General features: G+C 46.1%; 1 protein-coding gene across 1 annotated transcript; it reads right to left on the bottom strand.

Moving 5' to 3' along the window:
• Positions 1-3,625: 3,625 nt before the first annotated feature.
• Positions 3,626-47,222, bottom strand: KCNG4 (potassium voltage-gated channel modifier subfamily G member 4). The gene is made up of 3 exons (XM_082269589.1): positions 47,069-47,222; positions 43,104-43,887; positions 3,626-4,734 (listed from the first exon to the last, which is right to left on the bottom strand). Exons 2-3 carry the CDS (start codon positions 43,851-43,853, stop codon positions 3,964-3,966), a joined length of 1,521 nt encoding a protein of 506 aa, XP_082125715.1. The 5' UTR covers positions 43,854-43,887; positions 47,069-47,222; the 3' UTR covers positions 3,626-3,963.
• Positions 47,223-60,948: the final 13,726 nt, after the last annotated feature.

The following is a 60,948-nucleotide window of genomic DNA, read 5'->3' as shown; positions in this document are numbered from 1 at the left end:
TACTTTCTGCACCGAGATGTTGGCTCAACAATGACACAATCATGTAAATCCTGGTGCCTGTGCAATTCTTGTGTTCACCAATGTCTGACACAGATCAGCCCCTGCTGCAGCCTCTCACCTTGTGACTTGCTACAAAGTTAGTGTACAATCTAATCAATGGGGGAGGGGAGACTGAGGAAATGCTTCCTCCTGCCTGCAGCAGACTGATCACTGAGGTAGAGGATGAGGCCGCAGTGCATTATGTGAAACACAGATCAAGGTAAAATTTGGGTCTTTTTATAAAAATATGTTTGCTGAACGAATGTCACAAGCATTCATCAAGTCGTAACAAAGTTTCTTTGTGTTTTGCCTCATAGGCTTATTTCCTATTATCATCAGCTCCATCTAGAGGCCATCATATAGTATTTATTTGATTGAGGTATTTCAGGCAATCATAGGAAATAAACCCATTAGACAAAATTTTTTTTAAGTCTAACTAAAGGCAAAATATTTTTTTTTTTTAGTTTTGGATAGAGTGGGGAAGGATTAGAACACCTGTCAGTTTTTATTGCTGTCTGTGTCCCTCTCTATTTGTCCTTTTTACTATTATCTTTGAAAGTGACAGTATAAAAAAATCCCACATTTTGGGTTGTCCCCAGAAAAGTAATAAAGGTGAAATCTTCAAATGGGGACACTAGTTTTGATGACCTGGGGGTCCCCAAGGTCCCTTAATTTGCAGAGATTTCCTCTCACTTCCTGTTTGGCTATGGGACAGGAAGTGAAGGGAAATCTCCCCAATGGGACAAAGCTGGCAAAATAAACCCCACAGGGGTTCTACTCCTCCTTACTCTATCCAAAATGAAAAAAAAAAAAAAATGTTTTGCCTTTAGTTCTACTTTAAGACTGGACAAATACTTGTGACATTCGTCCATAAATAGACCCCAAAGTGTTTATAAAGCAAAGAATTTCTCTTTTTCTCTTTTTCAGTTTTGGATATAATGGTTAGGACACCTATCAGGTCTTATTTCTGTTTGTGTCCCATTACAGGAGCTTTTCTTTCACTTCCTGTCCCGGAGACACAACAGGAAGTGAGCGGATATCTCCAAAAATGAAGAGAAATCCCCCATCGTGTTCACCTACTCATCAGGATCTCCGTATTAGGTAAATAAATTACTATTTATTTAAAATTGAACTATGATTTCCTTCCACAAAGAGAAACATCCAAATGATTAATATGTCACCATTCAAAAAAAATACAATTCTTCTCATAAAATACAGAATCAGATCATTTCAAGGAAGAATCCACCCAAAACTGATATCTGACTTCTGGCCGGGGTTCCTTGGCCTAATCACCTGCGGACTCCTCTTATGTCTCCAGTGGTGAGATATCCCTCCTCACTGGCCTACCTTTACACAGGCTATCCCCCCTTCAGTCTATTCTGAATGCTGCTCCCAGATTAATACACCTTACTAACCGATCCGTGACTGCTGCCCCTCTCTGCCAATTCCTTCACTGGCTTCCCCAACCCCATCGTTCCAAAAGTCAAAATACTAACCACAACATACAAGGCCATCCACAGCATCACCCCCAGCTACATCACCAACCTCATCTGCAGATATCGCCCAAATCGCCCTCTCCGTTCCTCCCAGGACCTCCTGTTCTTTAGCTCTCTTGTTACCTCCTCCCATGTTCACCTCCAGGACTTCTCCAGAGCCTCTCCCATCCTCTGGAACTCCCTACCCCAGTATGTCCGGTCAGTTCCTACCAGGGCTGGCCCAAGACATTGTGCTGCCTGGGTCAAGGAAATAAAATGCTGCTCCTTCACCAACTCCCCAAAATATCACGCCCACCAAAAGGCCCCCACATCCTATATTTTATATAAATATAACATTTAGAAAATATTATATTTATACTGTTATCTTCTTCCATAACTCACCACCAGACTGGTCCACCAAACCCATTGCCTGTCCCCAGTCCTCCCATCACTACTGTGTCTTCCGTGAGAGCGCTGATGTCTGATGTTATTGCGCACACCAGGATCACACGAGGGATGTTCCCAGGAGGAGAAGATATTTATAGTGTTATCTTCTTCTATAACTCACCACCAGACTGGTCCACCAAACACCCGCTGTCTGTCCCTAGTCCTCCTGTCACTACTGTGTCTTCCGCGAGCGCGCTAATGTCTGATGTCATTGCGCACACCAGGATCACGCAAGGGACGTTCCCAGGAGAAGATATTTATACTATTATCTTCTTCCATAACTCACCACCAGACCGGTCCACCAAACACCCACTGTCTGTCCCCAGTCCTCCTGTCACTACTGTGTCTGCCGCGGGCGCGCTAATGTCTGATGTCATTGCGCATACCAGGATCACGCGAGGGACGTTCCCAGGAGGAGAAGATATTTATACTGTTATCTTCTTCCATAACTCACCACCAGACCCATCCACCAAACACTGTCTGTCCCCAGTACTCCTTTCACTACTGTGTCTTCCGCGAGCGCGATGATGTCTGATGTCATTTTTTCGTCCCTCTGGGTCAGTCGGTAAGCCAAAGCCCTTCAAGACTCCCTCGGGTGGGTCCAAGTGACCCTGGTCTGGCAAACAAAAATCTAGTTTCTCCAGACCTGAGGACAAGGCCACTTCGACCTGAAGGTGCGCCCTCACCCGTATCTGGGGTGGGGGCACGTCTTTGCCGGTTCCTGCACATGTGGCTATCCCGGAATGGGTTCAAGAGGTCATACGGTCCGGTTACAAGATCGAGTTTCGATCCGTCCCGCCGGTAAGGTTTTTCCCTTCCAATGTGTGACACCAGGATCACGTCAGGAACGTTCCCAGGAGGAGATGCTCTGCCTCCTCATACTCATCAGTTTGCACTACAGACAGCATTATGAGATGGAGAAATGCCGCCCGTAACGTGCCGAAAACTGAAAACTGCTGAAAAAAAATCTTGGGCGTCAATTTGCTGCCCCTCTCAAAGTCCCGCCTGGGTTCAATGGACCCAGCGGGACCCATGGTAGGACCGGCCCTGGCTCCTACCCTGGCCGCCTTTAGGCGATCCTTGGAAACACACTTATTCAGGGAAGCCTACTCCACCTCCACCGAAGATCTGTACTTGAGTGCCCTCCATCAGATCATCCCCTGCAGCCCCTACCTTTTGTACCACCTCCCCCTCCCTTTAGATTGTAAGCTCCATGAGCAGGGTCCTCCTATTCCTTTTGTACTGAACTGTATTGTAAATTGTGCTGTCCCCCTTTTCATTGTAAAGCGCTGCGTAAACTGTTGGCTATATAAATCCTGTATAATAATAATAATCTCAGTAGAATTCCCATTAATCCACTGATTATGTAGCCAAAAAAGTCTTACTCCTTAGGCTGCATTTTTAATATGGTAAAAAGAGATCATCCAATGACATAATAAGTCGCAGAGGTGGGTGGAGCCAGGAGCTCATGACTGGAGACCTAAGAGACAGAATAGGCGTGACTGCCCATATGGAAGAAAAATATATTTCCAATATATTTAGGGAAATAAATTTTAGAAATATATTGAATATGGCCAAAATTGTAGCATTTCAAATATATTTCCAATATATTTGCGAAAAAAAAAAAAAAAAAAATTTAAAATATATTTTTCTTCCATGTGGGTGAAGTCACCATATCAGTTTTGGGAGGACTTTACTTTTAAAGGGTGGTGTTGTCATTGCTGGCTTGATTCTTAAAGGTGCAGGCATGGCTATCATCTTGTTCCTGGCTTCATTACCCAGTAAGTCTTTGACCTGGAACCAGGAGGCAGGATGGGAGTTCAGACTTTCCGACTTCACAGGCTGCATGCTTGTTTCAGGTCAGGTTGGAGGCGCTTAGACCTAACAGTGTTCCCAAAGCCTTAGATTGGAGGCAATATCCTCTTTGAGTGCACTATGGCCAAATAATTCCAGCTTAGGGATTGGATGGCATCCCAGGACTCCAGTGCTGTCCCTGTAAGGGTCACTTCCCATTGTAGAAGTACTGGTAGGTCTCCTCGGACACCAAGCTATCCGTGTCATTGAAGGTGTCACTCTCACCGGATTGATTAGAATCCTTCACCCTCAATAGCCGGCTCTGGAGCCTCTCCTGTTCCCGTTTGAGTTCAGCGTAGGAGCGGGAGAAGGTGTGGAAGATGGAGGTGGCGGGAAAGGCCATAATCAGGATCCCGCTAAGGATGCTGCTGAGGGCCACCACCTGCCCGGGGATACTGCGCGGCACCATGTCGCCGTAGCCCACAGTGGTCATGGAGATGATGGCCCACCAGTAGGACGCTGGTACGCTGGTAAACTCTTGGCAGCGGCCCATCTCGTTCTCGGCCAAGTGGACCAGCGGGGCAAAGAGGGTGACGGCCACACACAGGAAGAGCAAGAGCAGCCCAAATTCTCTGGTGCACCTCCGAACGGTGAGGCCCAATGTCTGCAGCCCCAGCGAGTGCCTGGCCAGGCGCATGACGTAGAGTATCCTCAAGGCACGTAGGACCCGCAGCACCAGGCTGATCTTCTCTAGGTATGAGTTGCTCGCTGGCTTGTCCTCAGACTTCTGCTCGTCCTCCACAATGAGCGACACGTAGTAGGGCAAGATGGCCAACGCGTCGATGATGTTCAGGGGCCCCCTGAAGAAACGGCATTTGCTTTTTGCCTGGATGAAACGGAGGAGGAACTCCAGAGAAAACCAAGCCACGCACACTGTTTCAATGATGAAGATGTTGTAACATTTCTGGGAACATTCCCCCTGTGAAGAGAGATGGGAGAGGTCAGTTCACCTGGTGTGTCTTAAAGTGACTGTAAATCTAAGACAAGAAATATGAACAATGCATTTACTTATATAGTGTCTACTTGTCTCAAATAAAAGCACTAAATGTTGTTTCTGTCTGATGCTTTGTTCCTCTGCTATCAGAATGAGTCCCTTCTAACAATTTTTCCGGACACCATGAGAAAAATGGTGACAGTGGAGGGACCTCCAGCACACAGTCTGTGATTGACAGCTGCAGCTCTGTTCTTGTGTGTTGTGTGAAGGGAGGTGTGTATCTTCCGTCCAATCAGCTCTCAGAGCTTTCCTCACAAAATTCTGCATAGTGTAACTTCAGCTCTCCTCCTCCTTTTTCTTAACTTACAGACAAGCTTGATAAATGTAGCACTTTGAGCCCCGGTTCACACTTCTGCGAGTGCCGGGTTCGCATGTAATGTCGGAGCGCACTGCTCCTTCATTACATGCGATCGGCTGTGCGGTGCGAGTTTAGCCATACACTTTGTATGGCTAAATTTGCATCGCACCCGCAGCAAACACGCACAGGAGGCATTTTTGCAGCCGCATCAGGATCGGATCGCACAGCGGTTCACACTTGTGCGATCCGATCCTGTGCGAACTGCACGATCACACTGCGATATGCGATCAAACTGGGGGTGTCGTTAAGATTACATTGACACCCCCAGCGTATCGCATATGGCAGTGTGAACTGCCGGGGGTGCGTGTGCGATGCGGGAACAGGCTGCGAGTTCGCAGCCTTCCCGCATCGCATAAGTATGAACCGGACCTGAACGGATGTAGAAAATAAAATACTGCAGATAAACAGGTACAACGTATGTAGGAGGATATTTTTTTTCCACCTCTATGTATCACCTGAGGATAGTCCCTTCACTGGATATATGTAAGGGTTTACAACCACTTTAAGTATTAGAGCAGCAACCAACAGTTCTCTACCTTGACACCACAGAGTGTCCCAATGTAAGGGCAAACAATGGTCGAGTCACCTGACACCAAAGAATGTCCCCCATGGGGCCATACACATTGGTGGATTCACCTAACGCCAAAGAGTGTCCTCCATGGGGGCATTCACATTGGCGGAGTCACCTTTTACAGCAGAGTGTCCCCATGGTGGAAAACACCATGGTGGGGGTCACCAGACACCGCAGAGTGTCCCGCATAGGGGCAAACACAATGGTTAAGTCAATATTCTCACTATCTTCTGCTATCTACCATCTCTATCATAATTAAAGTAAACCTGAACTCAATGACAATTACAGTATATTACCAAAAGTATTGGGACGCCTGCCTTTACACGCACATGAACTTTAACGGAATCCCAGTCTTAGTCCGTAGGGTTCAACATTGAGTCGGCCCACCCTTTGCAGCTATAACAGCTTTAACTCTTCTGGGAAGGCTGTCCACAAGGTTTAGGAGTGTGTCTATGGGAATGTTTGACCATTCTTCAAGAAGCGCATTTGTGAGGTCAGGCACTGATGTGGACGAGAAGGCCTGGCTTGCAGACTGCACTCAAATTCATCCCAAAGGTGATCTATTGGGGTGAGGTCAGGACAGTCAAGTTCCTCCACCCCAAACTCGCTCATCCATGTCTTTATGGACCTTGCTTTGTGCACTGGTGCGCAGTCATATTGGAACCCCAAACTGTTCTCACAAAGTTGGGAGCATAAAATTGTCCAAAATGTCTTGGTATGCTGACGCCTTAAGAGTTCCCTTAACTGGAACTAAGGGGCCAAGCTCAACCCCTGAAAAAAAAAACTCCACACCATAATCCTCCCTCCACCAAATGATTTGGACCAGTTCACGATGCAAGGTCCATAAAATCATGGATGAGCGAATTTGAGGTAGAGGAACTTGACTGGCCTGCACTGAGTCCTGACCTAAACCCAATAGAACACCTTTTAGGAGGAATTAGAGCAGAGACTGTGAGCAAGGCCTTCTCGTCCAACATCAGTGTCTGACCTCAAAATGCGCTTCTGAAAGAATGGTGAAACATTCCCATAGACACACTCCTAAACCTTGTGGACAGCCTTCCCACAAGAGTTGAAGCTGTTATAGCTGCAAAGGGTGGGCCAATTCATTATTAAACTCCTATGGACTAAGACTGGGATGCCATTAAAGTTCATGTGCGTGTAAAGGCAGGCGTCCCAATACTTTTGGCAACATAATGTAGTTTGCTCTTTGCAGTGTGTATTTTAAGCAATTGCCATGTCTGGGTTTTCTATCTATCCATGTGTGGCTGTCCACATTGCTCTGGACCAGCTTCCTGATGATGATGATGATGATGATGATGATGATGATGATGATGATGATGATGATGATGATGACAACAGGAGACCATGCCTGAGCAATATGTATTCTCCCACGCAAGGGTGGGGTAATGGTGTTGGATGTATCACACAATCTTGGTGGTTCAAAAAGGAAGCACAGGTATTGCTGCCCACTGACGCGTTTCGAGGGGGAATCCCACTTTGGTTCTGAGGAAGAGGGGATCTCCCCTTGAAACTTGTCAGCCATCTGGAGGGTTCTCCGACTTGATGGGTACAGTCTCTGTTCTCTTTGTGTCTATTATGGACCTTGATGTGCTTTTATCATTAACGTGTTTGTGAGTATACTTCTTTTTATACATTATTTAAGATATCACTTGGGTAATGCGCTAGGTTGGTCCCCTTATCTAATACAGCTACAATGCTGTGCGAATCACATGCAATGTCTGACGTCGCAATAGTGTGAACCCAGTCTCTCTGAACTGGCACCATGTGGGGGTGACTGGAGGAGTACCAGGGCTGGTACAATAGGCGGGCAGCCAGAGATACAGTAATCCTACTCTGAACCTCTTTAGTAAAGTTCAATTTAAATCTGTCTGATCATTAGGCAGTTCCCCTTATCTATTACAGCTATAAGCCTTTTCTACTTCACTAGAGAATGTGATTTGTATTTCTCCCTGTGTCCCCCTTGGGAGGATTTCCCATCACTTAATGTTCTGTCTGACACCAGCCAAAAAGGCAGAAAGGGGTGAGATTTTCCCTCACTTTGCATCATTATGTCATATAGGCAGGAAGTAATGAAAAATCCCCCAGAAGGGGACACAGCAATAAAAAGTTGAAATAGGGTTTTTTATAACCCTTTCATATTCCATCCAAAACTTGAAAAGTTATCTTTCTGTAAAGCAAAAGTGCAACTGGAATGTAAACTGAAGTGACCTGGTCCAGAAATTTTCCGCACTCTGCTCCTGCATGAGTTGTATATCCGGTGAGTATGGTGCAGGGTGCAGACACATGAGGATGTTAGGGATGATTTACAGGTCAGCTGCTCTCTCTCCTGACAAGAAATTTTTAATCTAGAAGTTCCTAAATTTATTGCATTACTGAAAATGTTGAATTTATTTTCCAGACTCTGTAAAATTTTAATCTACAGAAGAGGAGATTTTATCTAAGCAATCGATAGGACAGTACAGTTTATTTATGAGGATGCGGTAGGGGTGATCAGTTTAGCTCAAAGTCTCGGTGCTCCTCTTGAGGGCCACCAAGCACAATAAATTCAAGGATGTGAGGATAATCGGATGGGACTATGATATAATTACAGTATATATATATATATATATGGTGTCAGTGTTCCTAGGAGAGCCGCAGCGGAGGGCTGAGCTCCCATCATCTTCTACGGCTCCCATTAGGCATTCTGCGCTCCTGATGAAGTGGATGGAGGATGAGCGGAGAAGGTCGGGAGAATGTCTTATCTAGACGAGTAATGACTCTCTCCATGTTCTCTGGATATTTTTGGAACTGCTGAATAAGATATAGAAGAAATCTGAGATACTTTATCATCATCATGTCTGATAAAGATGAAAAATATTCCCCAGATCAGAACCAATCGTGAGAGAACTTCATTAACACTTTATTTCTGCTTCATCTAGAAGAGTATGCTGGGGTGCTCAGGAAACTGCCGGGTGACACTTAGGGGGGGTCCCTGGACAACGAGACACTGAACTTGGGGGTACTGCAAAGATGACACATTGACACTTTGGGGCCAAGAACAATGACACATTGACACTTGGTGCCCCAGAATAATGACATACTGACAGCTGGGAGTCCCAGAACTGACACTTTGTGGCCCCAGAATAATGACATACTGACAGCTGGGAGTCCCAGAACTGACACTTTGTGGCCCCAGAATAATGACATACTGACAGCTGGGGGTCTAGAACAATGGCACACTGACACTTGGAGGCCACAGAGCAATGGCACACTGACACTTGGAGGCCCCAGGACAATGACACACTGAGACTTGGAGGCCCCAGGACAATGACATACTGACACTTGAAGGCCCCAGAGCAATGGCATGCTGACACCTGCCAGTCCAGAACAATGACACGCTGACATTTGGTGGCCCCAAAACAATGACAAACTGACACTTGATGGCCCCAGAACAATGACACACTGACACTTGGAGGCCCCAGAACAATGACACACTGACACTTGGTGGCCCCAGAACAATGACACACTTACACTTGGTGGCCCCAGAACAATGACACAATTACACTTGGTGGCCCCAGAACAATGACACTTGGAGGCCCCAGAACAATGACACACTGACACTTGGAGGCCCCAGAACAATGACACACTGATACTTGGAGGCCCCAGAACAATGACACACTTACACTTGGTGGCCCCAGAACAATGACACACTTACACTTGGTGGCCCCAGAACAATGACACTTGGAGGCCCCAGAACAATGACACACTTACACTTGGAGGCCCCAGGACAATGACACACTGAGACTTGGAGGCCCCAGGACAATGACATACTGACACTTGGAGGCCCCAGAGCAATGGCATGCTGACACCTGCCAGTCCAGAACAATGACACGCTGACATTTGGTGGCCCCAAAACAATGACAAACTGACACTTGATGGCCCCAGAACAATGACACACTTACACTTGGTGGCCCCAGAACAATGACACAATTACACTTGGTGGCCCCAGAACAATGACACAATGACACACTGACACTTTGGGGCCCCAGAACAATGACACACTTGACACCTGCCAGTCCAGAACAATGACACACTTGACACCTGCCAGTCCAGAACAATGACAAACTGACACTTGGGGGCCCCAGAACATTGACATACTAACACTTGGGGCCCCAGAACAATGCAATACTAACACGTATGGGTCCAGAACAATGACACAATGACACTTGGGGGCCCCAGAACAATGACATACTAACAGCTGGAGGTCCAGAACAATGACACACTGACACTTGGGGGCCCCAGAACAATGACATACTGACACTTGGGGGTTTCATAACAATGATACACTGTCACTTGGGGGTTCAGAATAAAGATAAACTGACACTTGGGGGTTCAGAACAATAATATACTGACACTTGGGGGTCCAGAATAAAGACAAATTGACACTTGGGGGTCAAGAACAATGATGCAATGATACTTGGGGGTCCAGAACAATGATACATAGGATCCAGAACAATTACACAATGACAGACTGAAACTTGGGGGTCCCAAGGCCTAACATAGTGTATGCTGGGGTGCTCAGGAACTGCAGGGTGACATTTGGCGGTCTCCGACAATGACACATTGGACTTGGAGGCCCTGCAAAGATGACACACTGACACTTGGGTGTCTAGAACAATGACTCTTGGGGGGCCCAAGAACAATGAGGGAACTCTGCAGACCCTGTTGTAAAGGAGACCTCTGAGGACTCTGATGTAAGGAGAAATGCTGCAGACTGTGGTATGGTGTAAAAAAAAACTCTGATGTAAGAGGGTCTCTGGTCACCAGAGCCCCCCCTCCCCCCAGCCCTTAAATAAGAGTTCACAGAGCTCTACTTAGCATCAGACACCACAGAGTTCCCCTTTACATCACAGTCCACTGTATGAGGGAACTCTGTGGACCCTGATGTAAAGGGAAATGCTGCAGACTGTTCCTGATGTAAAGGGAAACTCTGATGTAAGGGAGAGTCTGGTCTCCAGATCCCCCCTCTTTCTTACATAAGAGTGCACAGAGTTCCCCCTAACATCAGAGTCTGCAGGATTCCCTCTTACAGTACAAGGAGGAACTCTGCGGACCCTGATGTAAAGGGGAACTCTGATATAAAGCCAAACGCTGCAGACCATAATGTAAGGGAGAATGCTGGGGACTCTGGTGTAAAGGGGAATTCTGATATAAGGTGGTCTCCGGTTCCTGTAATTTGTAAAAGGCGCCAAGTTGCACCATGATGTCACTGCTCCCAGCTGGCTCAGAACTGCACATGCTTCATTGCGCCCAGCCGGCTTCAGAACTGCACATGGGCAGTTCCAAAGCCAACGTGCAGCAGTGTTTTTTTACAGGTGGCCGCCATCCATAAGGGACATGTACAGGTAGCTTGTAAATTGCCTGATATTTACAAACTGTCTGTAAATTTATGGACAGTTGGCAACCCTGAATGACACACTGACGCTTGGGGGTTCAGAACAATGACACACTGACACTTGGGGGTCCCAGAAAAATAACACACTGGCACTTGGGGTCCCAGAACAATGAAACATTGAAACTTAGGGGTTTCAGAACAATGACACACTGACACTTAGGGGTCCAGAACAACGACACACTGAAACTTGGGGGCCCCAGAACAATGACACATTGACACATGGGGGTCCCAAAAAATAACACCCTGGCACTTGGGGTCCCAGAACAATGAGACATTGAAACTTGGGGGTTTCAGAACAATGACACACTGACACGTGGAGGTCCAGTACAATGACACAATAACTCTTGGAGGTCTAGATCAATAACACTCTGACACTTGTAGGACCAGAACAATGACACACTGACACATGGGGGTCCAGAACAATGACACACTGACACATGGGGGTCCCAAAAAATAACATACTGGCACATGGGGTCCCAGAACAATGAGACATTGAAACTTGGGGGGTTTCAGAACAATGACACACTGACACGTGGATGTCCAGAACAAAATGACATAATAACACTTGGAGGTCTAGAACAATAACATACTGACACTTGTAGGACCAGAACAATGACACACTGACACATAGGCGTCCCAGAAAAATAACACACTGGCACTTGGGGTCCCAGAACAATGAGACATTGAAACTTGGGGGTTTCAGAACAATGACACACTGACACTTGGAGGTCCAGAACAATGACACAATGAAACTTTTAGATCCAGAACAATGACACACTGACACTTGGAGGTCCAGAACAATGACACAATGAAACTTTTAGGTCCACAACAATGTCACACTGACACTTGGAGGTCCAGAACAATGACAGACTGACACTTGGAGGTCCAGAACAATGACACACTGACACTTGGAGGTCCAGAACAATGACAGACTGATACTTGGGGGTCCACAACAATGACACACTGACACTTGGAGGTCCAGAACAATGACACACTGACACTTGGAGGTCCAGAACAATGACAGACTGACACTTGGGGGTCCACAACAATGACACACTGACACTTGGAGGTCCAGAACAATGACACACTGACACTTGGAGGTCCAGAACAATGACAGACTGACACTTGGGGGTCCACAACAATGACACACTGACACTTGGAGGTCCAGAACAATGACACAATGACACTTGGAGGTCCAGAACAATGACAGATTGACACTTAGAGGTCCATAACAATGACAGACTGACACTTAGAGGTCCAGAACAATGACAAACAGACACCTGGAAGTTCAGAGCAATGACACACTGACACTTGGAGGACCAGAACATTGTCACACGGACACTAGAAGATTTCAGAATAATGACATACTGACAGCTGGGGGTTTCAGAACAAAGACACAAGGACACTAGAGTGTTTCAGAAAAATTACATACTAACATCTGGGGTTTCAGCACAAGGACATACTGTCACTTGAGACACTGATATCTTGGTTATGGTGACTTAAGGTGGCGCGGTGTCACCCTTCGTCTTGTAATCCAATCTCTCGCGCAGTATTCACATTTCAGCTGATTTGGCATTCGACTACTTTATACGCCGATGACTTCCAGTCACCTGGAGCACTGAACAATGTGCCGACGTCTTCAGAGACGGCTCTCCTCACGTCTCCTCTTCAGCTTACGACGTGAATTTATTGCCATTCAGTGGAATTCTCCGCTCGAGGCCAATAATGCAAAGATGAAATGATGCCGCCGCCTGCCCTCCTCATTTTGCTAATAACAGAAGTTTTCAGTGTAAAAGAAAACCGCCAAGTTATCTGTCTCAGCGGACAGTCGTTGGCAGGGACGGCGGAGGATGTCACGGAGGATTTACCGCAGATCGGGCGCAATAAGACGCATCAGATTATTACCAGCGAGAGTGAATGTTCAGTCTCCCATCACTTTGTTTTATTCTGTTAATATGAGAATGGGAGATCGTTATGTGTGATATGAACCATTCCTAGCCTCCCACAGTGACCATCACACCGGACGCACGCCGCCGCAATGTTGCAGCAATTTTGGAAATGTTACAATTGACTTTTGACAAAAAAAGAAACTATTACACAGAACTGAACAATCGTTAGCGATTTTCTCTCTACAATTGTTTTACAGGTTTAGACAACCAATCGAAATTGAGGTTCCCAGAATCCCTCTCATTGGTGACTCAAGATCCAATTGGTTCCATTTTTTTACAAAAAATGTTCACCCTCTGGCTGATAAAATTGGGGGAAAAAAATAAACCAATTGCTGGAAATTGATTCAATATGAAGTTTCAATGGAAATTCCCCCACCCTGTTGCCAGGGGCATAGCAGCTTCACTGTTTGTCAGGGTCAATTGTGCCACTTTAAATAACATTTCCCTCTCATGTCATGGCAGGTTGGGAAGCCTTTACACATGAAAAGAAAGAATGGCCGCACACCGCTGACTTGATCCAAGTAAAAGTCCTTTCTTACTCTAAAACAGGACAAACACTTGACTTGACAAATAGCTAACGTGTTTCACACCAAAGAGTGCTTAATCGTGTGAAACGCGTTAACTATTTGTCAAGTCCCTGTGCTGCTTGTCATGTTTTGGAGAACTAAAGGACTTTTATTTGGATCGAGTCAGCAGTGTGCAGCCACTCCTTATTAAACTCAAACCTATATACATAATGACAATGGTAAGTTAGCAGTGGCACAAAGTGAAGATTTGCACTGATGCCACAGAAACGAATACAGAATGCACACGCTGTATGTCTACAATCATTGAAACCCTCTAACAATGGAATCTCACAAGTGCACTTAAAGTATCTGTACCTAAAGTATTTGACAGTCCCTGGGAGAACACTGAGCTGGTCAGTCCTCGACCACCCTCTTGTAGAGAACATGGCCCCACTTCAGGAGACCCCAGTGTACAGGTTCTGGTGCCCCACTGTCAGGGATCCACTGCCATGCGCAGGCGCACTGGCGCCGCAAACCGGCGAATGCCTATGCGCATGCGCGTACGAAGAGGCGCCTTGAATAGCTCGAGGCTACCTTAGAATAGCTCGAGGCTACCTTGCAATAGCTCAAGGCTACCTTGCAATAGTTCGATGCTACCTTGTAATAGTCAGAGGCTACCTTGGAATAGTTTGAGGCTACCTTCGAATAGTCAGAGGCTACCTTGGAATAGTTCGAGGCTACCTTAGAATAGTTTGAGGCTACTAAATTGGCGCCAAAAAGGCCTATTTAAACACAGCAGTCACTCCAGGTAATTTCTGTGTTATCTTCAGCTCTTCCTTGTGATCCTGTGTTCCTAATTGTTTGACCCGGCTTCCTCTTGACCTTGCTACTTGCTGCCCGCCCCGACCTTTTGGCTCGTCTGACTACTCTTTTGGTTATCCCTTGTCTGCTTCTCCGCTTCTGGACCGGAACCTGCACTCTGCCTGGCTGGGTGATCCTGGGGACCGCGACCTGGTGCTAGCTTGCTGTGTAGTCCATCCCCACCACTAGGGGCTCTGGTGAAAACCAGCTAACACTTAGACTCCGCACCTCAGGTGAACCTATGTCCTTATCAGAGTACTTAGTCAGGCTCCACCTGCCATCCTGACACCCACCAATATACCCAATAGGCTGCATCTTTGACAACAGATGAAGCTTCAGTCTCATTGTCTACTGTAGACTCCTTCTGGTAGATTCAATAATACCTTTATTACTGTTCCACTGAAGTCACAACCTTAGATATACAGTCAGACAGACAATTTACTAACCATATCCACTTACAGACACTTTCTTATTGCAGCAGCTATGCTGGGTTTCCAAGTCATGACTGTGGAGTCCAATAGGCATCCAAGTTAGACCCAGTGCACTCCATAAACAGCACTCAGTAACACACCTGGTCTGAAACAACCCCTCTCTGGGGTGACACGCCCCCTCCCTTCAGTACAAGCTGTGCCGAGGGGTGTGGCTGTTACTCAGCTCTGCCAGCACAGAACACTGGAGGTGGAGGACAGAAAGCAGCATTTTCAGTAAGAGAAAAGAAGAGAGTTTAGGACATTTCTTTGCTAAAATAAGTCAAAAATCATAATATAGGGGTACAGAACTGTACAGAGATAAAAGGGTATAGGACTTAAAATGGGCATTAAAGGAACAGCAGCACTTGCCCCATCATTGCCATCAGTCCCGCCACTGTGACCCGGTGACCAGGAACCAAAAGATGCCTTTGGCTTCGCTAGCTCTGCTTGTCCATCAGGGGCCACCAGGGCCCCTAATAAGGCTGTACAGCTATACCTCCTGTACTGGGCCCGGGCCCCACAAGTTCAAAAGGGGGGCCCAGGCACCTGTTAGGCAGGAGGGCCGGCTGTACTGTCTTTTTGCAGAGATAAATCCACTTATGTCTCCCACTACAGCACTGTCAAATTCTCCTCCTCTCTCTCCTTCCAGCTGCACTGCAAGGGGATTGGTCCAGCACATGCACCCCTTCCATCTGCTGTCCGGGCCCCCCTGTGTGCCCCTTTCCCACACAGCGCTTCTGGCTCCCCCCCCCTCCTTTAGAAGGTTTAGAGGCCCCTGTTCTATAACACCGCCAGGTCACCATTATTCTATAAATCACAAAGTATTGTTAAACAATAAAGTAACAGTCACAAAATAATTGCTACAATCACAATCCACTTTTTCATGTCACGTGACCAATGCCATGACCATACAACCTGTAAACCCACTTGCCCTCTGAAAGATTTACCCCCCTTCATGACCAGGCCATTTTTTTTTTTGCGATGCGGCACTGCGTTACTTTAACTGACAATTGCGTGTATTTGATTACTGAGGTTTTTATTTTTTGTGCTATAAACAAAAAGACCGACTATTTTGAAAAAAAAATAATATTTTTTTTACTTTCTGCTATAAAACACATCCAATAAAAAAAATGTAAAAAATCAAATTTCTTCATCAATTTAGGCCAAAATGTATTTTGTCACATATTTTTGGTAAAAAAAAAAAATATCCCAATAAGCGTATATTGATTTGTTTGCGCAAAAGTTATAGCATCTACAAACTATGGGATATATTTATTTTTTACTAGTAATGGTGGCAATCAGTGACATAGCAGGACTGCGTTAATGATACTTTTGGCGCTTTTTGGGGACCAGAGACAGTAATACAGTGATCAGAGCTAAAAATATGCACTGTACTGATACTGCCTGGGAAGGGGTTTTAGGGGATGATCAAAGGGTTAACTGTGTGCCTAGCCAGTGTTTTCTCACTGTGTGGTAGGTGCTTTTACTAGGGGAAGGCATTGATCCATGTTTCTGCTTTGTAGATACACTGGATCAATGCCTTCCCTACTGACAGAACAGCGATTTGCCTTTTTACATAGGTAGATCTCTGATCTCTGCCTGTGTACTGAACGATCAGCGGGTGCTGGAGGAAATAGGGTTCGCGGGACACGCTGTGCAGAATCACAGCAGGAGCAGGCTGCTAGTGGCGCGCACTCGCGCCCGATACCTGGAAGTGCAGGATCACGTACGAATCAACAACAAGTGGGACACAATCATGAAGTGGAACGAAATTTATTGGATATTTCAAACTTTTTTAACAAATAAAGAATGGAAAAATTGGGCATGCAAAATTATTCAGCCCCCTTAAGTTAATACTTTGTAGCGCCACCTTTTGCTGCGATTACAGCTGTAAGTCGCTTGGGGTATGTCTCTATCAGTTTTGCACATCGAGAGACTGAAATTTTTGCCCATTCCTCCTTGCAAAACAGCTCGAGCTCAGTGAGGTTGGATGGAGAGCGTTTGTGAACAGCAGTTTTCAGTTTTTCCACAGATTCTCGATTGGATTCAGGTCTGGACTTTGACTTGGCCATTCTAACACCTGGATATGTTTATTTGTGAACCATTCCATTGTAGATTTTGCTTTATGTTTTGGATCATTGTCTTGTTGGAAGACAAATCTCCATCCCAGTCTCAGGTCTTTTGCAGACTCCATCAGGTTTTCTTCCAGAATGGTCCTGTATTTGGCTCCATCCATCTTCCCATCAATTTTAACCATCTTCCCTGCTGAAGAATAATCAGGCCCAAACCATGATGCTGCCACCACCATGTTTGACAGTGGGGATGGTGTGTTCAGGGTGATGAGCTGTGTTGCTTTTACGCCAAACATAACGTTTTGCATTGTTGCCAAAAAGTTTGATTTTGGTTTCATCTGACCAGAGCACCTTCTTCCACATGTTTGGTGTCTCCCAGGTGGCTTGTGGCAAACTTTAAACGACACTTTTTATGGATATCTTTAAGAAATGTCTTTCTTCTTGCCACTCTTCCATAAAGGCCAGATTTGTGCAGTATACGACTGACTGTTGTCCTATGGACAGAGTCTCCCACCTCAGCTGTAGATCTCTGCAGTTCATCCAGAGTGATCATGGGCCTCTTGGCTGCATCTCTGATCAGTCTTCTCCTTGTATGAGCTGAAAGTTTAGAGGGACGGCCAGGTCTTCGTAGATTTGCAGTGGTCTGATACTCCTTCCATTTCAATATTATCGCTTGCACAGTGCTCCTTGGGATGTTTAAAGCTTGGGAAATCTTTTTGTATCCAAATCCGGCTTTAAACTTCTCCACAACAGTATCTCAGGCCTGCCTGGTGTGTTCCTTGTTCTTCATGATGCTCTCTGCGCTTTAAACGGACCTCTGAGACTATCACAGTGCAGGTGCATTTATACGGAGACTTGATTACACACAGGTGGATTCTATTTATCATCATTAGTCATTTAGGTCAACATTGGATCATTCAGAGATCCTCACTGAACTTCTGGAGAGAGTTTGCTGCACTGAAAGTAAAGGGGCTGAATCATTTTGCACGCCCATTTTTTCAGTTTTTTATTTGTTAACAAAGTTTGAAATATCCAATAAATTTCGTTCCACTTCATGATTGTGTCCCACTTGTTGTTGATTCTTCACAAAACATTACAGTTTTATATCTTTGTGTTTGAAGCCTGAAATGTGGAAAAAGGTCACAAAGTTCAAGGGGGCCGAATACTTTTGCAAGGCACTGTATATATATATATATATATATATATATGTACTGTATATATATATATATATATATATATATATATATATATATATATAAATACGTGATTCTGTGGAGCGCAACCGCCCCACATATATATATATATATACGTGATTCTGCACAGCGCTGCCGCCCCGTAGCAGTAAATCTGCTATAGGGCGGTCAGCAAGTGCTTTTAAAGGAAACCCCGCTCCAGCCCTGAAATGTTGAGATTTATACATATGTGATGTGTACAGTTATATCTAGTATTAGTTTGTGTTTCTGAGTATTGGTGGCGATGAATAATAAAGGGTGATGGAAGTGGCATTGGTACTGATCAGGAAAAAGAAAAAAATAACCAATTACTTGAGGTCCTGGGTAGAGAAAGCCATCGTCCCTTTAATTGAATTAACAAAAGAAAAAAAAACCCTAAGTAGGTGGGACTATAAAGGCAACCGCTAACCATATAAGTAAAGGATATATTTTATTTATTCCAATTTTTTCCACCTTGGCACCTTCATCTTATGACCTTCTTTCCTTTAATATTACACAGCTGTGTGCTTCATCACCAATTAGCCTCATCTTTGTGAATCGTGCAACCTCCATCTCTTATACCCCTGAAGAAAGGTGGTGGTCACTTGAAACGCGTCAGATACTGGAGGAAACACTTAGGTTCCTTTCACACGGTGGTGCGCCCGACGGACTCTGTTTTGCTCAGCGGGGATCGATCCGCTGATCCCCGCTGAGCAGGCGGGTGACAGCTCTGTCTCCACTCTGTGTGCAGAGACGGAGCTGTCAGAGCCCCGCTGTCCTCTATGGGGAGATCGGATGAGAATGAGATCACCTGTCCGTTTTCATCCGATCCTTCAGACAGATGGAAAATAGGGTGTCCATCTGTCCGTATTTCACGGATAGGATCGGATAGCAGCGGGTTTCAGTGGAGATGTCTCCGCTGACATCCGCTGCTCCATTGGGGTGCATAGAGCATCCAATCAGGTCCGCCTTAAAAAACTGACAGACGGATTGGATCAGAAAGCCTTAGTTTGCAGACTGAGGGCTAATACTATTGATAAGCATAGTCTCTTAGCCGTGATGTTTATATTTTTGTTACCTGTATATGTATTTGTTTGTAGAAATATGTATGATACACAGAATTCATTTTATATAGAATAAATAAAATATATGTTTTACTTATATGGTTAGCGGTTGCCTTTATAGTCCCACCTACCAAGGGGGTTTTTTTCTTTTGTTGGTACTGATCAGTGCCACACATAGCCAGGAAAGGCGCCTGCAGCAAACACCTAGATTGCCCCTAAAGATTGGGAGAATTGATGGCGGTGAACATAGCGCCCCGGTGCTGTAAGACATCGCTGGACAGGAGAATGCTGAAAACTCTTCCAGATTCTTCACTTTTCACATCAATCAATACAACTCTCCTGAGCGGTGGCACAGACAGTCCAGTGTGCAGCCTCGGACAGGCCATGTTTTCCTGACCTCCTCGCACCACCATTGGTGACTCTGCTCAGTATTTAAGTGAACGGATCGGCCAGCCCATCTTTCCCTGGTTGGAGCTTCATTTACAGAATTCCATCTTTGTGTGAGCCGAGTCCGGCGGGAGGATTTCAAGCTCATGAAAGAATAATCTCGCCAAAGACGGATGACTTGGACAGAAAATGGCTTTTCTATACTTAGAAACGGGCGGCTATTTTGCTGAGCTGGATATTAAAGTGGACCTGTCATGGTTTCTTGTTTGTGTGAGCTGCACTAATGTTACAGGGAAGGAAGTGTTGGAGCTAAGAGCCTCATGGAGGCACGGGGCACTGCATGCCTCATGCCACTTGCTGACCGCCGCACGACTATTTACTGAGGTCAGCCCCTCACAGGCAGAGCGACATAGTACTACGTCGCTAGCCTGTGAGAGTCTAGGGAGCGAGCGCTCGCCCTCGGAGGCGCGTTCCCGCGCGGTCACGGTCCCCCCCACACGTGTGACTGGCGGTCACTCGGCGATCGTCGGTGCAGAGGGAGAAAGGCAGGCGGCTAATGTAAACAAGCCGCCTGTCATTCTCCCCTGTGTATGAATGGTGATCATACGGTTCTACTATGTAGGTCCGTTGATCACTGTTCATACACCTCAAGCCACAGCCAATCACAGTTACCCCTCCCTCTCAAAAAAAAGTTAACCCCTTCACTGCCAGTGTAATTTTACAGTAACAGTGCATATGTATATTAATGATTACTGTAGTAATGTCACTGGTAACCCCAAAAGTGTCAAAAATGTCAGTCAAGGGTCTGATCTGTCCACCGCAATGTCGCAGTCCCGCAAAAAAAATCGCAGATCGCTGCCATTACGCGTTTAAAAAAAAAACAACAAAAATTACAAAAATCTTTCCCTTTGTTAGTAAACGCGATAACTTTTGCGCAAACCAATCAAAATACGCTTTTTGTGATTTTTTTTTACCAAACATATGTAGCAGAAAACAAATTGGCCGAAAATGTTAAAAAATTTTGATTTTTACATTTTTTTGGGGGAATTTCATATAAAAAATGTGAAAAATATTGTTATTTTTGCAAAATTTACGCTCTTTTTTTGTTTATAGCGCATGATCAAAAAATCGCACAGGTGATCAAATACCACCAAAAGAAAGCTCTGTTTGTGGGAAAAAAAGGACGTCAAATTCGTTTAGGTACAGCGTCGCACGACCGTGCAAGTGTCCGTTAAAGTCACGCAGTGCCGAATCGCAAAATAGGCCCTGGTCAGGAAGGGGGTAAAATCTTCCGGGGCTTAAGTGGTTAATGTATGTCCCCCATCTGCAGCCAGATTATTTTCTCCATCCAGTTCAGTTTATGGCTGCATTTGAAATAAAAAGTGTTCTTTGTGGGTGAGGAATAATCCTTTAAGAGGTCCTCTGCCAATAAAATTTCCACATTCTTATAAGCAGGGCTGTACTTAGTCATAACGCTGCTCTAAGCCTTATGGGCCATACACACTATACAATTGTCTTTAGATTTTTTCCTTTAGATTTACCAAAACCATATAATATGAGGTCAAATCTAAACACTTTCAATGTGTATGCAGCCAGGCAGGCCCTTGCACTACATAGTTGAAGGTAAATCTAAAGGAAATCTACCAACAAAAGTTGTGTAGTGTGTATCCAGCTTTAGAAACCGACTCTTGTGGATTGGCCGAAAAAGTCCCCACATCTTAACCCTCTGTCCCACTGATCTTGTGTCCAGGGCCATGTCCAGGGATCACAGCATCAACCCTATTTAACCACTTCTGGACCGGAAGATTTTCCCCCTTAATGACCAGGCCATATTTTGCGATTAGGCACTGCGTTGCTTTAACGGACAATTGCATGGTCGTTCGACGCTGTACCCAAATAAAATTTATGTCCTTTTTTTTCCCCACAAATAGAGCTTTCTTTTGGTGGTATTTGATCACCTCTGCAGTTTTTATTTTTTGCGCTATAAACAAAAAAAGAGCGACAATTCTGGAAAAAAAAACAATATTTTTCACATTCTGCAATATGCCACTCCCAAAAAAAAAAAATTTAAAATCAAAATTTTTTAACATTTTAGGCCAAATTGTTTTCTGCTACATATTTTTGGTAAAAAAGCGTATTTTGATTGGTTTGCACACAAGTTATAGCGTCTGCAAACTACGGGAAAGATTTATGTCATTTTAATTTATTTTATTTTTTTACTAGTAATGGCGGCGATCTGCGATTTTTTTAGCGGGACTGCGACATTGCGGCGGACAGATCGGACCCCTGACTGACATTTTTTACACTTTTGGGGGGACCAGTGACATTACTACAGTAATCAGTGCCAAAAATATGCACTGTTACTATTTGGGTTTGGTTCCCAAGACCTTATTAGTAGGTTTTTGCCTTCATCCCTTGAAGATTTTGGAGGGTGATTTTGGTACCTCAGGCCAATGATTTGGGACTTTATGGGCTAGTATAAAGTAGATTGATTTGGAAAGTATGGTTTTTTTATTCAAAAAAAGATAAATAATACATGGATACAATAATCACATGAAGTGTGGGTTATAGACCCATTAGTGATTGGTGAAGATAAGAAAGAAGAAGTGACATTTGTGATAGGTGACAAATGGTATGTCTCTCTATTATTCACGCTTGGATGGCGTGAAGTCTGTAGGGAGAGATATCCTTAAATTCCTACGCGTTTCGGCTTGGCGCCTTTGTCAAGGAAATTTTTTCACCGTATCTGTAAATATATTCCACTAATCAACTAATATATTTACAGATACGGTGAAAAAATTTCAGACTTCACGCCATCCAAGCGTGAATAATAGAGAGACATACCATTTGTCAGTCACCTATCACAAATGTCACTTCTTCTTTCTTATCTTCACCAATCACTAATGGGTCTATAACCCACACTTCATGTGATTATTGTATCCATGTATTATTTATCTTTTTTTGAATAAAAAAAAACATACTTTCCAAATCAGTCTACTTTATACTAGCCCATAAAGTCCCAAATCATTGGCCTGAGGTACCAAAATCACCCTCCAAAAAAATATGCACTGTTACTGTAATAATGGCACTGGCAGGGAAGGAGTTAACACTGTGGGTGATCAAGGGGTTAAATGTGTACTTGGGCTTGTTTCTAACTGTGGGGGGGCATGGCTTGTGAAATGACATATAAAAGGATCACAGGAGCTCTGTGATCATTCCAGGGAGAAGAACGGTCGGCTGTGTTTACAACAGCTGCCCATTCTTCTCTCTCAGTGGGGAGCGATCGCGGGTGTCAGGCGGGAGCGCGCTGACGAGCGGGGGCGGGAGCGCAGGGGCGGGAGCGCGACGGCGCGCGTTTGCCCTTAGCTGCAGGCACGCGACCGACGTATACCTAGGGCGGTTTGCGCAGGAGCGGCTGCCTGCCACAGTATAACTGCGGTGGATGGTCGTTAAGCAGTTGTAAACCTCATATGTGAAATATGAACAAAACGTATCCCTCTATAGTGTGTACTTGTCTCGATTAAGAGCGCTAAGTGTAATTTCTGTCTGCTGCTTCCTTCCTCTGCTATCAGCATGAGTCACTTCTGACAAGTTTTCCTGACACCAAGAGAAAAAAGGTGACAGGGGAGCTAGGATTACCACCTCATCCCTTTGAACCAGGACACACATTCATTACACAGGTTCTGTAGCTGATTAAGGTGGTAATTAAACTCACTTAGTGCCTTATGTGCATTATATTAGCCTCAGAGCCCGTGTTCATGTGTGTCCTGGATTAAAGGGATGAGGTGGCAATCCTACAGGGGAGGGACCTCCAGCACACTGGATTGACAGCCTCAGCTCTGATCCTGTGTGAAGGGGGGTGTGTCCTTTACTTCCAATCAGCTGTCAGAGCTGTCCTCACTGAACTCTGCAGAGTGTAATTTCAGCTCTCCACCCCCTTTTTTCTGACAGCTCAGACAAGCTTTCAAAAATTCTGTACTTTGAATGGATGCAGAGAAGAAAAGACTGCAGATAAACAGGTAAAACCTACGTAGGAGGATTTGTTTCATCTTGGTGTATTCCCCAAGGCCAGTCAATTCAATGGGTAAATGTTAGGGTTTACCACCACTTTAGGTTACTGCACATGCACAGTTGTTTCAAAAATGAATTAATTGTGGGCTGCGAGTGGGAGGTCCCCTCATATTTAGAGGTGGGGCTTGGGCAGGACCAACCCACGAAGTGTATGTGATGGGTGGTCTCCATATGTTTGGAGAAGGGGTTTGGGTGGGACCAACCTATCAGGGGACGTGATGGGTGGTGCTCTCATATTTAAACATGGAGTCTAGGTGGAACCAACGTGTAAAGTGGGCGTGATGGGTGGTCAGTGCCGGGACAAGGTCATCTAGAGCCCAGGGCGAACATGCCAAACTGCGCCCCACCCTCCAGGATGTATGAACAGCAAAAATCTCCCCACAAAAACATTGAGCACTAATCTTCATGCTTACCATCTAAGCACAAATTCCCCCGTCTCCCAGTACAAATACACCCCCTGCTGAAATCCGCCATCTTGACACAAACCTTTGGCACCCCCATCCCCGAAATCCCAACAGCTCAAATAGCCCCCCCCCAAAAAAAAAAAATCACCACTCCTAGTGCAAATACTCTACCCCTAAAATCCCCCCGCCCAGCATAAATTCCCCTCAAATACCCCTACTTAGCACAAATCTTCTTCCCCCCCAAATGAAATCCCCATTAATCACTACTCTTATCACTCCTCTTCCTAAATTTCCCCTCCTAGAACAGTACAAACCCCCTTCAGCCCCCATATTCCCCCTTCCAACACAAATCCTCTCTCCCCCCACCTCACACGATACCACAGTGCCCAGGGCAGCTTTCCCTTCTGCCCACCCCTTGTCCCGGCCCTCTGTGTGGTCCCTACATATTAAGGGGCAGGGTTTGGGCAGGACCAGCCTATAAAATGGGCTTGATGTGGGCATGCCCACCCAGAAAGTGGGAAGATGAATTGTGGACCATGGGCGGGCTTAACAGTGTCCCGGGTTCTAGGACCCTATTGATAAGTGTTCTAAGCACGTGTAAATGTCAATGCCCCTTTTTGTACTGATTTGTGCACAGAATGAAATGAGGCTGAGCTGTGGAAGCCAATGTGAGTTGGGGGAGGGGACATGTTTCCAGTTCTGTAGAGAGTCTTGTGACTCCTCTAATTTCCTTTTGCTGCTCTACTGAATGTATTCACAGATTTCCAGTGGTGACCCCACAGAGCAGGAGTCACCCTAATTTGCCTCTCTTGGGAATCCTGTAGAAATCATCTCCTTTATAAGTCGCTGCGGCATCGATTGGAAATCCTCCAACCAGGAAATATTAATCCTCCGTCAGCCCAGATTAGTGTCCATTAATGTGAATTTACCAGTCGCTGCCTCATTAAACTGGATTTTACACTCACATTAAGGGACGCGACGCAGAGATTCCAAATCCCTCAATGTGACGTCCCGGTGGAAATGTGCGCTGCGGATCAGTGACAACAAACAGATTTATTAATGTAGATGTAAACTCCAACTGGATGACATTTATTTTGCTCTGTCCGTCATCATAAATAACTGTCATTTGTTTTTATAAATTATTAAATCCTTATATTTACCTTTTTTTCCTCCTTTGTTACACCTCAGTACTGCTTATCTCCTAATATATATATATATGTGTTATCCCCTGGACTACCTGGCGGTATTATTAGCGACAAACTTCTGAATGGTATATCAGATATTGGCCAAATAATATTAATCAGTGCTATAGAACATAATGTGAAAAATCAAAATTAGGGATCGCTGCAGCACCCACTGTTGCTCACACATACACATCAGATAAATAATTCAATATAGATGGCACTGCGCAGTTCCTACATAAATACATGTGACTAATAAACATCAAATAAAGGAATCAATATAACAAAAGGTTTTTGGTGCACCGGATCTATACAAGAGATAATAGTGACGCAAATAGTATTATCCCAGTGGGGTGAAATCAATATAGGCACAGTCCTCATTAAGTAACATGCTCCACATTTTGCATGCTCAGGGACCCCTGAGGAAGTAACAAGTCGTGACGTAACGCGTGGGGTCGTGGCCGAAGGACAGAAAGTGAGGGGAGAGGCAGCAGTGCCTGTGTTTTTATCACCCCAATGTGATTTTAACTTTATATTGATCTAACTTTACACCTACCCTACAGTTTTTTAACATTCTACCCTACAGGTGTCAAACACAAGGCCTGTGGGCTGAATCCAGCCTGCCAGATCATTTAATGTGGCCCTCGCACCTCTCCTGCAGCTACGGCTCCCCCCTAGTATCGCCCCCATCTTGTCTTAGCAATCGGCAGCTGAGAGGAGGACAGAAATTCTCAGCCAGATCCTGCCCTTCTCTGTTCTCGTCTCTCTGCCATCCTCCTCCCCACATTAAGAGTCGGCAACAGAGAGGAGGACATAACTTTCTACAGATCCTACCCCTCCCTTGTCTTCGCCTCCCTTTGTCTCGGCATTCAGCAGACTCTGGCAGTTGACTCCAGCCCTCCTCTGGTCCTCCTCCAGACTCTGCACTATCTGCTTCTTAGCCCCTTCCCCAGCCTCTTCCTGGCAGAAGCACAAGGTAAGAGGGGTGCACTACAGTTGCGGCTAGTGGGCCAGGGGGGCGGCAGATGGACCACACCATACACCCCCCCCTGGACCACATCAGCGCGCACACCATACCCCCCCCCCCATTGCCAGCTCACTTACATTAAAGAGCGCTGACATGAGAAATAGAACAGGTGGACACAATCAGTTACTTGCTTTGATTTCCAGGATGCCCTGGAACACTCTCAGGAATTCAGGTGGAATCCTGCCTGGCCCCATTAGAAGCCTCCCATCAACTTCATCTCCGGCGGTGGCTTCTCCTGGCAGCGACGTTGGCGGCTTCCTCGGCGTCTTCTCCCTCCTCCTCCTCCTCCTTGGCCAATAGCATGGCCTCTCCTTTTGGCCAATCGGGAAACGGGTTTCATGATCCGCTTCCTGATTGGCCAGGAGGAGGATCCGTGTCACAATGAATTTTCATTGGCTATTGTCACACAACTAGGTGGGCTCGGGACGCAGTGCTCTGCGCCCCGAGCCCACCTTTTTTTTACCCTGTGAGAGTCTCTGGCTCTAATCACATGGTTAAAAAAAAAAAAAAATCCCCATTGAACTTCATGCGTCCGCACCCCGCATGTAGATTAGGGGGCCGGACACATGGATAGGGGGGCGTCGCCCCTGTGCCCTGTATGCAACAGCCGCCACTGGTGCACTATAATGTAAAGGAGGGGGGAGACTCTTGACATCTGATGTAAGGGGGGACGGGAGAGCTCTAGACATTTAGTCTTACAGATACAACCGGCCCTCTAAAAGCAAACAAAATACTGAGGTGGCCCTAACACACGTGTCAAACACAAGGCCCGCAGGCCGAATCCGTCCCCCAGGCCATTTCATATGGCCCTTGCACCTCTCCTGTAGCTGTGGCACCCCCCTCATCTCTGCCCCCACCCCACAGCCACAGCACCCCCAGTCTCCAGTTGATCCTCCTCCAGGCACTGCACTTTCTGCTCCCTTGCTCTGCCCCCAGGCATTCTTAACAGAAGCACAAGTGTAAGGGGGTTGCACTGTGACGTAAGGGATGGTGGGGGAGGGGGGCTCTTGACATCTAAAGAAAGGGGGAGTAGGGTGATCTGGACATTTAATTTTACAGATACAACCGGCCCTTTGAGGGCAACCATAATGGTAATGCGGCCCACGATAAAACCAAGTTTGACACCCCTGTCCTAGTATATGGATGCATGAGCCCAGCAAAACTTTAGAAGGAGCTAAAGACCCTCTAGCCAAGTATCCAACAGGGAAACCTAAAGGGAGGACCCCTCACGGAAGGCCAGACTAGACCATATAGTGGGAGCCTTACTTATAGGCTCTTGTTTTATGAGAGTAAGGTGAGAGTTCTGTGAACACTGAGGTGTTTGGTGGAGGCTCCGGACTCACCCCCCTCAGAAAGGGGAGATCAATATAAAGTTAAATTCACATTGGGGGGATAAAAACACAGGCAATGCTGCCTCTCCCATCACTTCCTGTCCTTCGGCCACGACCCTACGCGTTACGTCACGACTTGTGACTTCCTCAGGGGTCCCTGAGCATGCAAAATGTGGAGCACGTTACTTAATGAGGACGGCGCTTTAACATACTTGCCAACTGTCCCTTTTTTCCTGGGACAGTCCCTGCAAATAGGAGCCTGTCCCAGGTAATTTATATTGTCCCTGGAAGCGCCTGTTAATTGGGCTGCCCATAAATGTTACGCAGAAGTAGTGCAGCTGAATGGGAGACTTATTCCAACTCTGCTACTGTCACCTTAAGTTAGAAATTCCCTTTTTCATTTCCTGTAATTCTCTCTATATTGAGTAGACCCTATAATCTGATAAGTAGGCGAGATTAATTATGCAGAGTGGGCGAGGCTTCAGGGAAGTGGGTGTGGTAATTGATAGCTGTGCGGCAAAGTGTCCCTGGAAAAATGTTTTAAATGTTGGCAACTATGCGCTTATATCGATTTCACCCCACTGGGATAATATTGTTTGAGTCACTATTATCACTTGTATAGATTTGGTGCACTTGAAATCTTTTGTGATATTGATTCCTTTATTTGATGTTTATTGAGTTAAAGTGCACATGTCACATGTGTTTATGTAGGAACTGCACAGCGCCATCTATATTGAATTATTTAGGTGCTGATCTCCTGCAGCCTCTTTGCAGACACTTAGACCCCTTTCACATGGGCCGGACTGCGGCTGTGATCCGCTTGCTCAGCAGGAGATCTGTCCATTGATCCCCTCTGAGCAGGCGGATGACAGGTCCGTGTCCGCTCTGCTTATGCAGGGCGGACACAGACACAGCCAGCCCGCTCTCCTCTATGGGTGGTCATTTGTAAACGGACTGCATGTCTGTTTACACCTGACTGCCATCTGATCTGATCTGCTGGACAGAAGGGGAAGGGATCCTTAGCCATCTCTTTTTGGCGGATCGGATTGGATGTAGGCGCATCGGATGCATGTCCCTTTACACCCGCCATAGAGAAAAGAATGGAGGTTCCGATCGGGTCCACCTGAAAAACCGAGAGGGGGACCCAATCAGATTGTCCACGTGAAAGGGGCCTGAGGGGTTGATTTTGCAAAAATGTGGTGCAGCTGTGCATGGAAACCAATCAGATTCCAGATATAGGCCCATGTGCACACTGAGGCCGCTTTGAAAGCGTGCGAGTTCAGCACAATTTCAAGCCGGCATTTCAGCCTGATTTCAGGGGTGATTTCACAGACATCTGTGTGGGTTCCTTCCTTCTATGTAAATCGCCCCTCAAAGTCGCCAAAAGTAGTACAGAAATTACTTTTGGCAATCGGTGCTGTGCTGCAAAGTCGGCGTCGCACAGATTCGGACGGTGCATTTGCTGCCAATTGGCTCCGATTTTACATCAGATTTAACATGTCAAATCGCATGTCAAATTGGACCAATGTGAACGGGGACTTAAGTCCCGTACACACGTACCGATTGTCGGCCGAACGATCGGCCGTCTTTTGTCCAGGGCTGTCCTGTCCGCTGAAAAGTGCAAAAGACTGCACACGAATTTTGTCGGCCAACAACAGCCGACTGCAGAAGTGATGTCATGTGATGGTTAACTTTCCCTGTGTTTTTTCTTTTCTGAGCATGCCCAGTCTTGCAAATCTGCTGATTGTCGGCCAAATTCTGTACTGACTGGCGAACAATCGGCCGTTCTGTTGTCGGCCTACAAAAATTTTAATGCTTGCACGACAGATTCTGTTCGGCCGAAAATGCGCTGTCGGCTGTCGGAAGCATCATACTAACAAGCCTACAATCGGCCGATCGGTCGGCGGCCGAATATTTGCGGCAGACAATCGGTAAGTGTGTACGGGGCAATATTCTCAAAGTTTGATTAAACAAGCTGAGGTTAGAAGCTGATTGGCTACCATGCACAGCTGCACCAGATTCAGTTTTAGGGCTGGTTCATACAACAAAAACGCACTCCAGATCCCTTTTGGATGCATTTCTACATGTGCATTTTTGACGCGTTCTGGTGCGTTTTTAATGTGTTCCCAGATGCATTCCAGATACTTTTTTTCTTTCCTGTTTTTTTTCCCCACTGCTCTGGGGTCTGATGAGTTTTTGATGCGTTCCAGTGCGTTTTTGATGCGTTTTACCGCGTTCCAGTGCAGGAAAAATGCATCATGTTCTACTTTTTTTTCTGAAACTGGAATGCACTGGAACTGACCAAACTGGTGTGAACTATGCCATTGGAAACCACGTAGCGCCAGTTCACACCACATGCAGTCCAGTGAATTTTTTTCTGCATCGAAAACTAATGGAGAATAGGTTGTATGGTTTCCAATGGCATAGATCACACCAGTGCGGTCAGTTTTAGGGTGTCCCAGTTCCAAAAATAAAAATTAAACATGCTGCATTTTCCCTGCAGTGAACTGTACTGGAATGTGGTAAAACGCATGAAAAACGTACCAGAATGCACTGGAACACATCAAAAATTCACCAGACCCCATTACAGTGAAAAAAAAAAAATGAAAAAAGAGAAAAAAAGAAGAAAAAAGCATCTGGAATGTATCCGGAAACGCATCAAAAACACACCAGAACGTGTCAAAAACATACTGTAAGGGATTAGCTCGGTGGTAGGCGTGGATGACCCCTTGGGGGGTGCGTTTTCCCAGAGAGGTAGCCGACAAGTGCTTGCAAACAAACAGTGTGGTTTATTAAATGGTGTTTTCTTCACCAGGCTGTATGCAGCAAAACATCCAAAATAAAATAAAACAGAAAATAAATCCTTGCCTCTGTGGGCGGCTACCTTCTCACAACTGGAACCTGCCTAAGTGTCTGTCTCCAACCTACCGTCGGGCAGACTTCCTTGTCCTCCAGCGGACACTCAATAGTCCTTTTATAATAGCTTCACAGGGCAACACAGTCCTTTGTTTCTTTCACATCAACAGTTCGTCTTCTCACCTTTGAGACGTATTCACCCTTGGTTACCGTCCCGGGCACACATCACTCCGGGGGGTCTTCTCCCAGGCCCACACATCCTGTCGGGAGGCACACGCTGACTGTCCTCCTGCTCCCAGCCCACATGGCTTCAGGACACAGCTTCTGGAGGCAGCAAACAATAGGAATTTCTCTGAACAAATTATAGAGCCTTAACTCCCTCATTCTGAACAGGTGAAGGCCTTTCAACTTCCTGCTGGCTAGCTCTGTAGCCAACACCCTAAATTAATTACTGGACTTTCTAAATCAGGTGGAAATGTATCTCCTTCCTGTGACTACATTCCCAGATTTAGCTGACTTCCTGTCACATACCCCCCCCTCTTGTTTCAACCCTAGGGTTGGGACACATATTTCCAGGCACGCATGTGTCAGGCACTGCTGACTCACTGATAAGCCTCCTATTATCCTCAAGCTTCCGGATGAAACTGTTTTGTCATCTTCATTGACGGATTTCTCATAAATGCCACACAGTTTGTCTCTCATCTCATATACACATTCTTCAACTGCATTTTTGGCATCATTTTGCTCCTTCTCGTTTCTGTCATCTTCATTGACAGCTTTCTCATAAATGTCAGACAGCTTGTCCCTCATAACCGTCTGTCCAATCCACCATGGAGGACCGTGATCCATAGGCAACTCAATTGGGCTAGTCTTAATGTCTTCAACATTCTTAAGACGCCTCTCTCTGCAATCCATAAATGTTTTCCACAAAACTTTGAGAACCTTTGCTTCACTAAGCTTTGTTCCAAGTAGGGACTCTTGACATCCCTCTGTGACTTGAGTTGCCTCTCCATACAGCTGTACACAATCATTGACTTTTTGTTGTAAAAGGGAATGATCTTCCTTCTTGAGCTTTGCTTGCTCTAAGATGCTGTGCAGAGGATTTTCCAATTGAGACAACAGGCTGTCACACATTTCTTCAAAGTGACCCCTGTTCCTTTTCCCAGAGATATCAATATCATTCAAACATTTCATATTCATAGGCAGATCTGAAGCATTTGCACTCATCAACTTCTTAAACTTTTCGCCCTCCTGAGCGAGTCGCAGTAAAGGCCTACTATTTGATTTGATATTCAGTTTATATTTCTTGCCAAACTCTTCACAGAAGTAGCCAACCAGAACATCATCAACTTTCCTTCCACCAACATAGGGGTCAAAGGCAACAACACAGTTGAACCCAGCGATCTGGGTGGTATCCATTATAGACCTCCTCTCTGCATCAGTGAAGAAGCATGGAACTGCAACACATTCTTTTACAGGTTTCTTCAATGCACTTTCTGCTGAACTATTTGACCGCTCAAGGTCACCTAGTTCTTTTTCTCTATCTGAATTCCACATGGAATGCATCTCAAGATCACGATCAAACTTCTGCCACCCGTCTTTCACCAGTTCCATTTTGGAAACACTCCCTGAAAGGCACTTATTCATTTGCTTCACGTTTTCACCAACAGCCTTAGTTTTCTCCACTAGGTTTTCAGCCTGAACTGAGAAATCATCACATTTCTTACTCAGCTCCTTTGTTTGCTGAAGCTCTAATGATACATTTTCCAATGCTTGAAGTTTTTGAAGGAACGGGTTATTCCAAAGGGGTGATTCAAGCCACATGTCGTCACATTTCTGAGGCTCACTCAGGACAGACCCCAAAACACTGATCCTTTTAAAAACTGCATCAGGCACACTATCCCCTCTTTGGGACAGATCCTCTGTTGCCTGGAATTCCTCTTCCAGTTCCTGCAACGGAATCTTCATCTCTTCTAGTTGCTGTTCTAAGGCTCGCTTAGACTTTTCTAGCTCCTGAACGCTTTTCACAACATCATCCTTGGAGCTGATCAATTCTTCCATTTCTGTACGCAGCTGTTTAACACTTTCTAGTTCAGCCTTACACTCTAGAGCTTCCTCCAAAGAGCGAGCCAAGAACAGGGCTTTGCTCTCGTTATCACGCACCTCCGTTTCTGCACGTGCGCGTTCTTCTGCATATTTTGCAGACACATTCTTCTCTTCACCAAGCATCTGATCAAACTTCTTTTTCACATCTTCAACACACTGTAATGAACCAACGCTTTCTTCCATGCGTTTTTTCATAACCGCTATCTGAGCTTGCAATGTTGCGACTTGCTCTGATAGGTTTTTCTTTGCTTCCGCCTCCTCTTTTAATTGTTCCAGGAAGCCATTTTTCTCATCTTCCATTTGTTTGAGCTTTGTGCTAAAACTCAGCCTTTGACACCTCTCTTCCTGTAAGAGTTCCTGCGTGTCTTGCAGCTGCGATTCCAAGATAGAAAAATCTTCCGCAATTTCTCTAGATTTGCTGTCTGCTTGAGAAAGCTGATTTGTAACATTGTCCAACTCAACCTGCAGTCGGTTTGCCTTCTCTGACAGCTTAGCACACAATCGGTCACCTTCTGACACCTTGACTTGCGATTCCAGAAGCTGTGCCTCTACTTTTTCCCTCTTATGTTCACAATCTTCTTTTCCCTGCATAAGAGCCTTCACCTCATTGGCTAGCATCTGGGAATAAGAATGTAATTCTGCCACACAGGCTTCTTTCTCCTTTAACTGCTGCTGGACACGTTGGGCTTCCCCTTTCCAACTTTCACAGTCCGCACGCCATTCATCTACCACATTGCTTAAAGTAGTGAGCTCATACACAGTACTCAGTAATTTAGCCTCTCTTTCACTTTTCTCTTTGTCGCTGAGAGACAATGTCGCTTCCAGAGCAACATTCTGTTCCTGCGACTCCTGCAGGTCTATTTTTGTAGCTCCCAAAGACTGAAGACTTTTTTCCAGCTGATTACGCAACTCCAACATATCAGCCATACTTTGCTTCTGCAAAGTCTGAATTTCACTTTCCTTTTCCATGAGGATGGTATCTTTCTCCATTATAGTCTCTCTGCGTTTTTGCAACTCGACCAAAAGAAGAGCAGTGGATTCTTCCCACTGTGACACATGAGACTTGAGTAGTTCATTTGTTTCCTGCAAGTTTCTATGCTCCATTTTAAGCAATTCCAAGGCTTGTTCCTTTTCTTCCATTTTCCGTTGCAAGGCATCCAACTCAGTCCTGCACACATACTCGGTTTCCTCCAAACCGATGGCCTCCATTGGCTGCTGGCGTCTCTGTTTCCAGCCTGCCATGCTCTCTTGATGAGCCTTTTGTTGAGCTGCAAAGCTCTGCTGAAAATCCGCATTTGCCTGCTGTTGAGCTGCATTTGCTTGCTGTTGAGCTGCATTTGATATAATCAGATGTTTCAACATCTCCTCCATTTTGAGTTTACTTTTCATCTGAGCACACTGCGTCTCCATAGCAGTTTCATCAGTGTTGCTAGGGACAACAACCTTCCTCTTTAGTAGACTCTCTTTAGGCATGGATGGGGCTGGTTCAGACGGTAACATCCCCTCCATCCATAGAATCCGGTCTCTCATTTCATCTATCTTTGCATTTTTCAGGCGTTTGGATCGCCCCATCTTCAATAACTCCACAAATTTTTCACAGTCCAGCAAAAAATTTTCAGACCACTGTCTCTTTAACACATGTAGTTTTTCTCTCTCTTGCAAGATCTCTTTTCCTGCACACACAGTTTGTGCAGTCACTTGCACCAGACACAACAAAGTTCATCAAATAATTTTGAGACCGCTGTCTCTTTAAAACACGTTTTTTTTTTTTTTTTTTTTTTCTGTCAGGATCTTCTCTCCTGCACACATAGATTGTGCAATCTCATGCACCAGACAAAGTTCATCAAACATTTGCACTTCCTTGCAGGGATCTTCGCTTCTGCCCACTGCATACCTCCACCATATGTAAGGGATTAGCTCGGTGGTAGGCGTGGATGACCCCTTGGGGGGTGCGTTTTCCCAGAGAGGTAGCCGACAAGTGCTTGCAAACAAACAGTGTGGTTTATTAAATGGTGTTTTCTTCACCAGGCTGTATGCAGCAAAACATCCAAAATAAAATAAAACAGAAAATAAATCCTTGCCTCTGTGGGCGGCTACCTTCTCACAACTGGAACCTGCCTAAGTGTCTGTCTCCAACCTACCGTCGGGCAGACTTCCTTGTCCTCCAGCGGACACTCAATAGTCCTTTTATAATAGCTTCACAGGGCAACACAGTCCTTTGTTTCTTTCACATCAACAGTTCGTCTTCTCACCTTTGAGACGTATTCACCCTTGGTTACCGTCCCGGGCACACATCACTCCGGGGGGTCTTCTCCCAGGCCCACACATCCTGTCGGGAGGCACACGCTGACTGTCCTCCTGCTCCCAGCCCACATGGCTTCAGGACACAGCTTCTGGAGGCAGCAAACAATAGGAATTTCTCTGAACAAATTATAGAGCCTTAACTCCCTCATTCTGAACAGGTGAAGGCCTTTCAACTTCCTGCTGGCTAGCTCTGTAGCCAACACCCTAAATTAATTACTGGACTTTCTAAATCAGGTGGAAATGTATCTCCTTCCTGTGACTACATTCCCAGATTTAGCTGACTTCCTGTCACAATACATACATGCAGAAATGCATCCGGAGCGGATCTGGAGTGTGTTTTTATGGTGTGAATCAGCCCATAACCTACTTTCCATGCAGTTTTGAGCAGAAAAATAACGCACTGGACTACATGTGGTGTGAACTTTCCCTTAATAAATTGCCCCAATACTGTCTACATGCCCTCCAGTGATGGCTACATGGTATCCCTCAGGGCGGGTTTCATAATGGTGACAACAGCGGACCACGTCTGTGTAATGTGTGCTGAAACAGCCACTTGAAGCCTCCTTTGGAAGCCCATGTGACTGGGTGAGCCCATGTGACTGGGTGACAACTTGGGAGAACAAGTGGGAGCACAGGGTGTGCCGGGTGTGCCTGGGCACACCCTAATCATCCTGTTCGGTGACGATTCCCCTTGCTTCCTGGTGCCCGTTTCCCCCTTGCAGTGCTGCCAGCTTCCCTCCTCTCCTCTTCTGCCTGCTGCTGCGGGGGATGCTTCAGGATGGATGAATGAATGAACACAGTGTGTGATTTGTACCGATCACTCTTGTGTTCATTCTTAACTGAAGCATAGTAAACTATGTTTACCATGCTTCAGTTTGTGAATGAACAGGAAGCCGCTCAGCACAGAGCACTTCCCATTTGTTCACTGTCCAGTGCAGCTGAGGCTGCAGAGAAAGGGAAGCTCTGTCCTCAGTCCCTTTCTCTTTGTTTGGACTCTTTTTCAGCAGGAACGCGGAGCAATGCAGTTCCAGAACCTGCAGCACTGACTGTATGCAACGGCACGGGGTGCTGGGGTGTGCTGCAGGGTCTATTGCTACTGGCTGCTGGGGGATATTTTCTATCTGGAGGGGATCTATTGTTGCTAGGGGGTGGGTCTTATATTGCTAGGGGGGTCAATTGTTGCTGGAAGGGATTTACTGTTGAGGGAGGGGTCTATTGTTGCTGGGGGGTGGGTCTTATATTGCTGGGGGGGTCAATTGTTACTTGAAGAGATCTACTACAAAAAATTGAAATTGGGTGACTGACAAAGTTGCACCTAAAGCCAACCAAAAACACCACATCCCTGATATAAAATATGAAGAACAGAAGCGGTATTCAGTGGACTGGAAGACCAGCCATGAAACCACCAAAATGTGGGACTTTAAAGGTGTATGGTAATGACACAGACAGGGCAATTGAAGATGAATAAAAAATCAACTTTAATATTTAACATATTACATTAAAAAAGGTACAATAATTGTACCCAAACATTGGTGGTCAAATATATAAGACAGACATTACAGTAGATAAACAGATGAATACTACGTTCATTAGAAGCCGAGAAGATGCAGGGGGTCACCGAGGTCCTACATGTTTCGCCATTTCATTGGCTTCATCAGGGACTAAGTGACTTGTGACCTCTCGCAGTGGCTCTAAATACAAAGCGTAATAAACATAGACACAGCAACTGTAAACTGCATGACTGGACGTGTGCATAACGTGGTGCCAGACCTCCCCCCGAAAGTCCCGGATGGACGCGGGGTAGTGAGTACCTTGAGAGGCCAACCAATGCTGGACCGGACTGGGACACAGTCACCACTACCTGACGCTGCGCTGCGCGGGACGGATGCAAATTCAATTCAGGCTTATGAGGTTGGAACCTATTATTCTACCCTTTCGCATTTGACAAATTAGCCGATTACTGTGTCCCAGTCCGGTCCAGCATTGGTTGGCCTCTCAAGGTACTCACTACCCCGCGTCCATCCGGGACTTTTGGGGGGAGGTCTGGCACCACGTTATGCACACGTCCAGTCATGCAGTTTACAGTTGCTGTGTCTATGTTTATTACGCTTTGTATTTAGAGCCACTGCGAGAGGTCACAAGTCACTTAGTCCCTGATGAAGCCAATGAAATGGCGAAACATGTAGGACCTCGGTGACCCCCTGCATCTTCTCGGCTTCTAATGAACGTAGTATTCATCTGTATATCTACTGTAATGTCTGTCTTATATATTTGACCACCAATGTTTGGGTACAATTATTGTACCTTTTTTAATGTAATATGTTAAATATTAAAGTTGATTTTTTATTCATCTTCAATTGCCCTGTCTGTGTCATTACCATACACCTTTAAAGTCCCACATTTTGGTGGTTTCATGGCTGGTCTTCCAGTCCACTGAATACCGCTTCTGTTCTTCATATTGAAGAGATCTACTGTTGAGGGAGGGGTCTATTATTGCTGGCTGCTGGCCGTGGGAGATCTGTTGTTACTGCCGGGGGTCTATTGTTGCTGAGGGATTTATAGTCACTGCAGAGGGGGAATTTTGTTTCGGTGGTCCATTGTTGTTGGAGGGGATCTATTGTTGATAGAAGGGGCTCTATTGTGACTGGCTGCAAGGGATCTATTTTATTGCTTTTTTTGGTATCATTAACATATTCCATACAAATGAATTATCAGCACAAAGTGATGCTTTGGTCTGTATTCTCTAAAAAGGCAGTAATGGGAGGTGGATGGGGGGTGGAACAAAGGAACAGTATTCAGGGGTGGGTAGGGGTGGAGAAAAGGGGTCGGAAAGTGGGAGTTCCTGCTCCTATTCTATGAGAAAAAAAAGCCCTGTTTAGACATTTGATATTTCCCCAAAGCTCCCCAAAGGCTAAAAACAATTGTAAAAAAAAAAAAATTGAATTATTAAAAAAAAATAAAATTGTAAAAAATAATAAAAAATAAAAACTGCTGATGCCGCCCACTGCCCTACTGACACCAATCTCTGCTCTGCTGACAGCGTCCATGGCATGCTCTGCACTCTAATGCAATAGGCTGCGCATACCAATGATTGGGAGACAGAGGCAGAGTGTTGTCACCCTGTAACAGGAAGTGCCTGAACCAGGACCACCGTGGCAGGATCACCAGGCAATATATTTAAATGAAAGCTCCAGATTTACAAAGTTTGAAAATGACTTTTGAATGAGATTTTACTGATTGGATTTCCATCTAGTAACCTGCAGGATACAGAAATACATTGTGGTGGAAATTGTCGTGTCACCTCTTTTAGTTTCCAGGTGTCGTGTGATTTGATTGGTGATAATTCTGATATAATATACTGTAATCAGCTCTTCCTTTTGTTGGTAACAATGTATCATGTGATGGAAAAAAAAGTCTGCCAATTTATTACACGTAACAACGGCAGCTCCCCTTGGGGAAAACAGCCAATGACATCGCCCTGGGGGAATTTGGCCAATCACAGCACATTAATGTTGTGATATGAACACTTCTAGGAAAAAACATCTGTGATGTCATCGTCTGCACTAAAGCTGGCCTTACACCATACAATCTAAATGTACAATCGCTATGAAATCTACTTAGATTCAAAACCTAAACAATCTATCCAATTTGCAGTAAATCAGGCAGGTCTTGGCTAATGGGCCATACACACTATAAGATTTTCTGAAGACTTCTTCCTTTAGAATTACCAAAACCATATAATATGAGGTCAAACCTAAACACTTTCAATTTGTACGCAATCTGGCAGGCCCTTGCACTACATAGAAAAGGTAAATCTGAAGGAAAAAGTCTTCAGAAAATCTTATAGTGTGTATGGCCCTTAAATCTAAGGGAGATTGTACAATCAGATTGTACAGTGAATGGTCAGATTTAGTTGAGGGATGATTATTACAGAAAATAAAATGTTATAACTGCAATGAGGAAAAGCAGCGAATGATGGAAAAAATATCCCCCCCACACGTTTTAATTCTGAATAAAACTTACACCATTTATCTAACAAACTTGGGGGGTTTAAAGGGGGCCTGACATAAATTTTGTATTGATAAAACAGTAAATGTAACACCACACCCAGCACCACTGATAACTGAATTGAATTAAAAGAGGAAGACGTAATGACGAAACGCGTCCGGAGCGTGACCACGCGGCCTCAGTAAGCAGATGTCGGACTGTTTGGTATCACCGGGGAAATTGGTTTATGTAAAGGAAAGTTCAGCGAGATAATGGAGGATGACGTCTCCCTGCGCACACTGACTTCCTGTTGGGAAAGCCGCAGAGGCGGACAGACAGACAACTGTCCCCATGAACCTCCTCCAGCCTGAAATGGGTTCCAGAGATCCGAGAAATTACAATTACAGCACATGAATCCCAATCCCCACCAGCAACCGTCTACTGTCTGTGGATACTACTCTCCTTCCAGCAACAGGTGCAGAAAAACTACAACTCTCAGCATTACAATAACCTGTGTCTGCCAAGATGGTGGAGAACCACAACACTCAGCGTGTCCCATAAGACACCAATAACCTGTTTCTGCCAAACTTCTGGAGAACTACCACTCCCAGCATGATCCATTAGCCAGCAATAACGTGTATCTGCCCAGATTCTGGAGAACTACAACTCCCAGCATGACCCATCAGCAAGCAGTAACCTTTGTCTGTCAAGCTTCTGGAGCACTACAACTCCCAGAATTTCTTGCTAGCCACCCATAACCTCTGTTTGCCAAGCTGTCAGGGAACTACAACACCCAGCATGTCCTATTAGCCACCCATAACTTGTGTCTGTCAAGCTGCTACAGTACTATAACACTCAGCATGTCCTATGAGCCTCCAATAAATGATGTCTGCCAAGCTGCTAGAGAGCTATAACACCCAGCATGTCATATGAGCCTCCAATAAATTATGTCTGCCAAGCTGCTAGAGAGCTACAGTAGCCACCAATAACCTATGCCAGACAAGCTGCTTCAGAACTACTACTCCCAGCATGGCCTATTACCAACCCATAATCTGTGTCTGTAATGCTGCTAGATAACTACAACACCCAGCATGCCCTATTAACCTCCAATAACCTATGTTGATCAAGCTCGTTCAGAACTGCTACTCCAGCATGTCATCTTACCCACCAATAACCTATGTCTATCAAGCTGCTACAGAACTACTACTCCCAGCATGTCCTCTTACCCACCAATAACCTATGTCTGCCAAGCTGCTACAGAACTACTACTCCCAGCATGTCCTCTTACCCTCCAATAACCTATTTCTACCAAGATGCTACAGAACTACTAATGCCAGTATTTCCTTTAAGCCACCAATAACCTTGTCTGCCAAGCTGCTGGAAAACTACAACACCCAGCATGCCCTATTAACCTCCAATAACCTATGTCTACCAAACTGCTACAGAACTAATACTACCAGCATTGCCTTTTACCTACAAATAACCGGTGTCTGCCAAGCTGCTACAGAACTACTTCTCCCAGCATGTCCTATCAGCCACCAATAACCTGTGTCTGTCTAGCTGTAGGAGAACTAAAACTCCCAGCAAGTTTTTGAGACTCTGAGAAGATGCTGGATCCTATAACCCACGAGAGCCACAGGCTGAGAATTAATTTCTGCTGCAACTATATAGAATTGAAGGTCCTGAGCCGGAGTCCCTGCCAGGTAGCCCAGAGTAGCCCATATTTCCCCAGAACTAACAAGGAAATAAATAGATATCTCCAGATGGGGTCACCTGCCTTGGATATGAGGTGTTTGATGGAGGGAAGATATGACAAGAAGAGGAGGCTGGAGATGGCAGAGATGATGGGAAGATAGCTGATCGGTTCCTTAACAGTGGAGTTCCACTTTAGTGTTTTGCAGCTCAATGTTGCCACCTAGTGCCCACTTTTATAATGACCTGGTCTGCATACGTCTCTATTATTATTATTATTATTATTATTATTTTTATTATTACATCTCAGTAGTGAACACACACCAAACATTTAGTATCAGCTGACAGAATTATTGATGTTTCCCTGGCTGTCTCCCCCACTCCTTCAGTGAGAATCCCTCCAAGATTTACTGAGAAACTATAGACATTCATATCGTCCAGTGTCACCCATTTACTTCTGACAATTCTCCTTCCTAATTCTGTGTTATTTACTACCCAGCGAGCTGGGAAATGTCTATGCGTCTATGCTATTAAGGTTTGATGCCTTATTGCTTGCAACAATTCCAACTTTTTCCATTAGTCACAGTGAAGGACAAAGTGCAGTAACTCACAGCAGAGAAATTATATCTTCTGATTGGTTGTTTTGGGTTAAAGTACATTAAACCCTAACTCTGCTCCACTTATCATGTTTGCAGGGTCGGACCCCCAGTAACCAGTCAGGTTTCATATCAGCAAGGGGTGGATTCTGATTGGTTGTTCTGGGTTACGGCACATTGAACATTATCTCTGCACCTCTGATCATGTGTATGGGGTTGGACCCCCCCAACGACCAATCAGGTTTCATATCAGTGAGGAGTGAATTCTGATTGGTTGTTCTGGGTTACGGCACATTGAACATCATCTCTGCACCTCTGATCATGTGTATGGGGTTGGACCCCCCCAACGACCAATCAGGTTTCATATCAGTGAGGAATGAATTCTGATTGGTTGTTCTGGGTTACGGCACATTGAACATCATCTCTGCACCTCTGATTGTGTGTGTGGGGTCGGACTCCCTCAATGACCCATCAGGTTTCATATCAGTTAGGAGTGAATTCTGATTGGTTTTCTGAGTTACTGTACATTGAACATTATCTCTGCACCAGGGCTGTGATAAGGGGTGGGCAAGAGGGAAGGTTGCCCTGGGCGCATTGGTTTATTGTAGGGATTGGAGTGCCCTAACCCTGATATGGGGGGGCGCAGTTTGGCATCTTTGCCCTGGGTGCTGGATGACCTTGTCCCGCCACTGCTCGGCACCACTGATCATGTTTGTGGGATTGGACCCCCCTGTGACTAGTCAGGTTTCATATGAACTGCATGAGCAAAGCGTAAATTCTGATTGGCTGCTCTACATTATTGATCATGTTTGTGGAGTCCAATCAGGTTTCATGTCAGCAATAAGTGAATTCTGATCAGTTATTCTGGGTTACGACACATTGCACATCATCTCTGCACCATTGATCATGAGTGTGGGGTTGGACAGCAATGTTTCCAATCAGGTTTTATAACAGACGTATGAGCGAAGAGGGAATTTTGATTGGCTGCGCTGGGCTACTTCACTTTACACACAGCTGTTTGCCCTAAGCTGACCATACATGTACAATCTGATTGCCCAATCTTCTTTAGGGTGACCAGACACACTACAATCCAATTGAACAAACTCCTTTAAATTTACTAAAATATTGTAAAATTCGGGATAGACCTAAATTATCTATTCAATTTGTATCCCTCAACACTAAGGGTGTCAAACTCAGTTTCATCACAGGCCACATGAGCATTATGGTTGCCCTCAAAGAGACGGTTGTATCTTTAAGACTAGATGTCCAGAGTACCCCACCCTTCTTTACATCAGGTGTCAAGAGTATCCCACCCTCCCTTACATCACAGTGTACCCCCCTTACCTTGTGTTGCTTCTGGGAACAAGCTGGGGTGGTGTTAGGAAACTGAAAGTGCAGTGTCTGGAGGAGGACCAGAGGAGGGCTAGATTCAGTCTGCTGAATGCTGAGACCAGGGGAGGCAAAGTTGAGGGGGTGCTGCGGCTGTACAAAGAGGCGCAGAATCTGTAGGAGGAGTTCTGTACTCCTCTCTTCTACCAACTGCTGAGATTGGGGGGAGTAGAGAAGAGCCTCTCCATAGCTACACAGAGAAGCACAGGATCTGGCATAAGAGTTCTGTTTTCCTTTCTGCTGCCAAATGTTAAGACAAGGTAGGGTGGCAACGAGGGGGTGCCGCAGCTGCAGTAGAGGTGTGAAGGCCACATGAAATGGCCTGGCGGTCCAGATTCCGCCCTACACTGTTGTACAGGTTGTATTGAGCTTGTACAATTTGATTTTAATGTGTATGGTTACTCCCACTGCCCTCTACATGGAAGACACAGTCACAGAGTACTCACCCTGTCCTCCTCCTCCCGCAGGTCCGGCATGGTGCTGATGCACAGGTTGATGGCGGTGGTGGCCACGAACAGGATGGACAGGCACGCAAACACTTTCCCCGGGATCCCAGACTGTGGATTCTCCACCATGTCCCGCAGTTTGTTCATACAATGCCCCATCTTGGTGGGGTCATCCAGGACGCAGATGGTCTCACGGGTGGTCTGTGCCTCCTCCTGCTTCCGGATGTCCTCCAGCTCCTCCAGCTTCTGGATGAGTTTCCGCAGGCAGCAGCGCTCCAGGTTGGACTCCTCGATGCCCCAATAGGCCAGCTCATCCTGAAAGGATAAAGCGCACATCTCCCGCAGTAGGCGCAGCTTGCCGGCCGCCAAGAAGCTGACGATCATGCTGAAGGCGCAGGGGTTCCTATCGAAAAAGAACTCGTTGGTGTCCTCATCAAAGTCGTCGCAGATCTGAATGATCTCCTCATAGCTGCTGCAGAACCTCAACCTACCCAGCCGGGTCATGGGAAAGTCGTCCAGCGTGCTCCATGGTAGAAGATACCTGTTGCCTCCAACATTGATGATGATCTCGCGTTTTAGGTCGGCTGCATAGAGCTCATCGGGGTCATAAATCCGTTGCGCCCTCCGGTACCTCACCCCCTTCACTGGCTGGGACTCGACAGAGATGGGGAAGAATTGGTTTAGGGTACTGCTCGACGTATAGCTGAGGTTGCTGTAGTCTTGCTCACTCCCTCCGGAGATTATAGGCATCGCTACCGGCCAGATGTCGCTTCACACGGGTGACCTGGAGAGGACAGAACATGATCATCAGAACAGACTAGGGGGGTCATTACCAAGACTGTTGCAGCTCTCTGGTTTGGCAGATGTAACTTTATTTCTTTTATCATTTTAAAATGTCTGGGATTAAAAGTACCAATTCAGTTTTTGCAGGTGACACCAAACTAGGCAATGGAATAACTTCCTTACAGGATGTCTCCAACTTACAAGCCGACCTTAATGTACTGTTCAATTGGGCAAATGAGGTTTGCGATTCTGCCCGCGATCCATAATCACATCAAATTGCTGGACGCCTGTGCCACTTTCAATGGCACCCCAAACACGGCGTGATTTTGCCGTGATTGTCACATGACGAATCACGGTAAAATCGCGCAAACAAAATCGCGGAACGCCTGTCGCCCAAAAAAAGTACAAGAACTTATTTTGGGCAAAAGGCGTCCCGTGATTCTGTTTGCTCGATTTTACCGCAATTCGTCAGGCGACAATCTTGGGCCACGTTTGGGGTGCCATTGGAAGTGGCACAGGCGTCCAGCAATTTGCCTTGATACAGAATGCCAGGATGTGAACGAAGCCTCAAGTTTGATTTACTAAAGTGGAGCAGCTCTGCACAGAAACCAATCAGCTTGCAGGTTTTATTGTCAAAGCTTAATTGAACAAGCTAGATTTAAAAGCTGATTGGCTACAAAGCACAGCTGCACCAGATTTAGCACTCTCCAGTTTTAGGCCCCTTTCACACGGCGGACCGTTCAGATCTGCCTGTTCGTTTTTTTGGCGGATCTGAACGGTCCCCCCCCATGCATTCCTTTGGGGCATCGGATGTCAGCGGAGACATGCCCGCTGACATCCGACCCGATTCGTCAAATCTGGACGGATGGAAACCCTATTTTCCATCCGTCCAGCGGATAGGATCGGATGGGATCGGATGACGGTCTGTTCCCATCCGATTTCCCCCATAGAGATGCATGGGGAACTGACAGCTGTGTCTCCGCACACAGCACGGAGACACAGCTGTCATCCTTCTGCTCAGCGGGGGATCGGCGGCTCGATCCCCCGCTGAGAAAAACGGAATCTGTCCGACGGACGGATAGTGTGAAAGGGACTTAGAAAATCAACCCGCTACTGTCTACATGCACTCCAGTTATGGCTGCATGGCATTTCTCAGGGCAGGCTTCTTGATGGTGACAACAGTGGACTGAGCCCAAGTCATGTGTGTCAGCATGGCTGGTTGTAGTCTACCCTGGAAACCTGTGTAGCAGGATGACGAGAGAGCAATTAGAAGAAAGGGACACAATGTTGTCACCCCAAATAACAGGAGGGGCCTGAACAAGGACCTTCATGGCAGGATGATCAGGGGCACATGTGACATGGTGACAACACAGGAGAAAAATAGGTTGTCACCCTATAACCAAAAAGGCCTGAACAAGCACCTTCATGGCAGGATCATCAGGGGCACATATAACAGTATGACCACACAGGGGAACAATAGGGAGATGGTTGTCATCCATACCAAAAAGGGCCTGAGCAAGGACCTTCATGGCAGGATCATCAGGGGCACATGTAACAGGGTGACAACACAGGAGTACATAAGGGAGACAGTTGTCACCCTGTAACACAAAGTAGCTTAACAATGGACCATGCCTGGGTATTGTGTGCTGGCAAAGGCGCCTTGTTGTCTCCCAGGACACCTATGTTACAGTGTGACAATCCAGTACAGCAATTAGGAGTCAGAGGCAGAGTGTTGGCCCCCCACATAACAGAAAGGGCCTGAACAAGGACCTCCTTGGCAGAATTATCTGTGGCACAAGTGACACAGTGACAACACAGAACAATAGGGAGATAGTTGTCACCCTATAACACAATCCTACCTGGGTAATGTGTGACGGCAGAGCCGCTTGATGTCTCCACTGGAAACCTGTGTAACACTACAGGAGAACAATTAGGAGACAGTGTTGTCACCCTACATAACAGGAAGGGCCTGAACAAGGACATCAATGGCAGGATCATCAAAGGAACACATGACAAGGTGACAACAGAAAATAAAAACAGGGAGAGGGTTGTCACCCTATAACACAAAGTTCTTGAACAGGGACCTACATGGAAGGATCACCAGGAATTGTTTTAATGAAAGCAGCAGATTTAAGAAGATTAAATATTACTTTTGATGATATGCTGAAGAATATATGGGATTTTAGTGATTAGTGTTACATAATTACAATTTCCTACATTAGGATATAAGCACCTAAATGTAATATAATACAGTGAATGATCCCCTTCAATGTCTCTGACATCTCTTTTCATTATTTCCTATCAGTGAGATGGAATAAATATGAATATAATATGAATACTGAGCGCCAGTACATATCATAGAGTTCTCTTCTTTGTCATATTCATAGAGGAAATAAAACATTGCCAGATGTAAATAAATCCTTCTAAATGATATATAGAGGAGAATGGGGAGGGAATAAAGGGATGGGGACACTTTGTATATATGCATATTATACAGAAATCTATCTATCTATCTATCTATCTATCTATCTATCTATCTATCTATCTATCTATCTATCTATCTATCTATCTATCTATCTATCTATCTATCTATCTATCTATCTATCTATCTATTTATCGTCATACATACATCATTATAGAAGAATTAGGATACTGGGATGGAACATTGATACATTGTAAATTGCAACCTTTAAAACAAAAAACAGATTATAAGAAAGATAAGGAAAATATCTCGGAATGATCAGAATGTGCTGCTCCAGAGACAATTCCAGGGACAAGTCCAGGACAATTCCCAGTTTTGGATATTGGAAAGTGAGGTGGGAGGACAGAAGAGTTCAGGATTTGTTATGAAATCCCCGAAATCGTGGGAATGATTAGGACAGGGACATTTAGGACAGGGACAGATAGGACAGGGACAGATAGGACAGGGACAGATAGGACAGGGACTGATAGGACAGGGACAGATAGGACAGGGACTGATAGGACAGGGACTGATAGGACAGGTAGGGAGCTCAGCCTAGAACTCCACAGGGATGTCACAGACTGATGTCCTTAGATGGTCAGATGTTACATTCCATGGATCACACCTGGACAGAACAACAACTTTGATATGGATGGACTGCGCCCTGGGAGGGGAGAATTTGGGGCACCCCCTAGGGAAGAAGTGATAAAGTTTTTCTTACCAGGATCCGCGTGCTGCTGCATCCTTCTCACTGCTCAGTCATCTCCATCCTCCGCTTCTCCTCCTCACCCGGGAGCTGCTGGCTGCAAAGCACACACTGACTGTACTAGACTCATCACTACCAATGCAACCTCCTCCTCCTCCTCCTTCTCCTCCTCCTCCTCTCCCATTCTGTGACCTCCCCTCACTGGCTGCCTCTTCTCTGCCCCATCTCCATCCTTCTCTGTCTCTCCGACTCTCCTATCCATCCACAACTCTTTTCCTTCCTCCCTCTTCCTCTTTTTTCTTTCAGTTTTCCCTCTCTCTCCCCTGTTCCCTCCTTCTATCGCATCTTATTAGTTATACATCTCTCCATCCCTCTGCCTTTCTATCTCCCTCTCCATCTTCTTTCTTTCTTTCTTTCTTTCTTTCTTTCTTTCTTTCTTTCTTTCTTTCTTTCTTTCTTTCTTTCTTTCTTTCTTTCTTTCTTTCTTTCTTTCTTTCTTTCTTTCTTTCCCAATGCCTTCTTCCTCTTCCTCTCTCTCCATATCTCTCTCTATATCTCTCTCTCTCTCTCTCTCCCCCCTCCCAATCTATCTCTCCATAACTCTCTCTCTCTCTCTCTCTCCCCTCCCCATCTCTCTCTCCATATCTCTCTCCCTCCCCTCCCCATCTTTCTTTCCATATCTCTCTCTTTCTCCCTCCCCTCCCCACCTCTCTCCATATCTCTCTCTCCCCTCCCCATATCTCTCTCCATATTTCTCTCTCTCTTCCCCCTTCCCCATCTATCTCTCCATATCTCTCTCCCTCCCCTCCCCACCTCTCTCCCCTCCCCATCTCTTCCTCCATCTCTCTCTCTCTCCCTCCATATCTCTCTCTCCCCTCCCCATCTATCTCTCCATATCTCTCTCCCTCCCCTCCCCACCTCTCTCTCTCTCCATATCTCTCTCTCTCTCTCTCCCTCCCCTCCCCACCTCTCCCTCCATTCTTTCTTTCTTTCTTTCTTTCTTTCCCAATGCCTTCTTCCTCTTCCTCTCTCTCCATATCTCTCTCTATATCTCTCTCTCTCTCTCTCTCTCTCCCCCCTCCCAATCTATCTCTCCATAACTCTCTCTCTCTCTCTCCCCTCCCCATCTCTCTCTCCATATCTCTCTCCCTCCCCTCCCCATCTTTCTTTCCATATCTCTCTCTTTCTCCCTCCCCTCCCCACCTCTCTCCATATCTCTCTCTCCCCTCCCCATATCTCTCTCCATATTTCTCTCTCTCTTCCCCCTTCCCCATCTATCTCTCCATATCTCTCTCCCTCCCCTCCCCACCTCTCTCTCTCCATATCTCTCTCTCCCCCCTCCCCATCTATCTCCATATCTCTCTCTCTCTCCCTCCCCACCTCTCTCTCCATATCTCTCTCTCTCCCTTCCCCATCTCTCTCCATATCTCTCTCTCCCCCCTCCCCACCTCTCTCTCCATATCTCTCTCCCTCCCCTCCCCACCTCTCTCTCTCCATATCTCTCTCTCCCCCCTCCCCATCTATCTCTCCATATCTCTCTCTCTCCCCTCCCCATCTCTTCCTCCATCTCTCTCTCTCTCCCTCCATATCTCTCTCTCCCCTCCCCATCTATCTCTCCATATCTCTCTCCCTCCCCTCCCCACCTCTCTCTCTCTCCATATCTCTCTCTCTCTCTCTCCCTCCCCTCCCCACCTCTCCCTCCATATCTCTCTCTCTCTCTCCCCTCCCCATCTCTCCCTCCATATCTCTCTCCCTCCCCTCCCCATGTCTCTCTTCATATCTCTCCCTCCCCTCCCCTCCCCTCCCCATCTCTCTCTCTATATCTCTCTATCTCTCCTCCCAATCTATCTCTCCATCTCTCCTTCCCTCCCCATCTCTTTCTCCCCCTTTCCAACCTATCCCCCCTCTTAACCCCCCCCCCCCCCCACCTCTCTCTCCATATCTCTCTCTGTCCCCTCCCCATCTCTCCCTCCATATCTCTCTCTCTCCCCTCCCCACCTCTCCCTCCATATCTCTCTCCCTCCCCTCCCCATCTCTCTCTCCCTCCCCTCCCCATCTCTCTCTCCCTCCCCTCCCCATCTCTTTCTCCCCCTTTCCAACCTATCCCCCCTCTTAACCCCCCCCCTCTCTCCTCTCATTCTCCCACTTCTCTCCTCCTCTTTAAGCCCCCCCCCCCCACACACACACACACACACGCACGCACACCCATATCTCTCTCTCTCTCTCTCTCACTCTTTCCCTTACCTGCCCTGTGCCCTCTCTTTGCTCCTCCTCACCTGGCTCCCCTCCTTCTCACTGTATGTTGCTCTCTGTATTAGGGTGCCCTCAGTCTATTCTGTGTCACCTTAATTATTACTATAATGTGCTGTATTGAGGCCCCGGATGTCTCATACGTGATGCTGGTATATTTGTGTGGATTTTCCATCGTCTCCATGTAGGTCCAGGACCTTGGAGGGTAGATTACTGGTTGCCATCCTGAGCCAGCTATTGCTTGTAGGAAATCTGTGAAAATGATTTTACTCTATTGTAATTGTAAACTACTTGAGAAGTGACACCCCTCCAACCCAGACAACCTTCACCCCGACATTTGTATATACTATAAAGTATGCTGTGTTCTACTGTGTCATAGATAAATTATAATGTTGTTATAATGTAAGTCATCTCCTGAATGCAACATTATATGTAATATAGAGAGATGGTCTACTTTATTGAGGGCTCATATAAAAGGGGACGAAAGACGTTCAGGAGCAGAGCATTTTCTACCATATAAAGCAGGGATCTCCAAACTTTTTAAACAAAGGGTCAGTTGACTATTCCTCAGACTTTTGGGGGCCAAACTGTGGCCAGTGAGAGGAATAGTGGCCCATCACTGGTGTGTGTCAGTGGGAGTTATAGTGCCCTATCATTGGCGTGTGTCAGTGGGAGGAATAGTGCCCTATTATTGGTGTCAGTTGGAGGATTAGTGCCCTATTGTTGGTATCAGTGGGAGGAATAGGGCCTAATTGTTGGTGTCAGTGGGAGGAATAGTGCCCCATCATTGGTGTCACTGGGAGGAATAGTGCCCCATCATTAGTGTCAGTGAAAGGAATAGTGTCGCATCATTGGTGTCAGTGGGAGGAATAGTGCCCCATCATTGGTGTTAGTGGAAGGAATAGTGCCCCATCATTGGTGTCACTGGGAGGAATAGTGCCCCATCATTAGTGTCAGCGAAAGGAATAGTGTCGCATCATTGGTGTCAGTGGGAGGAATAGTGCCCCATCATTGGTGTTAGTGGAAGGAATAGTGCCCCATCATTGGTGTCAGTGGGAGGAATAATGCCCCATCATTGGTGTCAGTGGGAGGAATAGTGCCCCATCATTGGTGTCACTGGGAGGAATAGTGCCCCATCATTAGTGTCAGTGAAAGGAATAGTGTCGCATCATTGGTGTCAGTGGGAGGAATATTGCCCCATCATTGGTGTTAGTGGAAGGAATAGTGCCCCATCATTGGTGTCAGTGGGAGGAATAATGCCCCATCATTGGTGTCAGTGGGAGGAATAGTGCCCCATCATTGGTGTCAGTGGGAGGAATAGTGCCCCATCATTGGTGTCAGTGGGAGGAATAGTGGCCCATCATTGGTGTCAGTGGAAGGAATAGTGCCCCATCATTGGTGTCAGTGGGAGGAATAGTGCCCCATCATTGGTGTCAGTGGGAGGAATAGTGCCCCATCATTGGTGTCAGTGGGAGGAATAGTGGCCCATCATTGGTGTCAGTGGGAGGAATAATGTCCCATCATTGGTGTCAGTGGGAGGAATAGTGTCCCAAGGGCCAGATAAAGTCAAGCAAAGGACCACAGTTTAGAGACCTCTGATTTACCAGGTCACGTTGAAGGTGTGAGGTCAGGAGCAAAGTATTTTGTACCTTATGGAATGGAGGGTCATGTTGGAGTTCTGATATCCCAGTGATGGTGTAATTAGAAAGGTAGAGAGGAGGTCAGGAGCAGAGTATTTTCTACCATATAAGGGCTTGTTTTGGATATGTGATATCTTGGTGGTGGGTGTAAACAGAAAGGTAGAGAGAAGGTCAGGAGTAGAGTATTTTCTACCATAGAGAGGGTTATATCGGAGATGTGATAGTCTGGTACTAGGTGTAATCAGAAAGGTAGAGAGAAGGTCAGGAGCAGAGTATTTTCTACCTTATAGAGGGCCATGTTGGAGTTGTGATATCCCAGTGATGATGTAATTAGAAAGGTAGAGAGAAGGCCAGGAGCAGAGTGTCTTCTACCTTATTGAGGGACAATTTGGAGATGTGATATTCCGATCATGAGTGTATTTTCTACCATATAAGAGCCGGTTCACATTATTGCGGCTGCGGAGATCGCATGTAATTCGGAGCGCACTGCTCCTTCATTACATGCGATCTCCAGTGCGGATGCGAATTCAGCCATACACTTTGTATGGCTGAATTCGCACTGTATCCGCACCAAAGACGCACAGGACCCTTTTTTTCAGCCGCATCAGGATGGGATCGCACAATGGTTCACACTTGTGCGATCCGATCCTGTGCGAACTGTCAGATCGCACTGCGATATGCGATCAAACTGGGGGTGTCGTTAACATTTAATTGACACCCCCTGTGTATCGCATATGGCAGTGTGAACTGCCAGATGTGCGGATGCGATGCGGGAACAGGCTGCAAATTCGCAGCCTTCCCGCATCGCACAAGTGTGAACTGAGCCTAAGGGGTTGTTTTGGAGATGTGATATCTTGGTGGTGGGTGTAAACAGAAAGGTAGAGAGAAGGTCAGGAGCAGAGTATTTTCTACCGTAGGGAGGGTTATATTGGGGATGTGATTGTCTGGTGCTGGGTGCAATCAGAAATATAGAGAGAAGGTCAGGAGCAGAGTATTTTCTACCTTATGCAGGGTCATGTTGGAGTTGTGATATCCCAGTGATGGGTGTAATTAGAAAGGTAGAGAGAAGGTCAGGAGCAGAGTGTCTTCTTCCTTATTGACGGTCATTTTGGAGATGTGATATCCTGGGGGTGAGTGTAATAAAAAAGTAGAGAGAGGGTCAGGAGCAGAGTATTTTCTTCTACCTTATGCAGGGTCATTTTGGAGATCTGATATCCCAGTGATTGATATCTTGGTGGTGGGTGTAAACAGAAAGGTAGAGAGAAGGTCAGGAGCAGAGTATTTTCTACCGTAGGGAGGGTTATATTGGGGATGTGATTGTCTGGTGCTGGGTGCAATCAGAAATATAGAGAGAAGGTCAGGAGCAGAGTATTTTCTACCTTATGCAGGGTCATGTTGGAGTTGTGATATCCCAGTGATGGGTGTAATTAGAAAGGTAGAGAGAAGGTCAGGAGCAGAGTGTCTTCTTCCTTATTGACGGTCATTTTGGAGATGTGATATCCTGGGGGTGAGTGTAATAAAAAAGTAGAGAGAGGGTCAGGAGCAGAGTATTTTCTTCTACCTTATGCAGGGTCATTTTGGAGATCTGATATCCCAGTGATTGGTGTAATTTGAAAGGTAGAGAGAAGGTCAGGAGTAGAGTATTTTCTACCGTAGAGAGGGTTATATCAGAGATGTGATAGTCTGGTACTAGGTGTAATCGGGAAGGTAGAGAGAAGGTCAGGAGCAGAGTATTTTCTTCCTTATGGAGGGCCATATTGGAGTTGTGATATCCCAGTGATGGGTGTAATGAGAAAGGTAGAGAGAGGGTCAGGAGCAGAGTGTCTTCTACCTTATTGATGGTAATTTTGGAGATGTGATATACTGGTGGTGAGTGTAATAAAAAAGTAGAGAGAGGGTCAGGAGCAGAGTATTTTCTATCTTATGGAGGGCCATGTTGGAGTTGTGATATCCCAGTGATGGGCGTAATTCGAAAAAGTCAAAAGAAGCTCAGGAGCAAAGTGTCTTCTACCTTATTGACGGTCATTTTGGAGATGTGATATCCTGGGGTGAGTGTAATAAAAAAGTAGAGAGAGGGTCAGGAGCAGAGTATTTTCTACCTTATGGAGGGTCATGTTGGAGATGTGATATCCCAGCGATGGTGTAATTAGAAAGGTAGAGAGAAGGTCAGGAGCAGAGTATTTTCTTCCTTATGGAGGGCCATATTGGAGTTGTGATATCCCAGTGATGGTTGTAATTAGAAAGGTAGAGAGAAGGTCAGGAGCAGAGTGTCTTCGACCTCATTGACGGTCATTTTGGAGATGTGATATCCTGGGGGTGAGTGTAATAAAACGTAGAGAGAGGGTCAGGAGCAGAGTATTTTTTACCTTATGCAGGGTCATTTTGGAGATCTGATATCCCAGTGATTGGTGTAATTTGAAAGGTAGAGAGAAGGTCAGAAGTAGAGTATTTTCTACCGTAGAGAGGGTTATATCAGAGATGTGATAGTCTGGTACTAGGTGTAATCAGGAAGGTAGAGAGAAGGTCAGGAGCAGAGTATTTTCTTCCTTATGGAGGGCCATATTGGAGTTGTGATATCCCAGTGATGGGCGTAATTCGAAAAAAGTCAAAAGAAGGTCAGGAGCAGAGTATCTTCTACCTTATTGACGGTCATTTTGGAGATGTGATATCCTGGGGGTGAGTGTAATAAAAAAGTAGAGAGAGGGTCAGGAGCAGAGTATTTTCTACCTTATGGAGGGCCATGTTGGAGTTGTGATATCCCAGTGATGGGTGTAATGAGAAAGGTAGAGAGAGGGTCATGAGCAGAGTATTTTCTACCTTATGGAGGGTCATGTTTGGAGATCTGATATCCCAGTGATGGGTGTAGTTAGAAAGGTAGAGAGAAGGTCAGGAGCAGAGTATTATCTATGTAATGGAGTGGGGAAATTAGTAGGTCTATATAATATGACCAGTTAGCTTGTGGTACAATCAGTCTAGTTATATTATTCCTGGAGATAGCGATTAATATTTGATGTGTACATGAAAAAAGAATTCCATTGAAGTGAGCGCTGGGTGTTTCTGTTGATCCTGGAGAATCGTCAGTGTAGTCCCAGCCTAGAGCTCATACATTATATATCGGAACCTATAGAGTACAATGTTATCCGATACTAATGAATCCATCGCCAATTCCCCGCACAGCAACTGAGCACAAAACACAATGCCGATCATTAAAGAGCTGAAGGGAAAAAGTGGAATTCAGTGATTGATGAGCTGTGAAAATCAACTCCTCTCTATGCCCTCCTTTATTATTCTGAAGTTTTGGCTGAAGAGCTTGCAATCTATTTGTGAGCTTTCATCCTGCTTTATCACAAAGACACTTTGGTTGGTTTTGCTGCTTATGGTATAACATGTAAACTGATAAATAGTAGAACAAGGAAATAAAATTATCTGTTACATCAGAAGATGGGTACACTGTAGTCATAAAGGGATGGACATGGTCAGAAACAATACTCAGGTAGGCCGTGGTGTTTAAACAATTGCTCAATTGGTACTAAGGAGCCCAAAGTGTGCCAAAAAAATATGATTCTGTGCGAATTGTAGCCTCAGTTTCCTGTTCTTAGCCGACAGGAGTGGCACCCGGTGTGGTTTTCCGCTGCTGTAGCCCATCTTCTTCAAGGTTCGATGTGTTGTGCGTTCAGAGATGCTATTCTGCATACCTTGGTTGTATGAATGGTTATTTGAGTACCCTACATTCACATCTCTACGTGTGGCTGCGGGTGTGCGGGAATTGCAGGGATTCCCCTACCCGCAACCACCCGCAGTGAAAACGCACTACTCTGCAGAAACGTGTGGGGCTGCTATTCATTCTAAATGGCACCCCCACACATGTAAAATCGCAGTGCATGTGCGGGGGCAGGAACCACAGGGAAATCGCATGATCAAGAAGACAATGCAATTTCCATTTCGGCTGCATTTTTGAAAAGGTACATGCACCTTTCTTTTGCAGAAATGCAGGCATGGCAGCCCATTCATTTGAATAGGCTACTGTGCCTGTGCAAGTGCATCCCGCAATGAATGCAGAGATGTGAATCAAGAGTCACTGTTGCCTTTCTATCATCTCAAACCAGTCTGCCCATTCTTCTCTAACATCAACAAGGCATTTTCCTTCACACAACCACTGGCATCCACTATCCACTGGCACACAGTGGCATAACTGGCCCGGCGTTGCCTCCCGGTCTTCGTGAAGGAGTGCTCTCCTTCCATCATCCAGTTTTCCCACATGATTCGCAGTTTCGCCTTGAAGGAACGATTGACACTTATGTCCAGTGGTTGCACCCCTTTGGTCAAACCATCCAGTTAACGGTAAATTTTCAAACTATTTTCATATATAAGGCGCACCGGATTATAAGGCGCACTGCCAGTTTTTGATCAAATTTTAGGATTTTCAGTGCGCCTTATAGTGCGAAAAATACGGTACCTTATGAAGTGGTTGATGAGTGTATAAATATAATATGTCTGTGGTGTCCCTAAAAATCATGAGAAGAGGAAAACATATGAACATCAGAGCGCTCCACACATGTTGGCTTTGAGAATGCTGCAATTGTTCTGCTGGCTCTCACAGTGTCCAGAAAGGCGTGTGCAGGGGGTATGCCAGGTGCGCCTGGGCACACCCTAATCACTATGTGCAGTGCTGATTCCCCCTATTGCCTGGGCTTCCCCCCATGTTGCCCCCTACCCCACTGCAGTGCTTCTGGCTTCCCTCCTCTCTATCTATACCGTGGGAGGGGGTCTGTACTTGGTGGGGGGGGGGTCTATATTGGGGGAGGGGGGTCTGTACCTAGCAGGGGGGTCTATACTGATGGAGAGGGGTCTGCACTGAGGGGAGGGGGATCTGTACTGATGGAGAGGGGTAAATATTGATGGAGGGGGGGTCTGCACTTAGTGGGGGGGGGTCTTTACTGAGGGGGGTCTGTACTTAGTGGAGGGGAGGTCTGTACTGAGGGGGGATTATAGTTGGTGAAGGGGGGGGGGGTGACACAATGTTTGTTCCTCACCGGTAGACACCAACCCAAGTGACGCCACTGAAAGTGGATAGAGGCAGGGGCGCACTGAGAGCCCCTGCAGCCCCTTCCACCTCTTCTACAAGAAGATAAAGGCACAGCAATAAAGTGTCTCCCAGATCACAGAACTCTCACTACAAGCAGCTTTATTTACAGCCCAGCAGACTGCGTGTCTCTGCCTCTCTATGCAGCACAATCAATGCACACTGACACCCAGCCCAGCAGTAAATAAAGCTGAGAGGAGACTGCTTGCTGGACCTTTCAGTGGGGACTGGAGATACACAGTCAGCCCCACATTACATAAGGCTGTGTGCAGTGAAAGTTATCAGGATGGAAGCTTTACTTTAATTTAACCCACGCCAAGGCTGGGTTTTACACTGATACGGTCTACCGCATCGCATGTCTACCGCATCGCATGTCTACCGCATCGCATGTCTACCGCATCGCATGTCTACCGCATCGCATGTCTACCGCATCGCATGTCATTTGTATAGGAATCGCTCAGGAAAATGCAAATTCAGTGCGGTGCGAATTGGACCATACATCATGTGGATCCAGTGCTCAATTCGCACTGGATCCGCACCAAAAAGGTGCAGGACCCTTTTTTTTTTTGTCAGCACTGGAATCTGATCACATGGGTGTTCCATCCGATTCCACAGTTCTGCGAACTGATTTGGGGGTGTAATTATATTATATTGACACCCGCAGTGGTTCCCAGAGCACAGTGTGAAGTGAACTGCCTTGCAGTCCTGATGTGGTGCCGGAACCCCACAGGAATCACCATGGTTCCCATACCGCATCACTGTAAACCCGGCGTTCCATTCACACCTATGCAGTTTTCTTTTGAGTGTTTCTGAAGGGCTTTTTGCAGGTTTTTACTGCGATTTTGCACCATTTTTGCTGCAATTTGTGGTTTTTATGCTTTTTTGGCAAATTTGTTGTTGGGCAGATTAAAATACGCTTTTCTGCAGCTTCTCCATTGTCGTCTATTGAAGCAAAAAAAAAAAAGCCCCCGTTGTAGGTTTAAAAAAGTCCCTGACCCTTTCCAAAAACATAGAGGCACAAAAATGCATTGGTGTGAGGTGCTCCATAGGAGCCAATGTTATAAAAAATGTCTGCAAAAAGCATTGGTGTGAACAAAGCCTCAGGCGATTTGAATCGCTGGTGGAATCACCGCGATTCTGCCCGCGATTCCAAATCCTGGCAAATCGCAGGACACGTTTGCCTTTTACTGGCACCCCAATGGCGCCAGGATTTTGCAGCGATTGTCACGTTATAAGTTGCACGGGAAATTGCAACGTGTGACGCTTGTCGTCCCGGAATTTATCGCTCAGAGCCTTAAGGTAAGGCTGACCAAACATTAGGCAATTTTCTTTCCTTCAACCAGCAGTAAGGCTAAGGCCGAAGAACCTCGAGACTCTGATATAAGGGGGGCTCTAAGGACTCTGATGTTAGGTGGATGACTCTGGGAAACCTGATGTAAAGGAGGAGCACTTTAAAAGGGGGTGGGGGACTCTTGGGATCCTGATTTAAGATGGGTGATTCTGGGGACCCTGAGGTAAGGCTGAAGAACCCTAGGGTCTATGATGTAAGGGGGTCTCTAAGGACTCTTATGTTGAGTGGGTGACTCTGGGGACCCTGATGTAAAGGGGGAGTACTCTGATGGGGGGTAGGACTCTGGGGATCCTGATGTAAGGTGGGTGGTTCTGGGGACCCTGGAGTAAGGCTGGGGAACCCTGATGTAAGGAGGGCTCTAAGGTCTCTGATGTTAAAGGGGTGACTCTGGGGACCCTGATGTAAAGGGGAAGGTCTCTGATATGGGGGAGGACTCTGTTTAAGGGGGAAATCTGATGAGGAATCTTGATGTAAGGGGGAATCTGATGAGAACAGGTGGGCTTGTCCCGATGCTGCACTCTATATGTTGTCTTTATGTTACTTATTCCTGACCCCTGCACTCTATACATTATGCTGTACATTACATAGTCCTGACCAAAGTGTTCATTGTCCCAACACTTACTGGTTTTAATGAAGTTCTTCTTTAAGGTCGGCTCAGACAGGTAAAGTGTTCACTTTTAGTGTGCAGAAAAGCATATGTGATGGAAATGTTTATACTTTTAGAAATGATCCTCCTTTCTGAGGTTTACGTGCATCTGTGAGACGTACAGCGACTAGGCACAGATTCTGTTAATCATTCCCCTTAAGGCTCCTTCCACTGTTAGGCAAAATCTTTACTCTGTGTCACTTACTACTGATCCCTGTCCTTTGTCCTGCTGACCCCCTGAACACCGCCCTGCTGATCCCCTGTACACTGCCCTGCTGACCCCCTGTACACTGCCCTGCTGCCCCCCTGTACACTGCCCTGCTGATCCCCTTTCTCCTCCCTGCTGCCCCCCCTATACACTGCCCTGCTGACCCCCTGTACACTGCCCTGCTGCCCCCCTATACACTGCCCTGCTGACCCCCTGTACATTGCCCTGCTGACCCCCTATACACTGCCCTGCTGACCTCCTGTACACTGCCATGCTGATCCCTTTTCTCCACCCATCTGACCCCCTGTACACTGCCCTGCTGCCCCCCTATACACTGCCCTGCTGACCCCCTGTACACTGCCCTGCTGATCCCTTTTCTCCACCTTGCTGACCCCCTGTACACTACCCAGCTGCCCCCCTATACACTGCCCTGCTGACCTCCTGTACACTGCCCTGCTGACCTCCTGTACATTGCCCTGCTTACACCCTATACACTGCCCTGCTGACCTCCTGTACACTGCCCTGCTGACCTCCTGTACATTGCCCTGCTTACACCCTATACACTGCCCTGCTGACCCCCTGTACACTGCCCTGCTGACCTTCTATCCTCTGCCCCCTGACTTTCTTTACTGCACCCCCACATTAGACAGGCTACATCTGTCCCTGGTGTTAATGTAGCGCTTAGAATATATTTGAGAATGATTGTCACTAGTTGTTCGGGAGAAAGGTCCTTCAGCAATCTGACACTGATAAAGAATTATCTGGGAACGATCCACCACAATGAAGGACTAAGTGCTCTGTGACAGCTGGCTGTGGAGAGCAGTGTCCTGAAGATGATACAGTTTTATGAGTTAGGCAGCCCTTAGATTCCTGTATGTGATTTTCCTTTCTTCCATCATGGGTGAAACGGAAAAAAAATCACATGATTCCCCCATCAATACAGAGTTCATGAGGGATTCCCTCCCGCAGAGCTATCGTGTTCTGCCAGCGGGGAGCCTTCCTGGGCAGAAGAACACAATGATTACTGCTAGCGGACAATGCTGCCAGCAGTAATAGCATGTAAAAAATCTGACAGGCTGGTTGTACCCACGTAGATCAACGGATCCATTGGGTACAACCAGCCTGCCCATAGATGGATTGTATCTTGGCCTGTCCCAGCTGAATCAGACGAGATTCGATCCATCTATGGCCAGCTTCATTTAAAGATTTTGCAGATGCTAAGTGCAGGAAGAAAGACAAAAGAGAAAAGAAATTGAGAAAAAAAATCAAAGTGTCTTTTTTGGAAACATAAATTATATTTTTTACAACAAATGTGGTTTATCATTTATTTCAATTCACTTTTTTAGTTTATAATTTAAAGTGATTTTAAAATCTGTTTTTTAAAAAAACAAACAAAAAACAAACATGTTATACTTATTTATTTTATTTATTTCAGGTACTTATATAACGCCGTCAATTTACGAAGTGCTTTACATATACATTGTACATTCACATCAGTCCCTGCCCTCAAGGAGCTTACAATCTAAGGTATATACTTACCTCCTCTGTGCAGTTGGTTTTGCACAGAGCGGCCGGGATCCTCCTCGTCTCGGGTGCGTCTTCGGCTCTCCTGGCCCCTCCCTCCTGTTGAGTGCCCCCACAGCAAGCAGCTTGCTATGGGGGCACCCGAGTCAAGTCACAGCTCCCTGTGTCCACTCGCCCCCGCCCCCTCTCTCTCCTGATTGGCTGACTGACTTGGATTGACAGCAGCGGGCGGCAATCGCACCGGGCTGCTATCTTAGCCAATGAGGAGGGGAGCTGAAACAATCCTGGAAACCATCGCTGGATAAAGATGGGCTCAAGGAGGTATTGGGGGGCTGTTGCACACAGGTTTTTTTTTTAGAATGCATTAGGATAAAAAACCTTCTGAGGGGCCCCCAAAATTGAAATGCCCTGCCCCCCCCCCCCCCCCCAAGGTCTAAATCCGGCCCTGGGTTCTCAGTGTAACACAAAGAAAAAAAGACAAGGGCACCTCTAAGGCTGTGCATAGAACAATTTTTAGATACACCTTATTACAAAAAGTATTGGGACGCCTGCCTTTACACACACATGAACTTTAATGACATCCCAGTCTTAGTCCGTAGGGTTCAATATTGAGTTGGCCCAACCTTTGCAGCTATAATAGCTTCAACTCTTCTGGGAAGGCTGTCCACAAGGTTTAGGAGTGTCTATGGGAATGTTTCGCCATTCTTCCAGAAGTGTATTTGTGAGGTCAGGCACTGATGTTGGACGAGAAGGCCTGGCTCGCAGTCTCCGCACTAATTCATTCCAAAGGTGTTCTATCGGGTTGAGGTCAGGACTCTGTGCAGGCCAGTCAAGTTCCTCCACCCCAAACTCCCTCATCCATGTCTTTAGAGCAAGCACTGGTGTGAACTATGCCATTGGAAAACATATAACCTACTTTCCATGCGTTTTTGATGCAGAAAAAAAACGCACTGGACTACATGTGGTGAGACCTGGCCCTAAGAAAAAAGAGGGGGAGGGGGAATGCACTGGGCTGCATCAAAAACACACTGGGACAGAATGAATGCAAAAAAGCATCTGGAAAGCATTGGGACTGCGTTTCTATGGTGTGAACTGGCCCTAACAAACCCCAATGTGTATTAGAGGCTGCAGCAGGTCACATACAGCCTAAATCATTTTCTGGCTGGACAACATCCAGCATCATCTAGCACTTT

Source organism: Pelophylax lessonae, assembly GCF_965119305.1.
Source record: "Pelophylax lessonae genome assembly, chromosome: 10".
NCBI classification, from domain to species: domain Eukaryota; kingdom Metazoa; phylum Chordata; class Amphibia; order Anura; family Ranidae; genus Pelophylax; species Pelophylax lessonae.
This window is presented reverse-complemented; position numbering and strand designations above follow the sequence as displayed.

What these genes read in the sequence shown, in the direction of transcription:
- KCNG4 (XM_082269589.1), bottom strand. Translation starts at nt 43,853, where the DNA reads ATGCCTATAATCTCCGGAGGGAGTGAGCAAGACTACAGCAACCTCAGC. An exon ending in TGCGGGAGGAGGAGGACAGG is followed by an intron (nt 4,735 to 43,103) that starts GTGAGTACTCTG and finishes CTCTCTTCACAG; the next exon opens with GGGGAATGTTCCCAGAAATG.